General features: G+C 34.1%; 6 protein-coding genes and 2 long non-coding RNA genes across 17 annotated transcripts; 4 read left to right on the top strand and 4 right to left on the bottom strand.

Moving 5' to 3' along the window:
* Positions 1-6,409: 6,409 nt before the first annotated feature.
* LOC147474095 (uncharacterized) lies at positions 6,410-10,571 on the top strand. Its single transcript, XM_086586643.1, is given in 12 exon segments — positions 6,410-6,667; positions 6,742-6,836; positions 7,008-7,065; positions 7,299-7,493; positions 7,685-7,702; positions 7,705-7,760; positions 8,074-8,156; positions 8,460-8,511; positions 9,125-9,193; positions 9,344-9,430; positions 9,531-9,592; positions 10,023-10,571. Coding segments are annotated over 12 exon segments (1,113 nt in total). The 5' UTR covers positions 6,410-6,549; the 3' UTR covers positions 10,243-10,571.
* Positions 10,572-11,180: 609 nt separating this feature from the next.
* On the top strand, positions 11,181-15,526 carry SEC22 (Synaptobrevin family protein). Of its 2 annotated transcripts, none has more exons than XM_086586633.1 (6): positions 11,181-11,348; positions 11,711-11,920; positions 12,038-12,198; positions 12,335-12,481; positions 14,249-14,325; positions 15,094-15,526. In XM_086586633.1, exons 2-6 carry the CDS (start codon positions 11,733-11,735, stop codon positions 15,175-15,177), a joined length of 657 nt encoding a protein of 218 aa, XP_086442759.1. In that variant the 5' UTR covers positions 11,181-11,348; positions 11,711-11,732; the 3' UTR covers positions 15,178-15,526. The 2 variants fall into 2 exon arrangements, with proteins under 2 accessions (XP_086442759.1, XP_086442760.1); XM_086586634.1 differs by having other exon boundaries at positions 11,208-11,348; positions 11,717-11,920.
* A 1,180-nt stretch (positions 15,527-16,706) lies between these two features.
* On the top strand, positions 16,707-26,241 carry LOC147474093 (uncharacterized). Of its 9 annotated transcripts, none has more exons than XM_086586622.1 (12): positions 16,707-16,859; positions 16,988-17,167; positions 17,314-17,443; positions 17,520-17,596; positions 17,779-19,034; positions 19,598-19,635; positions 20,089-20,272; positions 21,126-21,198; positions 22,690-22,750; positions 23,298-23,409; positions 23,943-24,189; positions 25,977-26,241. In XM_086586622.1, exons 5-8 carry the CDS (start codon positions 18,438-18,440, stop codon positions 21,156-21,158), a joined length of 852 nt encoding a protein of 283 aa, XP_086442748.1. In that variant the 5' UTR covers positions 16,707-16,859; positions 16,988-17,167; positions 17,314-17,443; positions 17,520-17,596; positions 17,779-18,437; the 3' UTR covers positions 21,159-21,198; positions 22,690-22,750; positions 23,298-23,409; positions 23,943-24,189; positions 25,977-26,241. The 9 variants fall into 9 exon arrangements, with proteins under 9 accessions (XP_086442748.1, XP_086442747.1, XP_086442754.1 ...); XM_086586621.1 differs by having other exon boundaries at positions 25,938-26,241; XM_086586628.1 differs by lacking the exon at positions 21,126-21,198.
* Positions 26,242-26,296: 55 nt separating this feature from the next.
* On the bottom strand, positions 26,297-27,655 carry LOC147474092 (F-box/kelch-repeat protein At3g23880-like). Its single transcript, XM_086586637.1, has one exon. It carries the CDS (start codon positions 27,640-27,642, stop codon positions 26,425-26,427), a length of 1,218 nt encoding a protein of 405 aa, XP_086442763.1. The 5' UTR covers positions 27,643-27,655; the 3' UTR covers positions 26,297-26,424.
* Positions 27,656-28,299: 644 nt separating this feature from the next.
* On the bottom strand, positions 28,300-30,763 carry LOC147474091 (uncharacterized). The gene is made up of 6 exons (XR_015210113.1): positions 30,296-30,763; positions 30,108-30,165; positions 29,794-30,016; positions 29,595-29,710; positions 29,417-29,477; positions 28,300-28,849 (listed from the first exon to the last, which is right to left on the bottom strand). It is a non-coding gene; the product is annotated as an uncharacterized LOC147474091 (long non-coding RNA).
* Positions 30,764-30,945: 182 nt separating this feature from the next.
* On the bottom strand, positions 30,946-32,523 carry LOC147474090 (F-box protein CPR1-like). The gene has a single exon (XM_086586642.1). It carries the CDS (start codon positions 32,255-32,257, stop codon positions 31,055-31,057), a length of 1,203 nt encoding a protein of 400 aa, XP_086442768.1. The 5' UTR covers positions 32,258-32,523; the 3' UTR covers positions 30,946-31,054.
* A 318-nt stretch (positions 32,524-32,841) lies between these two features.
* LOC147474089 (uncharacterized) lies at positions 32,842-34,117 on the bottom strand. The gene is made up of 2 exons (XR_015210110.1): positions 33,967-34,117; positions 32,842-33,773 (listed from the first exon to the last, which is right to left on the bottom strand). It is a non-coding gene; the product is annotated as an uncharacterized LOC147474089 (long non-coding RNA).
* Positions 34,118-34,244: 127 nt separating this feature from the next.
* On the top strand, positions 34,245-36,079 carry LOC147474088 (phosphopantothenoylcysteine decarboxylase HAL3b-like). The gene is made up of 2 exons (XM_086586641.1): positions 34,245-34,930; positions 35,552-36,079. Exons 1-2 carry the CDS (start codon positions 34,580-34,582, stop codon positions 35,579-35,581), a joined length of 381 nt encoding a protein of 126 aa, XP_086442767.1. The 5' UTR covers positions 34,245-34,579; the 3' UTR covers positions 35,582-36,079.
* The last annotated feature ends 27,444 nt before the right edge of the window (positions 36,080-63,523 follow it).

The raw sequence follows: 63,523 nt of genomic DNA, 5'->3' as shown, positions 1-63,523 counted from the left end.
ACTAGGGTTAATATGAGGGAGGAGCTGTTTTGTCTAAGCATTTTAGGAGAAGATTTACGATTTTTTTCGAATTGGATGATGCTGTGTCAGATTTTTCTACTTTGATATAAATGTTTGGTTTCCTGTCTCTTATGATTTGGACCTCCCAAGCCTAATGCAATCTCTTATACATTTGGCCACCAGGGAACCTCGTCCTGAAACCATGGACTTGCACAAGGCCTCAGGGAAAAGAAGTTTTTACTCGTGCTGGACGACCATGCCAAACCAACTTTGTTGTGATTGGGATGTCATAAGAATCCCCTTCAAAGTTGCTGCTATTGGAAGCAAAGTCATTGTTACTACTCAGAGTTCGGTGGTCTCATCAGTTGTTGGCACTGTCCGCCCTTATCAATTTTCTCGCGCCCGGTCTCCACCACTTCACGGTTATCTAGTTTATACCCACTTAAAATAACAAGAAATTGGTCCCAAGGCCCTGTTTTCGTTTGATCTTTGTTCACAAAATATTTTTAAACCTCCGAATAAATCAGAAGATGTACCATTACCAGCTCGGAGAACAAAACAAGTTGAAAGTAACTTCCAAAGGCATTAGAAACTCCAAAGACATGTAGCTGCAAGACTTCTTCGAGGATGTATATAACGCATGAACATATAGTTATAGACAAGTGTTACACGCGAAGATGATGTGCAACCAAATAAGTGATTTCCGGCCAAAAAACTCTATAAAAAAGTTTTTGATAATAGAACTCTCATAGACGACCTATTGCAGACCCTATTGAGTTTTGATTTACCCTAAGTGACTAGTAGAACTCAATGGATTGAGACTCAACCTCTCGAGTTCCACAAGTCCTTTGGGTGTCAAACTGAGATAAGTTTTGTGGTGAAAGGTTTGATGGAGGATAACAAAATGTCTGTTTCGCTACTTGGTCCAACTGTAATTGGGAAAACCACTGTAGCTAGACTTGTGTATTGGGATGAAAGAGTCATGTCACATTACAATAGCAGGCTATGGATTTTTGTCAATCCCAACTTCAATCTCAAAGATCTTTGAGTATTGGGGAAACGATACCAATTGTCCCCTCTCAAGATATAGTTTGCTTAGGCACCCTAGCTAACTCCATAACAAATCAATGCAACTTTCACTACCACCAAACAACAACCCAATCTTCCAAGTATTCAATTTAGAGAAACAACAATCACTAACAAGTAATAGCAATGAATAAAATAAAAACATAACACAATGAAACACAAGATTTACGTGGTTCGGTCAATGATGTCTACGTCCACAAGAGTCAATTCTTTTTATAAGAGTGGGAATGAAGATTACAATCACTTCTCTCAAGTATCTCCAAATTTATTAGATCTCTCTTCAATAATCTCTCTCTTTACAAGTTTTTTATCTTTGCAAAAGTTTTATTTCAATTGTGGTTCTCTCAAAATTTGTTTTCTCTATCATTTTTTTTTAGGGTTAAAAAATCAACTTGAGTTGACTATGTTTTTTTTTGTGTATTTAGGGGGGACCCTAATTGCCCATCTAGTAGGAGGGAGGGTAACACTAACTAACATTTTTTTTTTTTTTTAGTATTCTGAAATTTCAGTTCGATGTTAGCTTTCCTTCGATACCTTCTTTTGGCTCAATGTGTGGCAGATCGCGGGGAAGCCAAAATTCCTAGCAACATTTGCTCCAACGATGTGTGCAGATGATTGTGGGAAAGTCAGAATGCCAAAACCTTTACTTCAAACATCACATGCCAGATCGCTCACGCTACTCAAAACCGATCCCATGAGGTCGTTCCAGCTAAGAGTGTCGATTGGTGGATTTGCAAGGTTTATTGATGAAGACAAGGGTTAAAGGACTTCTTTATTGGTAACGACACAAAGCCCAGTTGTTGTAGAAGCATCATTTTCAGAAACTCCCTTGATGACGATTCTTGTCGCTCTCTCTTTCTTTCTACACTAGGCACATAAAGAGTTTTAGTCCACTGATCAGATTTGAAACCCTTTATTAATCAAGATAGTTATACTTCTCTAGACGAGGTGTTTCAGCAAATTCACTTAAGATGATGAACTTTTGAATTCTGTAAAAGAGTCCTCCAGATTTAAGCGCTTGTTTTTCCCACTAGACTCTTTGTGGATTGCGGAGGGTTTATTACATTAAACAGGAAAGGAGGAAGTGGAAGGTGTGGGGTATAGGTTCTTCAAAGAGCTGGTGGAGAGATCATATTTTACGTGTGTGGGAATGGTTATTGTTTAAATAAGTTTGTCCACATTCTGGTAGCAGGGGCATGTCTGAAATTGTCTGATACTGATAGCCAAAGCGGGAACCAAAGTATAGCGAGATTTGTTAGAGGTATATCACTTCATACCATCCAGCCAGTTTCGAGTTCTCGGTGATTACAAGAAGACAACAGCTGTGTTATTATTCCATAAAAGTCCAAAGATAAACTCTAAATTATCTAAGGATGCCTTTTTGAATACCCAAGTTCTTAGAGTCTTAAATCCCAGGAGATGTGGAATCAAAACTGTACTATATTCAATCTTTAGCTTGGTGCTTTTGAGGTACTTAGACTTATCGGATAATCTTCTTCAATTTCTGCCTAGGGATATTGGTAACATGTACAATTTATAGACTTTAGATATCCTAGACTGTTGGTAACTTCGATCTTTGCCAAGAAGTATATCGAAATTGGTGAACTTGCTATATTTGAAAATTAACAGGTGGTCGTATATTGATTCTGAATTGTTTGAACATCAGATAGGTAAATTGATTAATCGATCTCCGCAAACTTTGTCTAGCTCTCCATACTAATCAGACGCTTTTTCGACAATTGGAGAAAATGAATGAGTGGAGGTTCTTATGCTTACAATTTTTGGAAAGGGTATCATCTCAAAGAGATGTTGAACTATTGAGAAGTAAAGAGCACCTTAAGAGATTAGAGCTGGTATGGGAAGGGTATCATCTCAAAGAGATGTTGAACTATTGAGAAATAAAGAGCACCTTAAGAGGTTAGAACTGGTATAGGACCATAGAGGGAGCCAAGATTCTAAGCCAGGGTGCGAGATTATGTGGACATTCCACCCCAAAAAAAAATATATATATGTTTTTTTTTTTTTTTTTTTTGTCTAAACAATAAAATAAAGATAAAAAAAAATTATGCACTTATTTAAATTCACAAAACTAAAGTGCGTTGACTACTAAGAATATGGATTGACGAAATTAACTACTTAAGTACTAAATCTATTAATTGATATTACTATGTCTATATCTATTTACATAATCTAGTCTATAAGTCTACAACAATTCAACAAATTGTTAATTTCCTATAATGCTATAAGTCTATATAACCCTATTATCATGTGGAGAAAACTATAAAAGATTAACATTGAAAGTAAAAAATTATCTTGTTTTGTTTTGTTTTTTTTTTTTAAATGAAAATTTTATTGATAATGATAACGAGTTTTGTAAATAATTAGGACAAATGTGCAACAAGCTACGCCTCAAATCTTTTCTGAATTTGTTTTTTGTTTTTTGTTTTTTTTTTTTTTAGTTAGGTCTGACGATTATTTAAGAATTGAGAGTGAAAGAAAGAATGGATGATTAGAATTATACAAACTAACCTGGTTAGGCTTTGGGCATTTGACTATTTGTTTTAGTTTCATTAATCCATCAAACATTCAAAGACACATTTGTCCCTCTTTAATAGTTTTGGACTCAAAATAAATGATAAATGATAATTTTGTAAGGACAAAAAGAGAAATAAAAAAAAAACTATTGGAATGTTTTTTATTAGTTTTTTTTTCATACTATTTTTTTTGTTCATTATATTCTCACTATAGTTGTGAAAATTTTGAGGGTGAGCCAGTGAAAGTTTGCTAAAAAAAAATTGGGGAGGGGGTGGGAGTCTTTATAGTTTGAAATTTTTTCTAGGCAATTAGTTATGTGGTAGTGAAAATTTTCTAATCTCAGGGGGTGCGACCTCCCCCACGCAACCATCTATGTATGGGACGATCCGTCGAAATTCCAAAAGATAGAGTTTATTGGACCTTCTTACAATTCTTGAACCCCATGGGAACCTTAGAAAATTGCTATTATCTAATTATACTGCTGCAGAACCCTACTGGCTGAATGGTTTGGAACTTTGGATAAGCTTCAGATAATTACTTTAGTTGGCTCTTCTATGGTTGCAATTCTTACGCAACTTAGTATGCTTAATTAAATCACTCAGAACACTTACAATTGATAATTTGAGTGGCTTAAGTGATCTCGTGTTTGATGTTGGAGCGTTCCCATCACTAGAGTGCATGCTACTTAAGGATTGTTCGCAATTTCAGAGCTGGCAACCATTGCGGATGGACAATTCTGTCTGGTGAAGAAAATTACTATAGAAAATTGTGGCGCGTTACAATCACATTTTGCAACCAATTACGACGCTTGCCAAGACTGCCATAGTACGTCCGTCTTCATGTTCAAGACAATTCGATTCCGCATGGTATGATTCTAGAGAGCACAATATCACCCCCATTTGCCATTCCAACACACTGGCCATCCTGGATGATGGACTTGGTATGTACTCTTCTGCAACATATAATTTATGTATTTTACAAAAATATTGTATACTATACTGAGAAAGTAATATCAAGAAAAATATTGATATGAGTATTTTTGCAGTACATGGTCTATTAGACATAAAAATAGAAATCCACATGAAATTTCCCTCTAAAAGGTGGTCTGGTTACTACTTACTAGTCCACATGTACTACTTTTGTTTCAAAGAAAATTTACTGGATGAATTCTATAATGTGTTAATTTTGGATGTAGTTTTTTCAGTTCATTGTTTTCCTATGAGAGAGCGGATTTCACTATTCTTAGGAGATTATTTCGGTCTTGTTAAGTTTTTCAGAAAATTTTGGTTCCTATGCATAGCATTCAGTTTTATAAACTAATTTACCTCTGTAAATGTGTTTTTTTTTTCAATCTCATTTTAGGGGTTCTAAGGAAGATGAAATTGAAATAAAAAGTGAATTGGTGAGAACATAGGTGAGCAAAATCGCGAGCCTGGTATGAATGTTCAAGGTAAAGAATGTACAGTTGAGAGCTGAAAAAAAGGAGATGGTAAAAAAAACTGTTCATTTTTTTTATTAACTTAATAAGTTTTAGTTTTCTGATGATTTTCTGATGACTTTACGACGCATATTTGGTTTAGAACTGATAGTACTACTAGTTTGTAAGTGTAGTTTGTATGTCTATTTTGTGTACGACAGTTTTAGGCTGGGACAATTGGGTGTGTACCATGGATCTATCGTCTTGTGTTTTTCATATACTTTCTTTGTGCAATGTTGGTGATGGATAAGCAGTAGACTCTGAGGAGCTCCAGAGTCAATGGTCTTATAAGAGCATCGAATCTGTATTGTTCAATTGAACCAAAACCATTCTTTTTCCAAAAAGTGAAGAAAGGGATGACTCAAATAGAGCGATTATTTTAGATAAAGTAAAGATTAAAAGGAACACAAAAAATGGACAGTTTTACACTTTTACGTGGCTACAAAGTTTACTTTATGTTTGGTGAATTGAATATTTGAGTACTATTTTTTTTTTTGGGGCCGCTATTGGAAAGGACATGTAACCTTTGATGTCCATTTTAGGTGCAAAATCACTCTCAAATATGGCCATATCTACCTAATAGCATTTTAGGAGAGAAACCAATAAAACACTAAATTTTTGAACCAAACCAAACCAAACACCAAACTAAAAAAACACATAAATTTAAGGAGAAACATCAAATATTCGACATCAAATGACGCAGTTTTGGATAAATCGCGCCATATAGCCCAATTTTTTTGCGTGCCCACGCGTTTTTCTCAAAACCGCGCCACTAAGGCTCATTTTAAAAGCCCAAGCCTACGCGGTTTTAGAAACTGCACGATGTATCGCACATCAACTTTCTTATTTATTTTCTTTCCCAATAATCCGCAAGAGATATTTGATACAGCACCAAAGAACCAACTACAAGAGAGATTTGATACAACACCAAAACTAGAACCAAATTTTGGTCTGTTTGGTTTGGTGTTTTCATTAACATATGTCTCTCCTAAAAATAAAAAACACCAAATTATTATAAATTTAATGTTTGATGTTAGGATAATATCTCACCTAAATACCTAACATGGCAATAAGATAACTCTTTCGTATGCATTTTGTAATGTGAACATAAAACATATATATAGTCTGAAAGCTAAAACCAAATCCTTCCATTATAATGGAGTCGTAAAGATATCAAATTTATTGATAACACCAAAACGAATACAGTGTAACATTTATCCATTATATATTCGTATACCACTTTCCATTATTTCGGCAGCAAGACTTTTAGAGCATCAAATGAACGGCCACAAAACATTCTGGCAAGATGCCCCGCCTTCACAACCGTAGATTATTAAAATAAAAATAAAATTTTGTGGGACCAGGTTACCACATTGTAAGACTGGGCGGGAATTTGGGAACTTCTGCCAACCAAAACAAACACTTTGCAGAAATTTTTGGTAGTAGTGGAGATGGTGAATTGGAAGAGTTTTTGCACGAAGAAAACATTGATAGGTATTGGGATAGGCCAATTTCTATCACTTTTGATCACTTCCACTGGCTTTTCATCATCTGAACTTGCTAGAAAAGGTATTCCTTTTTGGATTTTTTGATTTATCTTATGATTGTTTTTGTTCAGTACTGAAAATAGTTATTGTATCTAGGGATTAATGCACCGACGTCTCAATCTTTCTCCAATTATGTGCTCTTGGCACTTGTTTATGGAAGCATTTTGTTATACCGGAAGCAGAAACTCAAGGTTTGTTTATTTTTTATATTTATTGTATATATGTTAAGTATGGAAGTAGTTTGTCACTGTACTACTGTGGTGCAATTCGACTTACTTGATAATCACAGCATGGTTAAATTTTAGTTTATCGTTAGTTGTTTTGAGTTTACATTTGTATGATTGATTTGAGTCTTGACACAGGCGAAATGGTATTACTATATAATGCTTGGAGTGGTTGATGTAGAGGCCAATTTTCTTGGTGAGTGTGGAATATCATTTTTGTACTGGTTTTAGCATCCTTTAGAGTGACTTCAAGTAATGATGCTACTAATATATTGAGCTGATGGGGATCGTGGATATATTGAGCTCGATTCATCATAGGATAATGAATATGCATGATAGTGAGCTTGATATTTAATACTTTTCAAGTTATTCTTCTCTGCTCCGTCAGTTCATTGTTATTGCAATTGATTATCCTTTTTACTCTTGTAGTTGTGAAGGCCTATCAGTACACATCTTTAACAAGTGTCATGCTTCTGGATTGCTGGACAATCCCAAGTGTCATATTTCTTACTTGGTTGTTTTTGAAGACCAAGTACCGATACCGAAAGTTTGCTGGTGTTGCAATTTGTGTAGTAGGGCTTGTTATGGTTGTCTTTTCAGATGTCCATGCAAGTGACCGAGCGGGTAAACCACATGTGTTGTTATTCACACTGTTTTTCTTAATTACTTTGTTATTTTGCTCCTGCAATGGAACATTGTCCGACGTAAACTTGGCCGATTATTTGATTATGTTATTGAATACTTGCATATTACATGTCTTAAGCTAATTCAGACTTACACGATTTCAATGAGACTTATTTATTAATGACTAATAGGAGGGAGCAACCCTGTCAAAGGGATCTGCTTGTAATTGCGGGATCCATGCTTTATGCAGTCAGTAATGTTAGTGAGGTATGTTGTACTATCTTACAATGGGTTTCATGGTTAGACATTCAATCGTTGTCGAATAGCAGATCAATATGGCTTCTATCCTTAGTTTCCTTAGCAGATCTGCTTGGGCTTGTTGAAAATGTCCACATGGTCTACTATGTGCTGTGCGGCACTTAGTTTACCGGTTCGTACATTTGATAATTCCTCAACCTTGGGTTGGTGAAGGACTGAAGATGGGGTATCACCAAATTTTAGATGATTTGGTGTTGATGCTAGGTTTGTTATCACCATTATAGATGCTCTAACAAATCCATTGTTCTTCGTTTTTATGCAGGAATTCTTCGTAAAAAAGGCTGACAGAGTTGAACTCATGGCTATGTTGGGTTTATTTGGGGCTATTGTCAGTGCAATCCAAATGTATCCTTGACATCATACGGAATTGTTGATAGCATTCACGCTCTCATTATAAGATTTTGTGTAAGAATATAACAACAGATATATCATTTCGTTCCTTGTTTTGTTATTCTCTTTGATTATCTGACATGCCTTGACTTTTGGATATTCTTATATTCATTATATGCTTTGACAAATTTGTGACATCTGATCATCATTGTCTTTGATGCCATCAGCAACAAAACTATGTATATAGGCATATAGCTTTCTAACTTTCTACCAGATCTGAAATGTTTACTTGTTGTGTTCCCTTGACAATGCCTTTAGAAGCATACTTGAGCGTCAAGAACTACATTCTATTCACTGGTCAGCTGGTGCAGTAAGTTCTTTTCTTAATCTCAACTTACTCTATACCACTGGTTAAGTTTTGCTTTGTTGTTATAGTTTTATTGCCGCTGTTCATATTGGAAATTTCCATTACATTTTGGAAACTTTGAATCGTATATAAGTAATAAAATTTGAAGTCTCGAGAGACAAAATGAGATATGTAGTTATGTCCTGGCATACATAGTTGACAATCAATTAAAACCAGAAAGTGCTTTTTCATTTGACTGTAAAACTGCACACAAGTTCCAAAAGTTGGATGATAGCCATGTACCATGGGTGAGATGTGATAATATGCATCACTGGGTTAGTTTCTCAATTGTGTACTTACTTAATAGATGCTCTGACTATTCTGCATTAGAATCTATCACAAGTCATTGATCTTTAAACTTGGAGCTATGCGCTTCCTTCACTAAGATATGCATCAATCATAATTCTTTTTCTCATTGGGTCCAATCTTACCTTGGAAACCATATCGTACCTGTATATATGTTGTACTTTTTAGTGGTTATGTTAGGATTAATTAGATACTTTTCACAGTTTGTATTGAAATGCAATGTGTACTTAAACACCTATTTAAGTGCGTTTTCTTTGAAATTTGACACCAGGTGCTTCCCTTTACTGGATTTGCAGCAGCAATGTTTGTGTTTTACTCAACAGTTCCTATCTTGCTTAAGGTATGTGTTTGACGTCATGCTTATTTGATAAATGATTTGGTACTTAATTTGCACTCAGACAGTGGAGTATTCCATTAGGCAATGATGAAAAGTCAGCCTTTTCCCCTATTAGGGTAATTTTTTTCTGAAGCCATTTATTCTTCCATGCAGCGTAGTGGGTCTACTATGTTAAACCTGTCTCTGCTGACCTCAGACATGTGGGCTGTCCTCATTCGCATCTTTGCATATCATGAGAAGGTATGTCTCTTATTCTTATCGTACCACTCCTGTTGTTTGTTTTGCTTTTGCGATCAGATCGTGAGACTTTCTTTATGTATTCAATGTATTTTCTCTTCAGGTGGACTGGATGTATTTCGTAGCCTTTGCTGCTGTTGCACTTGGGCTGGTTATTTACTCTGGGTATGCCTTTTTGCCAAACATATTCTATCCTTTTCCCTTGTATATTTTGCACATCGCAAGTCGGTGAATGTTTTGCTCAGGAATCCTACTTGGCCTGTCAAAACTATATTTTGAAGAATCGGTATTCACATATTTGATGGATTTCATCTTATTTACTGCCCATTGAAAATAGCTTGGTTTTGGCATTAGGTCCACTTTCAGGTTTTCTGTTAAAATAGTTTTGTAAGCGATGAAATATACGTGACAAAGGACATTATCTTTTTTTAAGCATCAGAGAATTGTGTTCTTGTCAAGAGCTAGAGTTCCAGTGATCCACACATCTGAGCTTCAGCCATCAGCGTCTAGTAATAGGAAAGTAGTTTACCTATGTCTGTGTATGTGAGAGGAAACTAATTTACCTTTGTAAATGTTTTTTCTCTCTCTCTCTTAGGGGTTCCAAGGAAGATGAAAGTGAAATGAGAACCGAAGTTGGTGAGCAAAGCAAGGAAAGAGATGAGGAGCTTGGTGTCAAAGATCAATATAAAGAATGTACAGTTGAGAGTTGCAAAAGAGGAGATGGTAAATACGGGTCCTGTACTTGCACAGACCAAGCAGAAACAACTGGCATTGTCTGTAAGAAGAACATAAAGGATGATGCACAAGGGCGGTAATCTGGATTGAAAAGAAAAGAAGAAAAAGGAGACGTTCTTCTTAACATGTTGGAAGGAACCTTATTACATGTTGGAAATGACAATATGTGATGTATGTGCAAGGAGGAAGAATGCAGGTTGGCTTCATCTTTTAAGAATCACCTGAAGCAATCAGCAATGTATAATATCGCTCATTAACATGATTCAAGTGACCGGAAATAAGTGTAATATTCATTTACGGCTGTATTGCACATGAAGCCATTGATATCTTTCTTCAGTTGGCACTATTTTCCACATTTACGTCACTATTGGAAATAAAATGTCATTTAGTTCCTCAACGTCAAAACAAATGGCTTTTTGTTGTTGATGTTATTGGTCCTCAATGGTTACAATTTACAATTCTTCATCAAGTGAGCGGAGCGAACCGATCTTAGGGGCGAGGGGGCAAAGGTGATGAAAAGTCACCCTCTTCATAAGGTTGGTTTTCGAGCTAAACAAGCCGAAGTTTTACGCTCCGTATTTTCCTATTCATCCCCCTCCCTCAATCTCTCTCTCGCGAGACAAAACTCTTGGTTCCTCTCCCCTCTCCTCTCTCTCTCTTTTTTTTCTCTCCTTTCATGCCCTCCTGCTATGCCTCTCCCCCTCCTCTCTCTCCCTCCTCCCCGCCCCCGCTAGTATAGTTAAACTAAGCGAGTTTACTCGAGGCGAGTCAAGTGAGTGGAGGAGAGGGAGGAGTCATTTTACGGGCGGGGGCTATTTGGACAAAAAGTCATTTGGTCATTTTTACACGAAGTTTTATTCTTCGTCCCTCTCCCTTTCAACTCTCCACTCTCCACTCTCTGCTCACGCCCCCCCTACATAGCAGTATACTAATATAGTTCAGTCAGCTATCATGGGCCAGAAATCAAATAAGGCCTGCATGGACTCTAAGGCCCAAGAACATAAATAGTCCACCGTTAATATATATATATATATAAGTAAATCTTGGAGGAAATAAATCGAATTGAATTTTCCACAAACAAAATTTAATTCATTTAACGTTTTTTTTTCCTCCCCTCTCTCCATTCATCTCTGTCCTCAAAACCCTAGAAAATCCATCCATCTAGAACAGATAAGATCTAATCAAGGTATACATTTCTTTATACTTACTTACGATTACGACACCCAATTCCGTTTTTATTTATATATTGATTATTTTGATTGCTGGTTTCGGTTAACAGATCAAAACTATGAAACATGTATTTGCCATTTATAATTTTGCTGCTTTTATTTGTATTAAAATCATGGTTATAGCCCTGCAATTAAAGAATTGAGATGTGCAATGTGGTTGTAGGATTTAGTTCTCAGAATGAAAATTATTTTATTGTGTTGTTTTAGGAGTAGCTCATATGCTATATAATTCGACCACAATTAGATTTACATTATCAATATGTATGGTTAAATTATGTGTACAGGTTCTAACTGCTGATCATATTTTCTAATTTGGTAGCTTCAGAAGCTAAGATTTGAAGATGGTGAAGTTGACAATGATTGCCCGTGTGACAGATGGCCTCCCATTAGCAGAAGGCTTAGAGGATGGACGTGATCAGAAAGATGCCGACTTCTACAAGCAGCAAGCCAAGGCATTGTTCAAAAACCTGTCAAAAGGCCAGAATCACCCTTCAAGAATGTCAATTGAAACTGGTCCTTATGTGTTTCAGTATCCTTTTGATATTTTTTTTCTGATTATCCCTATAAATTTATAATCATTTTCCTAATCCCGCTTTTACATATGATATTGAAAAGCTTAATTGTTGCCTTGACTTAAATTGCACAGCTACATCATCGAAGGTCATGTCTGTTATCTAACAATGTGTGATCGTTCTTATCCGAAGAAGCTTGCTTTTCAATATCTAGAGGACTTAAAAAATGAGTTTGAAAGAGTTACTGGGGGTCAAATTGAAACTGCTGCCAGGCCCTATGCTTTTATTAAATTTGGTATGCTTTCTGATGCTACTTTTAGTTTGTTCTTTTATCTTTACTTTATTTTCCATCATTATTGGATTATTCCATTTGTGTGTTTTCTTCTGCATATCCCAGCTTTGACATTTGTTTTTTCTATTATTTGCAAAAGATACATTCATACAGAAGACCAAGAAACTGTATTTGGATACCCGTACACAGCGGAACCTTGCGAAGCTGAATGATGAACTTTATGAGGTGCATCAAATAATGACGCGCAATGTGCAAGAAGTTCTTGGTGTTGGTGAAAAATTGGATCGTAAGTTTAAACTGATCTTAGTCAGTTATATTTCATGTAATGTAATTAGCTTTGATTTTGAAGAAAAGTATAATCCATTTTGGAGATTGTCGAATTGTGGATGTGGATTACTAAGCGTCTATGACATCTATATGTGGTGTTTCCATATTATGTGTTCAAAGTGCATCTATCGTAGTTGAGTGTCTGGCCATGACAGCATGACTGGCATCCATGTTATACCTTAAGAAAGCACTAGTTGTCAGGAACTTGCTTGGTAACTGAGGCATTTTAAGGCATTTTGGCTCGAGCCAATATGTTTTATTCAATCTTTACGTTTTGTACTTGGCAATGGCATTATATTAGTGTGGCAAACACGTAAAATGCCTATTATTACTTTGTTCCAAAACTCACAAATAGTTCAACCCTTAGCTTAAAGTGAGCACGGAAAAATAGAACATATTTGGAAATGAGCACTGGGTTTGAATACTTGATGGGCAAGGACAACGACACTAGGTCTTAGGGTTGTACATACGGATCTAGGCCTACCATGGGTGCATTTTAAATAAGTTTTCAACGACTCAATTAATTCAACTAAGCGTGACAATGAAATGTTCCTGAGAATCTTTGGTTTTGTAAGTTGTTTTTGATTGTGTGTTGGCTCGGTGGTCTCGACTCTTAACGCCTTGCTTAGGAAAGTCTATCTAATGTTTGCAACCCTCCTTTTGTTGGTAATGAATATACATCTTAACAGTAGAAATAAAAGAAAAAAAGGGAATACAAGGACAAGTATGAAAGACCTATTTGTGGGCTCTTAGCTAAGCTTCACAGGAAGCCATTAGGATTGGTGAGATACCTGTATAGTCGGAGGTTGCAGGTTTTGGACTCTCATTTGTTTGTCTTTCCTCTTTTCCCCCTTCCCCTGATAGAGAAGTCCTTTATAATGTAGTATCCAACTGCTCAATTTTCTCTAGCTTAGTTGCATTTTGTAAATTTTGTCCCCTAGTCAAATCACTTTTAAGAAATTGTGTATCTTTCCTCATTATGAACTTTCTTCTAAAGATTGAATTCTTTCTCTTCACTTCATGGGCAGCTATGTTTTTTTTTTTTTTTTTTTGTATTTTGGTATATGTTTTTGGCTAAGTTTCCCACGTAGCTTTGGAGATTATAGATTATACAAACCAAAAATTCTCAGTGGAACGATTCATTGACATGCTTAGTTGAGTTAATTGAGTCATTACTTTGGTCATGTAAGTTTTCTTTGGCTGTGTGTTGGGTTAGGTAGGCTCGACTCTTAACATGTTGCTAAAGAAAGTCTATCTACTATTTGTAATACTCCTTTTGTTGGTAATGAATATACATTTTATCGGTAGAAAGAGAAAAAAAGGAATACAAGGACAAGTTTGACGTTTGAGAGACCTATTCTTGGGCTCATAGCTAAGCTTCACCAGAAGACATTAGGATTGGTGAGGTTGGAGGTTTTGGACTCTCATTTGTTTGTTTGTCCCTTTTTTTTAAAGTTTACAACTGTTCAATCTTTTCTAGCTTTGTTACATTTTGTAATTTTGTCCCCTAGTCAACTCACTTGTAAGAAATTGTGTATCTTTCTTCATTAGACTTTCTTCTTGGGTTTGAATTCTTTCTGTTCATGGGCAGCTATGCATCATTTTGATATTTGTTTTTGGCTAATTTTTCCTCGTAGCTTTGGAGATTATAGTTTATTCGAGTATTTATATCTTATAAATAATCCTAGAATAGTGATAATAATTCCTTTGGTTTTGAATTTTGTAGAGGTCAGTCAAATGTCAAGCAGGTTAACATCTGAATCTCGTATCTATGCTGATAAGGCGAGAGATCTGAATAGACAGGTCAGCTTATTGATAATATATGATGTTACTGCTTTAATTTTTTGTTAGAGTAACTATTTGTTGGTTGGTTTCATATGTATGTGGAGGGACATATTTACTTTTTCACCTCTGTTCTGTGACTTCCCCAAAATAGTATGTTTTGAACAAGAAAAAAATTGTGGACTTCTTTTCAATTTCTTCAGTAAAATAAATTTGTTTGATGGTGAGATCTTCCTGTTAGAAGTGTAAGCCTTTCCTGAACTGAACTAGTCACTAGTTTCCATTGATTTTCACATGATAACATATTTGTAACATTTTGCTGAACTAGTCTCATGTGAATCCCTCTAGACCCCTTTTGTCTTTTTTATTTATTTAATAAATTTACACAAGGTACCAAATATAAGTTTATGGAATGAAGCTCCATTATTCCTCTACTTGTAAAGCAGAAAGTTGCGGTTTACCTGTCAAACCCCTGTTTTTTTGTTTTTTTTTCGATAAAAAACAAAAAATAAAGAATTTGTTTACAGACTAATCCACAAAAGTCAGCACTCAGCAGCATACTGAGATTCTGAGCTGGGGGAATTGTTTGAAACCCCTGTTAAGTCCTTTGAAGCTAAGAAAATCATTTAAAACTTTAAGAGCGAGTCCCTTTATTTTATTCTTTCTTACTTTTTTTCCTTTTTTGTTGATCTCTATTTAGACAACATTCTGCAAGTTATAATCTGGATATACCTGACATGTGGTTTTAGTACACGATGATCATCTGGTTTGCGTGACTCTCTGATGCAGGCTTTGATCCGGAAATGGGCCCCCGTTGCTATTGTGTTTGGAGTTGTCATCATCTTATTCTGGATTAGAAAGAAGATATGGTGATTCAAGTATTCTATTCCAATTGCGGTTTTTTGTCACTGATGGGGGTTGCAAGGGTCTCCGATTTTTCTGTTGGGAAAGCATCAATGTGGAATATCATCCATATGGGACACTTGATCCCGTACACTGGTGACGTAAACTTTTGCTCATATGTAACCAAAAAGAGAATTATTATAAACAAGGCTGATGGTTTACACCAGGTATTTGATCAGTAAAGAATTTGTTTACAGACTAATCCAGAAAAGTCAGCACTCAGCAGCACACTGAGATTCTGAGCTGGGGGAATTGTTTGAATGAATGTAGTATAATTCGAAACTTGTCTTGATGACATCAATTTAATTACCTCCTACTATCTTATGCATCAGCTTTTTCATGTCCTTTAATTCTCCATTTTTTGTTCTCCTGAGTACTTGGATTACATTTGGAGCACAGGGGATTTGAGCTGATAAATGCGGAGAATGCATGGTATGCACTTGTATCATGTATTTTCACAGTGCACATCATTGGAGCTTTTGTATCCAATCCTCTGTACTGTGTGTTGAAGATGTCACTGGCTCCACTAATATTAAGTAAAACAACCTATGTTACAGGGAACATGGATCTACTAATCATTTTACAACTTGGTTCTACCAATTTTGCATGATCAAGGAAAGTACTGTTTTAAAATCACTCGAAGGTGGAGTCTAATTCAAAACTCGTTTGTGAAACACGTCCGGCTTGGGGTGAGACCAGAGTTCCTCTGATGAATTGGAAAGAGCAGCGCTTTTTGAAGAATGAAGAGTGTAACCATGCAACTCTAGAAAAACCAACCAACTTCAGGAGAAATATCAAATATTCGGTATCAAATGATGCAGTTTTAGATAAACCGCACTATATAGCCTATGCGGCCAATGAAGTCCATCTTAAAAGCCCAAGCCCAAACCCACACGGTTTTTCAGAAACCGCAGGATATGTCCCACTGTTTTTTTTTCTCTATTTCCAAATCTTTCTCCCACATTAACTTTTTTATTTTTATCTTTCTAAATCTCTCGCGCCGCGTGATTGAAGTTCACACTTTAGCCCTAAGCCCATGCGGTACCGCGAGAGAAATTTGATACAGCACTAAAGCTGAAACTAAATTTTGGCCGATTTGGTGTTTTTATCAACATGTGTCTCGAAGATGAAAAAACACCAAATATGAAAATTTGGTATTTGATGCTAGAATAGTATCTCACCTAAATATATTTATAAATGATCGTCTCAACTTGAATTTAATTAGACTACTAAAATTGGTCATTATAAAAAAATAAAAAAATTTGAGAAGTTGAATCCTCGATGATAATTTTAGTGTTTACCTCGTACCAACTTGGACACGGCCGTTTATATTAGGAAGCAATCAGAAAAGACACATGTCAACAAACTGAGCTAATATAAATGGAAAGAATAAAAATTCAAAATATTAATTGTTTTGTCTTGTTGCACACGTGGCGGACATTTTGCTGTAAAAAATATACTCAAAATCAGTGATTCTAATCAAATTATTAAGACTAAATACAGAAAAAATAGACAAGTTGTGTCCTTTTTTTTTCTCTCTCTCTCTTCCGTGTTTCGTGGATAAAAAAAAAAACCCATACTCTTTTTCATTCATTCTAATTCTTCATTCCCTATCTTCACTTGTTGGAACCTTTACTTTTTTTTTATCTGAGGTAACTTATAGATTCAACTCCTTACTTAATACATACTTCTAATTAATTGATCAATTTTTTTTTTTTTTTTGGATAGGTAGATTTTAGTTTTTATTTTGTTTCTGCCTCATTTGTGATTGTGTGAGCAGGTTTTGGACGTTAAATGAATGAATTGTAAAATAAATGAGGTTGCTTGGATGGGTTACGGGGATGAAGAATACTTCAATAGCCTTTCACGCAAGGAGCTTCAAGACTTGTGCAGGAAAAATGGTCTTCCTTTAAATAAGACAAAGCCTCATTTGGCCAAGTTGCTGGCCTCATGTTACCAGGTGGGTTAAAAGAGCTTTCAATGAGTTAGAATAGCCTGAGTTATGAGTAATTGTATAACAATGTTTCAGTGGAGGCTTTCTGTTTCTTTTTAATGAAGTTATTTGAGCTGGTAATTGTCTAAAGTATGTTTCTTGAAATTGTACAGAGGAATAATGTGAGCTCAAGATCATCAATGGAGAGGTCGAGTAGTCTCATGAACGATTGGCCCTTTACAAGACCTGTATTATATTCGAAACATGATTCACATTCGAATCCTGTGGGAGAACAAAATAAAGGTATGACCATTAGCTTATTTTCTTGTCAGTGAATGGTGTTATTATTCAATGCAGTGGTCTCATATTTTCCGTGTAGACTTTGTAGGTGTGCATGAAATCAGAGCTAGAGCTGTTGGAATTGATAGTCAGCCCCCTGCTATTTCTTCTAAAGCGGTGAGTTATGAATGTATGATCAAATATATGTAAACAGTAATACTGATGCATCCTTCTAGAGTATTTGTAGTGGTCATGGTGGATTGGTGTTTCAATTATTCTTATTTGTGCATTATGACAGAATTACTTCAGCTGATTTTTGGTCAGTTATTTGGACAATATTTATTTATTTTTCCTTGCAGATACCGGTATCTATGATGAATGTGGTGCATAGGGATCCCTCTATGAATGGTACGGCAGAAGTCTATGGATGCTCCAGGTTTGATATACAAGAGACTAGTCTCCGTTCCCTAGTTGGTTCTCAACGTGGTGACAGTGCTCCGAAACTGGTTAACAAAGGCTCCTCAGAGTCCCCTGAAACAAGAGAGTACAAACATAATACGGTGGGTTATGCTAGAAATAGTGGATCAGGCATCTTACCACAGAGTCAGTGTAAAAGCATGAAACTTCCTGAAAGTCATACTGACGGCAGATTTATTTCTTCCAATGGGACCGATAAAAATTACTTCCCGACTTTGAATTTTATGTTAGGTCAGAAGAGGGGATTAACCTTTTTGTTGATTTGAATTCAAGCCCATCAGACTGGATACGGAACTTAAATAATGATGTTTGCATCCGTACGGAACCGTTGAATAACAAGCCATGGGCTCTTCATCATGAGCTTAAAAGTTTAGAAGATGGTCTTGAAAAAGATGAGAAAGCTTCATTGCTTGAGAATACAGCTGTAGATTTCAAAAACAATGATGATCATGTCTCTACGAAACGTTCGACTGTGAGAGAGCGCAATGATGTGCAGGATCAATCTGATGCTGTTGATAGATCATTAAAGCATATCGCAGCAATGCAGGTCAATACTCCAGTAGACACACAAATGAGCACATCCTTGAGCGAACCTATATCTGACGTTCAGAAGGCGATGAATATTTATCCTAAATCTTCTCCACAAAATTCTGAAAAATTTCCTCAAGGTTTAGAGGTTACCCTTACTTCCTCAGTCAATCTAACTGGTGATCATGTTATGGGGTCAAATTCAGATGGGCTAAAGTCCCTTGGTTCATTGGAACACCAACTGAGGAGTGATAAAAGTGGTTCTGAAAATCCTGAGACAGGCTCTGTAGGAATTTCAAGTGTTTCCTACATAAATAGACTTACTTTAAATAATGAGATTCTTGCGGCAATCAAACCTCTTAGTGGTATGGGTGCAAATGGTATTAGGCCATTCTCTGGCTGCTCAACAACTGGTCGTTCGATTGTGAGGCAATTATCAGAAGGTGGAAGCCTCTCTGAATGCATGTCAAATTCACTGTTGCGGAATGGCGGAGGACCTGATCCAGATAATGAGATGCATGACCTACAATATGAAATTGGAGTATCAGCAAACTCTGAGCTTGATCTGAACAGAGGCCTGGATTCTCTTTCTGAATGTCCTGAAGAACGAGTATGCCCTTCCTTCCTTTGCCTGTCTATTAATATCAAGCTTGGTTAAATCAGTAAATGTTTTGAATATATTAATTTGGGTTATATTGACTTAACACCCCCAACCTCACATTTACCATGCAAAATGACAGAATGTCAAATGAACGTGAATTGAACGTAAAATTTGACAACTCCCCTCGTGCATATGACAGTCAATTCACATTAACTTGACCATTCTGGCATCCGCGTGATTGGTGATGGGGTGTTAAGTTAACCCTATTAACTCCATGAACAACTATCTCCATGGTACGAAGATCATCTTCACAAATGATTACCCACTATTTCATTGTGCAGATGCATTACTGCTCTGTTTAAAATGAGGCGAAGACGTAGATGTCTATATATATTTGGCCCTTGTATATTGTCGGATACCATCATTACTTTTATATTTTGATTATGTCTCTAGAAACCAACATCTGGTCATTTGAATTGTTAATAATCTGGATCTAAGTAGAATTTGCCCCTTTTTTTCTATTTTCTGTTCCATCAGTGTAGAAACTGACATACCATTCTCTATGGATGCAGCAAAGGAGCGCCCTTACAAATGAGACTGAGATCTTGGAGTAAGTCCTGTTCTCAACCTCCACAGCACAGACACGCCTAAAATTCCACTGTGTCCGTGTCGGACACAGACGCGGCTTGGACACGTGTCCGACGCGGCATGTGTGTGTTCCACATGCTAGGGTAGTTTGGACACGGTTTGGACTCCGACATGACTTGTATAGTTATGTGAGATGTCTTTATGTCTACTATGTTTATGAATCTTGAGTTGATATGATATGACTTAAAATCTAATATTACATCAACAAAAATATATATTAAAATATCATTTAATATCCGTGTCCTTGCCGTGTCCGCGTCCTACTTATCTAGGATATGTCCGCATCCGCATCGGTGTCAGTGTCAGTGTCAGTGTAAGTGTCCATGCTTCATAGTTCTCAACTAAGCAGTATAATGCTGTTATGCCTTTTTATTTCAGGGGTTTGAGTGTAATTCATGTCTCCCGTGGTTTACAGGTTTTTTCAATTCGATCCAAAGAATTGTAAGAGATCCCATAGTTCCGAATCTGAAGGACTTCAAAATAAGAGGCTACACAGTCATACCGAAGATGGAAATAATCCTGCCATAAAGGATTTAAGAAATGCAAAAGACCTGGCCAGAGAAGCTTTTCCTAGGAGATCCATGCGGCTAGTCTCTAAGGTTTAGTTTCAGTCCCTGGAGCATTTCCTAGGTCCTCACATTTTCATGCATAATTGCTGGATAGAATTATAAAATACTTCATTTTCTATTAACTCAAAAAGAAATCATTTTTCAACTTTTATACACCGTTGCACATTGTCGTGTGAAGTTTATTTACAATACATATCATGTCTATCTAACATCAATATGACACAAACATGCATATTTAGTTTAGATGTAAAAAAACAAAAAAACAAACAAACAGGAGAAGTGTGTATTTCCATTTGATAGTTTTATAAAGATTTTTGTTGTGGAATTTGAATAGATTTATCTGTGGGTCTTAATTTGGGGTGCTTTTGAGAGGTCGTGTTCAGTTCATCTAACATTGTATTGGTTGTTCATAATATTCTTTTGTGTGTGCAATTGAAGAGCTCAAATTTTGGTTTTGGTTACTAGCAACTGTTACCTTTGCTGAAACTGTGAATTTACTTTGCTGCAATTGTAAATTAGTAAGCAGACTTTCCGTTTAACTGACTAGGTTCGGTGTACAAAGTTTTATGCTCATTTGTCCAAATTCACAATACTGAATTAAGGGTTTTAATTGCTCTATAATTTAATAGTTCTTTTGTGTTAACAAACTCCATAAAGTTACAAGGTTAGTTACTCTCCACCAATATTGATTAGAGATTATTTGAGAGCATTTTTTAGATTAGGTTGTAATAATACTAAGGTTCTTCTTTGTCATATGTCATGTGTTACTATACTCACAATTTATCATGAACGGACTTACGCATTTCTTATTTAAATGGATGGATCCCACTTGAAATTTCTTATTTTCTTTTTTGTTTTGGTCTCCCCCACCCGCCCCCTCAAGTGGTACTGGATGAGCACTCAACAGTTGAAGTAGTTTTTAAGTCTGTAATAGGACTCTGAAAAAACTTCCCAATGTGAGCTTACATTGCTATTACTTCTATAGTTCTATCATTATGTTTATATGCGTTTAAATAATTTACAAAAATTTGTGAATCTATATTTTGCAACTCGACAGTGCCATTGCTAAGTAGTATACTTTCCTCCTTTTATTGCATCTTAAATGATTAGGCTTATGACATGATGTTGGGTTCTATACCCTGGCTTGGAGATTCTTAATTATATATTATTACTACCGTATTTCAACTTTTGATTTTGAGGAAAGTTTTTCAATTGCATTATATCAATTACGATCTTTGACCATCATAAACTAGGAACATGGCGTGTTTGTTGAAATGTTGAAACCAAATAGAGAATGAAACAGAGGCGAACAGATAGTGGATTTAGTGTGTTTTTTCTTTCAGACGATTGTCATGGCAGTAATAGTTAGTAGTTATCTATATTTTTGTGATTTTCCTATGCAGAGCAAGTACATTATTGCTCTTATGGTGATTTCCAAAGATCAAATGGAAATATCATGGTAGTCAACTAATCCAGCATGCTGCGCTTGCCCTCTTTTCTTTTTCTTTATTAAAAAATCCCTTTTCTGAATTGTGGTTGAGCTACAAAAATTGTTGCATTATACATGCACTTTTCTCTTGAATAGGGACAACAAAATGAACTGAATATTGGGTGGCGAGTAGTGCAGGAATAGGTGTTTCCAAGCCTAGCTGAGATTCACAAGGCATTTTTACTCTTTGATGGGGTTTTCACTTTTTTTGCTATTTTTAAATAAAACTAATTATCGGGGTTTTTGTATAGGTGTGTTATGTAGGGTAGTAGTCATTAGAATGAGTTATTGTTTCTTAGTTACCGGGGTGTACGTGGGTTTAGAAAACTGATAGGCATATAGGCTTAGTGTACTAATGGTGCTAGACTTGGTATCCTGTATTCGTTTCCAGAGATTTTAGAAATCAGTTGAAGTAGAAATATTGGAATATAGATGTCCAGTATAGATAGTATAGTATAAAAATAGCAAATGGTGAGTTATAAATTGCAATTTGTTTAGAATTCGGATTGTTAAGGCAAAGTCAGATTAGGTTGAGATTTTCTTAGCGGGGAGACAAGTGTACAGTGAGTATTGAAACACACATTAAAACCAAAATAATGGTGGTGTTCCATTTTTCACTTTGTGACTCTTAGGCTAATAAAGAACTTATTATTCTTGGGATTAATGTTTTAAATTTACGTTGTGACTCTTAGAAGTGCAAGCCATGTTTAATTAATTTCTTCGTCATGTTTATGGTGTATGTATTTCGTGAGGGTAGGTATTCTTAACTAGGAGGCTAGGAACTGTATTTTTCTGCTTTGTTTTGCCATTTTTAACTTGATTATAAAGCTTTGTACAGTAATGATGCAAATATATGTTTAATTGAGAAGGGGAGGTAGTTGACTGTTTTTGATGTTGATAAACTGGTCAACTTACGAGCTGCTCATTGACTCTTGCATGTGATAATTGAGGGATTCAGTGATTTGCTCCTTGAGCTTTGGGGATTCGAAGATGGGTCCAGTAGTCTATGATTTTTCTGGGTAGGTTCCCGGCCCAATAAGCAAAATTGATTACTTGCTCAGCATTTCAGTTAGTGAGTTTTCCAGGTAGGTTGAGTAACTTAATTCAGTCGGATTTGGTGGGCTGAGTAGGCTGAGGAGATCAACTCCATGGTTTCACCGACAGAAGATCATCTAAGAGTGTCTAAAGGGAATGGACTTGCTATCATGGAAATCAAGATACAGATCCCTGTCAAAAAAATTTCCACAAACTGTTGTCCACTTCGGATATATTTCCATTATTCTATCAATCTAAAGCTCTGAAATATTCATACTTATGATGATGACCGTGATCACGAGTTTGTAACCATGATCCTGAGTGCAACCCTATATAATGTGGACTAAAGCAACTTCCCAGTGCCTTAGCTGAGGGAAGTGCCTCTAGAAAATTCTGATCAGTTACAAGTATATATATTATATATTTAAAACCTTATTCATTACTTTAATTTCTTTTAGGTATTTCATTCTTTTTGCTGGAAGTAGTTCCATCTTTTTCTTATTAAGTACAATTGAAATTGCAATTACATAGGAAGCCTTGACTGCATGATACGACCTGTCCACTTTCCCAAAGAAGACGAACTGACAACTCTCCCCCTCTCTTTCCATTGCTGCAATGGTTTTAATGTTCGCTCCCTAAACAGGTTTGAATTCTTCACTAGACTTCTTATTTTGGTCTTCCACTCTGACTCTCTATTTCCTCTATTGAACATATGGTTAATCACTTCAACACTATTGCCTACTTTGTTGGTTAATCTATGTTTATGTGTTCATCTCTTGGTTTTGTGGATATGTCAATTTTCATCCATTGTACTATCTCAATTTTCAGCCATTGAACTTACTTCATTTTCCTGCGATTATATTCGTTTGTGTAATTTGCTCCATTTATGAACATTCATTTTTAGTTGCTTGGATTTTTTCATATTACTTCTTTGTTTACTAGAGACCCCGACCTTATGATATCATACCTTTAGAATTTTTTCTTTGGGTGTTTTTTAAGTGTTAACACGACATTATTTTGTAGTTTTGATAGTTCCCCTTATGGACATCCCTTTTTTAGTTGTTTCGAGCTTGAGACAAGTAGTTCATGTCGTGGTTTGGAGTTTTGAAATGTGTTTTTGTTACTTAGTAAATTTATACACCTTTGATCTTCCTTTTGCCACCATTATATATACAGGTTGATTGAACCTTGATGGCGTTGTTGCTTCTGGCTAGTTGAAGACTGATTTGGAAGGAAGAGGCGAGAGTTCAGATAATGAAAGTACTACTACTGATGTTGTTGTTTCAAGCTACCAACATAAAAGAAACTAATTGGAGGCAGATTTAATGGAACAAGAGAGTATGTTGTGTGCCTCGCCAACTATTTAGATTTAATGGAACAAGACATAACTCTCTGTCTGTGTTTTCTTCTTGGTTCCCCCCAGGTACCTTCTCTTGCCATGTCTTCCTTAACATGTGTCGTGTTATTATTTGAATCTCATTGATCATCGTTAATTTCACGTGTGGACTTCGATTATTATTTTTCCTTACCATGTGTTACTTGGTATTAGGTGATATTCAAGTTTTAGCTTTAAACGACATTATACCAGTTCCCACTTCAGTCGTTAGTGTGCTCTTATGAGTTTAGTTGAGTGAATTCAGAGAAAATTGTGGTAAAACAATTATTCAAGTTTGGTGTTGCATTTTTTTATATACCTGTATGATAGTTCTTGATTGAGTTTGTTGCTTGAAGTCATGCGTGCATATCATCTTAGTTTTACGACAGGTTACTGTTTCAATCACTGATATTCATTATTGTGGCATGCCTGCATAACTTAATTCTAAAATCGTATTTTTCCCAAAGTTTGCTATTTAATCGTGGCTTTGATTCCCTTTATCTTAATTTTCCCTCCTTTTTGAATATGCTGCTTTATAAATTTTGAATTCGTTATGGTCAAGGGATCAAGTTATATGCTAATTTTGTTTTGTGTAGTGTACTGATTACACCTTATCTTTTACCTTTGAATGGAGTTTGTAGTTAGGGATGGTTAAGCATGCACCTATAAGAAAGAGGGTTAATTTATTGCTTAAATGGTGCTGAGAATAAGCGGAGATGCTTATGTTGTTGCTTTGAGTCATCATTTTAAATAGTCTTGCAATCTCTGAAAATTTTCAGATGTTAAATAGAGAATCTATTTTCTACAAAAGTGTACTTATAGTTTGCTTTATATTCTTGCTAAGCTTTCAATTCTGTAGAGTGGAGAATCCAGCATAAAATATCATGCTAGACCATTATATTTATTTTGTTTTTAAAGGAAAACGACAAATACTTTTGATTTGAAACAACTATATAGTTCTAAACATTCTGTATTCAATTTTTCCCTTAAGGATCTTGGTTTGTGTAATTTTGTTTCCATTCTCTACCAAATTTTTTATACTTCATTGCAATGGTCAATGGATTATGGTTCAAGCTGAAGTACTATCTTCTTGGCCGGGGTTGTTAGTTTAGTTTGTGGGAGTTTATCTCTTGGTATCCTATACATTGCATCTTTTGGTACCCTTTGCACTTCCAAAGTTCGCAATTGCAGGATGACATCACATCATTATTCAAGCTGAACTAATGGTTTGAACGAACGGTTAGTATGCATTAAAACCGCATGATATGTGGGATTCAGAGTTCAGAGACAATTTTAAAACCGCAACCCTTTCATATTACACCCACTTTTCTCCATGACTCTGAAATGTCCACTTTCCCAAAAAATTCGGTGACAACTCTCCCCTCTTTCCATTGTTGCAATAGTTTTAAGATTCTCTCCCCAAATAAATATTATTTACTACATTTTTTATTTTTGTCTTCCATGTACTCTGAATCTTATGGTTAATCCCTTCTTAACACACCTTGGCTACCTTTGTTGGTTGATCTATGTGTATGTGTTCATCTCTTGGTTTTATTGATTTCTCAAATTTAAACCAACATTTTGAAATTGAATTTGTTTGTTTGCTCCATCTATGGACATTCATTTTTTCAGTTGCTTGGATCTTTTGAATCCTGTGGTAATTTTGATAGTTCCTCTTTTAAAGTTGTTTCGAGCTTCAGACAAGTGGTTCATGTTTTGGTTTGAAATATGAAACCTATTATTTCGTTTTTTTTGTTACTTGTTAAATTGATACAACTTTGATATTGCTTTTACAGCCATTGGTTGAACCTTGACGAAGTTGTTGCTTCCAGCAGCTAATTGCAGGCAGATTTGAAAGGACCAAGGTTAAAACAATGGAAGGACTACTACTGACGTTGTTGTTTTAAGCTACCAACATAAAATGAACTAATTGCAGGCAAATTTAAAGGAACAAGGTTCTAAGTATATAGTATGTTGTGGACGTCGCCAACTGTTTAAACATGTATGTTTGTATTGCTAATGTCACGAGTATTTTTTCATCACTAATCAACTTCAGTAATATCGCATTCTTCATTCAAGTAAAATGTTTACAAATTCTCACATAGTCCACACATTTGAAAATACTAGAGTGTACCTCATAACAAACTGTTTCATAAGCTATTTGTACATAAAGGTGTGTTTGTTTAGTGGCAAATTGGCGGGTATGCAAACACAATTTTCCCACTAGATAAGAATGTGAGATTACACCTGGTGTCCTGGTACTCCAATATTTGATCTTACCCGTTACATTGTCCCTACTCCCAAACAAGTACTTGCTTTCAGTGACACAAGGCTGCTAGCGTAAGTATTAACGAGAAAAAAGAACCATTTTTTCAGAAGACCACGTCGCTTAACGTAAATACTCGATCCATTTCTTGGGTCATACAGAGCTAAACCTCGACAATCCCACGACAGTAGAAATTTCCCATTGCTGGTAACACAAAACAATGTAACGAACTTACGATGTACTGATGGTGGTACTCTTATGCTAAATATTTGTGTCCATGAGTCCTTCACGCCGTATTCCTTCATAATAATAAACACATTATCATTATTCCACCTTGTGTACATCAAGAGGCTTTCTTTAAATAACCCCAACTCCAACGGAATACTTTTCATGTCAATGTCAGGATGTGGTACCTTTTTGTACTCCTCATTCGCAACATCAAAAGAACAAATGTCATAATAATCGTTCGTTATAGGAGCCCCTTTTATTTTTGGAAGTTCCGTCCCTAACCAGTGGATTGCACCATTTGTATATATCCCAGCAGTGAATCTGCCACCGAGTGGACATGGAGATTCAAGCAAATAAGGGACATCTTGAATCTTCTTACATGAGTTCTTTCGCATGGAATAGACATGGACATCGGATTCATAATGACGACTGTCGTCCGGATATCCAGAATAATCATAGTACAAGATCATTATCACCTTATAATCATCAGAAGATGAATCATAGCCCAATCCGTAAGCAATGTGACATGAGTGGACAGCCCTCAAAGATTTATTAAGGGTTTCTGGTAACCTTTTGTACTCTTTAGTTGATGGATTCCATAGGTATAAGGCCTCGTTATAGATGAATCTACCGCCTCCTCGAATAGATATTAAAAGTATACCGTTACATGAACCAAGAATAACAACACCAGAATCGGAAGTTTTGAATGGGAGATCAATCGCACAAGGTTTTTTAAATGGCGATGAAGATTCATCGTCAAACTCTAGTGAAAGAAGATCATGACCTCGATTAATCAGACAAGTTTTAGTATTACTACGCATCGATCTACTAAGATGCAAATTAATAAAAACAGGATGGTTAAGGAGACTGTACCAAGACTTGCACACACACTTAAATCGTAAAAGAGACTTGGCTGGTAATCTGGAAAGAATGTCAGATATGATGATTTCAGGGATGTACATGTCCTCCAATTCTTTTCTTCTTCTTTGTGCTCTTGTGGTAACCATGTCAAGTTGAATGATTTACTTCCACAACTATAGCAACTAGCAATATAATATAAAAGACAGTTTTACATTGGTTAGGATACTTGCTATAATAATATTAATGATTTACTTCCTTCCGCAAAATCTTATATGCCATGCTAATATGGCAATTCATATCTGTTGAAATATCTGAATACTCATGCCGATTTGATTTCCAGGCTAACTAATAAGGGGCGTCTCATTTTCCATAGTTTCACCACATTACTTCGGCCACAAGCCAAACAACAACATCAAAATCCTTAGCAAGGAGCTGAAACTAGATTGCCTTTGTTCACCCTCTTCTGTTATATGACTTTGTTCGACATTCGGATTGGTAATGGCCGTGTCCACCCTGTGTTTCTGCCTTGTCCATGGATGGTTTTACAGACTACACTTATTCATTTTTTGTCCTTTCAGTTTATGAATTCCAGAAAACACGAGTCTAAGAAATAGCTGAGAAACCATCCATCAAAGAATCGTTCTCCTCTGACTTCATAATGAAATAAATGGATGCACCAAAGCTTAGCAACTACAAAGTTTTCTTGCTAGGAAGGAAGTGTGGGCTGATGTTTACAATAACGTTTTTTCTCACGTGGAGTTAAGTTAGCTAGGACGAATGGATTGTGCTGGTAAGAAACAGAGTTTTATTTCTGTTGCATTTTTCATCATCATAAAAAATGGACTTGCCTTTTGGTCCAAGTCTTTGTCGTGTCGTAAAAACTTGATAACTCCCTCTCACTCTTTCATTCGGTTTTTCTTTGTTTTGACAAGTGTTGGTCATTTTTTGTCCTTTCAGTTTTCTCTGTTTTGCTGAAGATGGAAATGTAATAACATATTCACATGTAGTAACATCAGAATTGAAAGAGCATTCCTCAACCACTAGAACAAAGGATCCAATTACGGCAGTAGTGATCACTAAGAAGATTAATCTCAATTAAGAGATGTATCTCTAATTTGGAGTTTGAATGGAAGACATCTCGCGCACTTAACCCCCACAATCAGTTCGCTACATATATAGGCTTCTTTGACCCACACCAATACACCATGGCACATGCGAAGACTTTCGGCCAAACTTGAGATGAGAAAAGGGGGATCAAGCCGGTGGTGAGAGTGTCAACTACAGGTTGATTATGCTGGTGCTGCACCAAATTCAGCTTGGTTGGTGAACTTCTCCTGTTGACTGTTGCAATGTCTGTAAAGGTATTTTAAAAACGGAACAATTTTAATACCATAGTCGTAAGCCTATGAATAATCACTAATCAATATGAACTTCATGAAATCCAAAACAGACATGTTCAGAACAGCTAACATAACCAACACTTACAGCTCTGCCAAAGAGGTATGAACATTCAACATTTGCCTTAAAACCAAGAAACACAATCAAGTCAAGATAAACATAATTCCTACAGATTGAATATCTCAATGCAAATGTCAGTGAAACAAGCTCCTTCCACTTTTCTACACTTAAAAACCAAGCATTATGTTTCCAGTGACACTTTTTTAGAGAGAGTATCAATATGAATTGAAGAAGCAGTAAACTTTCATAGTAAGAGATTTGTGCTGTAGAGCTGTCAGCTTTTTAGTCCACATCAAGCACTACGCCTATTTCAGTGACGAATCAACTACTCCTTAAAAAGTGTTTAAGGTGAAAGAATGCAATCGGCGTGTCATTTGTAATATGCAAAACCAACTTAGTCCATCATGATTACTATTACAAGTCAGTTATTTTTCTTGACTTCTTGTTATTTAAATTGCTAACCTTGTAAACTTTCCTCAGCCATCACACTTGCTAGGCTCTCCCATTTCCTCCAGCTATATATCTGAGTGCAAATAAACAAAAATGATAAGCAAAGCATCCTTTATATGAGAAAAGGAACAGACCCTGTGAATGCAGTTACAAAAAAATAGTACTTTACATGTGGAAATGTAAGTTGTACCTTAATCATAGCCAGACCAACTGCTACACAACTATACAATACATGAGTAATCCCAAGAACAAACAGAAAACGATGAAGCTGTTCCAGAGCTTCTTGGGAAACAATGGTTCGCGACCCTGCAAGAAGAAACTAGTAAACCAAGCGAAACTTGCTTAATTGAATCAACGACCAACTACAGTAGAAGGAAGCTAATAGTTACCTCACTGCAGAGATGGGATGGGATGGCATATGCTTGGGAGCAAGGGTTGTAGCCGTATGATTTGAACTAGATAACTTTGAATTAGAAATAAAGAAATGTTCAAAATCCTACTCTGAACAGAGATAGAATCGACTATTGAAAAGAAAAGAATCAATGCAAATCTCAGAAATCCATTTTGCCCATTGTCCCAACATTAAAGATATAAGTCCAAGCAACATCAGCTCTGAAATCCAAGCAAAACAAGTTTCAACTTTCTCTACTAAAACTTCTTAAGAGTAATCTACATAAAATAAAATCAAGGATGAGTAATCTACCTTCCTTGATCTTCTCCAATGAAGCGAGAAGAGCTTTTCTCCTTGTCTTCTTCAACCACTACAGTACAATGGGAATAAAAAAATTCAACAATGCTAACATCAAAAAACAAAATTCTCGAAATGGAATATCTTCAAATGGTCATAGTCCTCAGTTTCTAGTACTAGAACAAAAAAACTGAATAAATTACCTTTCCAAAATGATATATGGATCGCTCAACGAACAGACAGAGAAACACCATGAAAGTGGTGACAGACGCAACAGGCCAAGTGGGAGTTTCAGCTAAAGACCTCCCTTGCATTACCAACATTTGGTTGCTCTCCATTTCTTCCACACTCTTCCACTCCAGTGTACTAAAGATACATGAAAAGAAGTTTTATTTTCTTCTTTCTGTACCTCAAACACTGGAGTTTCTTGGTGGGTTCTTACTCAATTGTCAAAAGTTCATATTATTATATTCTCCACATGCATTGGAGTTGTTTTCATTATATGAGAAAACCCACAACAATCTGAATGCCAACAATAAGCAATATGAAGTTCACAGATTTCCATGCAAGAATATTTTTTAGTATTAAATTATTAGAGAAGTGGACAAGAACCTGAGAAACCGCCATGCCCAAAGATCTAATATTGTGATTTGCATTTTGCCCATGTTCTATATCTGATGTGTTACTTAATACTAGTATTATAAATTTATAATAAAACTTAAATGAAGCATGTTTGGTGGTAGTTTGAAGGAAAAAATAAACATGGATTAGAGCAAATGAGGAACAAGTAGAGTTAGAGCAAATGAGGGACAAGCATATGTTTTCTGGCACAAGAAGAAATTCCGGAACAGCATCGGGGAAGTAATATATTTATTTCATTTCAATAGTGTGACTATCTACATTGGAAGATAACGAATGACTCCAACATGAGATTACACCTGATACTCCAAATATTTGATCTTTTACATTGTCCCTACTCCCAAACAACTAGCTTTCAGTGACACAAGGCTGCTAGCGTAAGTATCAAAGTAATAATCCAACCTTTTTTCCAGAAGACCACGTCGCTTAAGGTAAATACTCGATCCATTTCTTGGGTCATACAGAGCTAAACTTTGCCAATCCCACGACAGTAGAAATTTCCCATTGCTGGTAACACAAAAGAATGTAAGGAACGTACGATGTACTGATGGTGGTACTCTTATGCTAAATATTTGTGTCCATGAGTCCTTCACGCCGTATTCCTTCATAATAAACACATTATCATTATCCCACCAATTTGTGAACATCAAGAGACTTTCTTTAAATAACCCCAACTCCAACAGACAATTTTTCATGTCAATGTTAGGATGTGGTACCTTTTTGTACTCCTCATTCGCAACATCAAAAGAACAAATGTCATAATAATCGTCTGTTATACGAGCCCCCTTTATTTTTGGAAGTTCCTTCCCTAACCAGTGGATTGCACCATTTGTATATATCCCAGTGACACTGCCACCGTGTGGAAATGGAGATTCAACAAAATAAGGGACATCTTGAATCTTCTTGCATGAGTTCTTTCGCATGGAATAGACATGGACATCGGATTCATAATGACGACTGAAATCGTCCGGATATCCAGAATAATTGTAGTACAAGATCATTATCACCTTATAATCATCAGAAGATGAATCATAGCCCAATCCGTAAACAACGCGACACGGGTGGACAGCCCTTAAAGATTTATTAAGGGTTTCTGGTAACCTTTTGTACTCTTTAGTTGATGGATTCCATAGGTATAAGGCGTTATAGATGAATCTACCTTCTCGAATTAAAAGTATACCGTTACATGAACCAAGAATAACAGGACCAGAATCGGAAGTTTTGAATGGGAGATCAATCGCACAAGGTTTTTTAAATGGCGATGAAGATTCATCGTCAAACTCTAGTGAAACAAGATCATGATCTCGATTAATCAGACAAGTTTTAGTATTACTACGCATCGATCTACTAAGATGCAAATTAATAAAAACAGGATGGTTAAGGAGACTGTACCAAGACTTGCACACACACTTAAATCGTAAAAGAGACTTGGCTGGTAATCTGGAAAGAATGTCAGATATGATGATTTCAGGGATGTACATGTCCTCCAATTCTTTTCTTCTTCTTTGTGCTCTTGTGGGAACCATGTCAAGTTGAATGATTTACTTCCTTCCACAACTATAGCAACTAGCAATATAATATAAAAGACAGTTTTACATTGGTTAGGATACTTGCTATAATATTAATGATTTACTTCCTTCCGCAAAATCTTATATGCCATGCTAATATGGCAATTCATATCTGTTGAAATATCTGAATACTCATGCCGATTTGATTTCAAGGGTTAGTTAGCCGCTTAAAGGGTTGAAAACAATCCATTTACCCTAAAAAGATTAATCTCAATTAAGAGATGTATCTCTAATTTGCACATCTCGCGCACCTACATATATAGGCTTCTTTGACTTGAGATGAGAAAAGGGCGATCAAGCCGGTGGTGAGAGTGTCAACTACAGGTTGATTATGCTGGTGCTGCACCAAATTCAGCATGGTTGGTGAGCTTCTCCTGTTGACTGTTGAAATGTCTGTAAGGTATTTTAAAAACGGAACAATTTTAATACCTTAGTCGTAAGCCTATGAATAATCACTAATCAATATGAACTTCATGAAATCTAAAACAGACATGTTCAGAACAGCTAACATAACCAACACTTACAGCTCTACGAAAGAGGTATGAACATTCAACATTTACCTTAAAACAAAGAAACACAATCAAGTCAAAGATAAACATAATTCCTACAGATTGAATATCTCAATGCAAATGTCAGTGAAACAAGCTCCTTCCCAAACAACATTCTACTGCTCGATCTAGTTGCCTGACTGCTGGAGTTTTCTAATAAGCCATGCATACTTCAACTGAGGATTACTGATCCCCAAAAAGAGCTTAAGGAAGTGCTCATTCTCTCCCAACAAATCAAGGGCCCTCGACAAGAGATCAGGTTCCATGTTAGGAAGTTCTTCTAAAGCATCAACTAACAAGGTGGTAGGCTCAACAGGATTGAAGGCACTAGTTAGTTGATGCACTGCCTCCGTCAACTCCTTGAAATCTGCGGGTGGAGGCATGGCCTCAAGACCAAGACGAGACCTCTTGCGCTTCACTAAAGGAGGGGTAGTAATGTGCCGACTCCCACGTTGTGAAGTATCACCAGCTACAATGCTTTCACCAGCTTGTGAACTATCACCATCATTGGCATTAGGATGTGGACTTGGAGGCTGACTTGACTCTTCCTCTATATTCTCTGCCCCTTCATCTCCAACTTCTTCATCTAGAATCACTAATTCCTCATCATTGTGTCCAGCATTACCCCCATCCCCAGTTGCCACATCAAAGTTTTGAGAAATTGCTACTCTAAAATTAAAAACAAAAGTCAAACTATTCTTTACACTGTGTCCTACAATGGCGTGGCGAACACCATTCTTTCAACCAGGTTTAGATTTATTGCTTAAAAGATTCTTGTTTGAGTAAAACAGATTAACAAATGCAACTTTCAAACTATAGACTAAACAAGAGTATTTTCAAATGACTAAGAAAAAGCTTAAAAAAGATACCTTCAGCAAGTCACCACAAGCACAACGGCCCTTCTTCATCCTACCTAGTTCCCTAGCCTGAAAGATAGAATCACTTGGTACTTTATTTCCTTAAAGTTTAAACAGATTGGTATAAATTTTTAAAATAAATGCTCATGATCAACAAAGTCGAAAATTAAACCAATGTTAGAAGTCTACATCTACTACACCACACAATCAGAATTCTTTTGCATTCTAAAGCATATTGAATATGACTTAGACAAACTACAACCTGAAAGTGAAGCGGCCATTCGGGCTTCTTTTGCACGTCCAGTTTCTTATACATGAGTGCTCATAAGGATGTCTATACAAGGAAACCACCATTACTGTTATGACGCAAGCCAAGTGGAATACAGGCAAGGGCAGGAAAAAACCATGAGAAAGCTCAATAAATAATTATGGGTAAGATAGCAAACTTCAAGCTAACAAATAATTCACCAAAATACAAGTTGCTTTATGAACTATGAAAAATACTAAAAACTTAAAAGTATTCGTTACTTGGGGATGTCTGGAAAAGCTAAAAGGAAAAATGAAAAGAAAAATAGAGACAACACATGAATAACTGAACGAGTCTTGTTGCGCCAACCTCCAAAAGTTCCATATAAACAAAAAGGCCTTTTCTTTCTTTCTCATTACTCAAAATATAGATAACCACTTACACAAGACGTGATTTCTTCTGCTACTTAAAAAGGTAAGATCCATATCTTTATATTAATCAGTGATATTTCATTTCGTTAAAGCCGAAATTTGTTGTTGTAATCAATGTCTGAAACATTTGGGGGAGGATTCAAGATTTTTTAATATTCAGTTAAAGCAATATAGAAAAGCAATCAAGATTAGGTAATATGGCATATTCAGAGGCAGTTAAGTTGGAAAAAGAGCAGACAGAGACAGAGAATGTTACAGCACCGAGAAAACCTCGTATTCTGCTAGCAGCTAGTGGAAGTGTAGCTGCTATTAAGTTTGGGAATTTGTGCCATAGTTTTTCGGAATGGGCAGAAGTTAAAGCCGTTGCCACGTCGTCTTCTCTACATTTCATTGACAAAACATCTCTTCCTAGGGATGTTGTTCTTTACACTGATGAGGATGAATGGTTCAGTTGGAAGAAAATTGGAGATAGTGTGCTTCATATTGAGCTTCGTAAATGGGCTGATGTCATGGTCATTGCACCGCTTTCTGCAAATACTCTGGGCAAGGTATTGTCTCTCTGACATAGTAGATGGTAAATTTAGTTTAGGGAACTAGTGGGCTAAATGGTAATGGAAACTGCAGAAGATAGGTTGAGGGAAGATATAGAAATGTTAGATGTTTTGATTGATAACAATGCATTAGTGACAATAACTTACGTTGGAATCACGAAATCTATCAATTGGATGAAAATTGTGAATTTTGTAGATTTAAGAACCTTAAGGTCTTTGTAGTTTGATTAAATATCAATCTTTCGTTAGTTCAACTTTAATGATTTCGGATTGTAAGGTGATGTAATACGTGTTCCTACCTAATGCATGTCTAGATTTTGTTATTTATCTTACGTACATGTGATTTGTTCAGTTTCACCTGGAATATTATTGAAAATGAAGGGAGGCAAAAAGGAGTGTGATTCTTAATGGTAGAGTACCAAGCTATAAGCTGAACTGGATAAGTTGAAGTAACTTTCACAATAACAAAGAAGATAAAAAGGAAAATAAAGGATAATGAAGATGTTACAGTTCTTTTGAAGTTTATTTCTCCAGTGACCTTTGTATTATATAAATGATCTTCTTGCTCTAGTTTCCTTTAGGTTTCTGTCTGACTTTTGATATTGTGTTCTCATCTAGATTGCTGGGGATTGTGTGATAACCTTCTGACATGCATTGTTCGAGCATGGGACTTTGATAAGCCACTCTTCGTTGCCCCTGCTATGAACACGTTTATGTGGAGCAATCCTTTTACTGCACAACATCTTGATTCAATTAGTGGACTAGGTATTACTCTAATACCTCCCATCACAAAGACATTGGCTTGTGGAGACTACGGAAATGGTGCAATGGCTGAACCGTCTCAAATCTTCTCTACCGTGATGCTTTCAATCAAGTCTCCAGCCCAGTTTGCTGGTAATGGGAATGGTATTTAGTAGCATAATAAGTAGTAATGTAGTATCACTTGTTGGCCTTGTTGCAGCATAATCACAAATGATTTTTAGCGTTCTATACTTACAAGAGCTGTTGTGTATTGGCTTTAAACATGGCAAAAATTGCATTACAGATTTCATTCTTGGGCTCCAATCCCCTGTTTCATTTCTCAATGTAACGTTAATATGTTGTAAAACATTATCTTCATTATCTTATTTATTCCTGAGACTCCAATTATCTTGTTATTTGAACTTGACTGTTGTGGACTAAGCTTTACTAAAGCCGGTCAATCAATTTCGTGTCCTACTGTCCTCCCATCACATTGATCCTAAGTAGACACACTACATAAACAATTAGAGACCGTAAAAATGGATTTACACTTGAAAGTAATGACTGTGTTCTTGGGAGACAGATTACCATGGAGATCATTTTCAGCTACTTCCAAAATGTACTAAGGCCAAAAATTGCATTCAAGTTTTGGGCATACAGCCACAACTTGTAAACAGCACAATTTGGGCCGTGCTTGAGTATTGAGATGACTACCTGGGCCTTTTACCTTGAAATGGGAACCCTTTGTAAACACGGAACATACACGTCCTACCCACTCCATCTCTCTCTTTCTCACTCTCTCGGCTAACTCTTCCCCATTTAAATCCCCATCAAATTTTCTCATAATCATTATTGTTTAGATTGATAATTTGTAGAGGTTTCTTGGAGAAAATGGCCTGGTGAAAGACACCCAACTTTCTGAGTCAGTATGTCCTAACATTTTGGTGGCCTAAGACAATAGAATATGGCCCTATATGTGTTATAATATTATCATTTTTTTTTTAAACTTTTGTTATTCAATATAATCCAAAAAAGTGCGAGTGAGTGACGTGATTTGTGAGTGATTTTGTTATTTCAGATAGGAGTTTTATATGTTTTTTTAGATATAGATAAAAGTTTGGGTTTTTTTTTGAAAAATAAAATTTGGGTTCAAAGTGCAGACCCCTACCTGTTAAATTTACAAGTCTCCCTAAGAGTTAGATCATTAAAAGAAGGAACACAACCATACTATACCGACAAGCTTCAAGCCTAACATACATGAGAGATAACATCATAGTCATTCTGATCGAGCCTAAGAAAGTAGAGATAGTAGTCCTACTTCCTAGTCATGATTTCTTTAACAATCTTAGGATGATCCTTCCTAAGCTTCTCATAGTTGCAAAAAACCTTTTAAGTGAGTCCCAAAGTATCATCCCAAAACTCTTTAGTGTAGTTCAAGATTTTCATCTTTTTTTTTTAAGAGGCTCTTTTCTCTGAAGAACGCTTCTTGTATTCTTTTTTTTTCTTTTTGGTTTTACAATAGTCCATTGATGTTGATCTTTAGAAGGCGAACATACCTTGATGAGCTCTTATGCAAAACAATAGTTTGTGAGTAGCATCCGTAAAGAACTCAGTCTCATTCTCTAAGAGATCATCATCTTCATCCTCATATCCAACAACTAGCTCTTCATACATGTTTCGTTCTCTACTACTTGACAGTTTTATATGTTTTTTTAGATATAGATAAAAGTTTGGGTTTTTTAATTATGAGTTGGTTTAATATTTTTTGTTTTTTGTTTTAAATTGTTTGTAACGATAAGTATTGCCAAAGATTTTAGGATTTGGGTTTTCCGGGATTGAGAGATTAATTGAAATGGTGTGTTTATTTTTAAATATTGTTTATTTTTTGTCTTAAATAAGTGGGCAACTAATTGACCTCTTTATTAGAAAGTTTACTGTTTTAATTTGTGCCGATAATAATAGTGTGGCGTCGCTTTTCCTAAGGGTCGGCACTGTTCCAAGTTTGGTGGAAAAGTCATTGCAGTTGACGCTAATGGGTTTGTTTATGATCAAAGTGGCTTAATGCCATTACCCACCATTAACTAAAGAGTTACTCCGCCAGAGATTACAAACGAAGATTGAGGAGCTAATTGTAAATAATATGACTCCAATAATGGTGTTTAATGGGCTGTTACCTATATAAGAGTGATGACACACTTGAAAAGGTTCGGAGGTACAACTGGATGGTGAGTACATTAACACAAATTATAAGGGAATATAACCCACATATAGTTGTGATCGAGGTCATAGATGGATATAGGGAGTGCGTGTGGGGGTAGTCGCACACCTAAGAATAAAGGAATAAAATTGCCAAAAAAATTTTCACATTGTAATATATGAAAAAAAAAAAAAAAAAAAAAAAAAAACTAATAAAAAAACATTCCAATAAACCAACATTTTTTTTACTTCTCTTTTTGCCCTTACAAAATTATTATTTATCATTTATTTTGAGTCCAAAACCATTAAAGATAGACAAATGTGAATTTGAATGTTTGATGAGTTAATAAGACTAAAACAAATAGTCAAAGGCCCAAAGCCCAACTGGTCAATTTGTATAATTCTAATTACCCATAACAAACCCGTAAACTCTCCCTCCTTTTATTTCACTATCAATTCTTAAACAAACGTCAAACCTCAACCAAAAAAAAAAAAAACAAAAAAAAAAACAAATTCAAAAAGGACTTGCGACGCAGCTTGTTACACGTTTGTCCTAATTATATGTAAAACTCATTATCATTATCAATAAAATTTTCACTTAAAAAAAAAAAAAAAAAAAAAAAAAAAAAAAACTAAGGTAATTTTTTACTTTCAATGTTAATCTTTTATAGTTTTCTCTATATGATAGTAGGGTTATATAGACTTATATATAATATTATAGGAAGTTAATAATTTGTTGAATTATTGTAGACTTGTGGACTAGATTATGTAGATATATATAGACATAGTAGTATCAATTAATGACTTAAGTAATTAACTTTGTTAGTCCATATTAAATTTTTAGTAGTCAACACACTCTAGTTTTGTGAATTGAAATAATGTATAATTTTGTTGATCTTTATTGTTTAGACTTTCTGAAAAAAAAAAAAAAAAAATTATATGATTATTTTTTTTCAAATAATCTTTAAATTAGATGCTACATACTGCCAGAAATTCAGCTTTAAAGACTTTGAAAACAACTCGTTGTTCAAAGGTAAGGAATATACCCGATACAGCTTGTGCGAGCATGTATTGCATCGGGGTGTGACTACTTCAGTAAACCCCAAATGATTACATACCCATTCCCCGAAAGTCTTTGAATTGGCAGATTAAGTCAACTAAATAGGCACCAATTTCTCACTAAGCTTAACCAATTGGCCGGTAATCTAAAAACTTTTCTCAGCACTGCATATTGGGAGAAATTTATAAAGGTTGAAAATGTTTATTTGTATCTTTAGGCGTATAATCTAAAAGGGTGAGTGTGTAAACTTCCAAAAGCTTCCGGGTACTGGGGTCCAAGACTTAGAAGAATGTATCGGTAATCCCCGACAACCTGTTCAGGCTCGAAAACCACCAATCCTCTTAGAGTTTGGTCGTTTACCAGTCGAAACTGATATGTGAAAAGAAGAAGAGATAAGGAATCTGAGAGTGGTGGTGAAAGCAGTCTTCTAGATGATATGAGAAACCAACGAAGAAAGGTAGATGAGGAATCTCACGTTGTGAAGGAAGAGAAAGAGGCGCCCTAATGTTCAAAACGAGACAAGAGAACGAATGAAGTGTGATTTTGAATATATAACACGTTTTGTTTTGAATATATATTTTTGGGATTTGTCATTTTCAAATTTTGTAATTAATAACCCCCCCCTATAACCTAAATTAGTGATTCCCCCACAAATTAACGGTTAAACACAGTCAACTAACATTTATGTCTTTTGACAAGTCAAAACACATGAAATTATATTTATACCATTTTACTCTCCCATATTTATTTTATTATTATTATTATATGGGCCCCATAAAAACAAATGTTATCGATTTTTTTAATAAGTTAATAAAACTGAAAAACTAAAATAATTAAAAAACAAGATAATTAAAAATAAGTGGGGCTCACAGTAGAAAAAAATATTTTTTAGTTTTGTGGGACCACATGAAAATAAAAATAAATTTTGATTTTTCTCTTTAAGATTGATTTTTTTTCTTGTGGGCCCCATCATAATGAAAAATAAAAAAAATGTGGATCCCACAAACACTAAGTTCTCATTTTATTTTTTATTATTTTTTATTCACTTTAAAAAACAAGACTAAAAATAAGTGGGGCTCACCAATAAAAAAAAAAAAAAGTTTTGTGGGGCTACAAGATTTTTTTTAAAACAAATGGTTTTTCTTTTTAAAATTAATTTTTTTACATGTGGGACCCATCATAATAAAAAAAATATTCTCTTAAAAAATATGGGTCCCACAAACACTAATCCCCACTTCATTTTTTTTGTTTTGTGGGGCCCATAAAATAATAAAAAATAAATAAATATAGAAGAGTAAGAGGCTATTTATTTTTTTGGCTTAAGTTATAAGAGGGTCTTATAAGACCATATGTTATAAGAGGGTCTTATAAGATGGTCTTATAAAGTGGTTTGTTTTTCATTTTAAGTTCCTCTTATAAGCACTTGTAAAAATAGAAAAAACAAATACATGACATCTTATAGATGGTTATTTGACAAATATAACCCTACTTTACATCACATTTAACTTGAATAGATTAATTTGAAACAAGCGTATAGTTTGATTTTCGATTTCAAATCAATTTTGATAATTAGAATATTGATTTTAGGAAACTACCTTAATTGGCGGTGGTGGTAGTGATCTTAATAGTACGGTGGTAGTGGTAGTGGAGGTGATGATATCGGTCTTAATAGCACGGTGGTGGTGGTAGTAGTAGAAATGGTTGATGTCTTAATAACACGGTGGTGGTGGTGGTGGTGATAGTCTTAATAATATGATGGTAGTGGTGGTACGGTGGTGGTGGTGGTAGTGAAGGTGATGATATTGGTCTTAATAGCACGGTTGTAGTGATGGTGGTGGTGGTGGTTTTAATGGTGGCGGTGGTAGGTGGGTGGAGTATTGATAGAAGATAAGATAATGAAAATGAAAAGAGAGAGAAATGATGGTGGTATATGGGTGGGGATGTTTGAGTCATTTTTTTCAAGTTATAAGACTTATAGAATTGAAGTAGATCTAATTTTGGATTTATTTGGAACATCTTATAAGATATTTGAAATGCCTCTTATAAGAGAAAAACAAGTCAAAAAAATGTCCAAAATCATGGCCACATCTTATGTTTGAGTCCAATTTTTTTAAAAAGTAGTATAAAGTCAATAAAGTAGAAAATTAAAAGAGATTTCAACATATTTTACTCTCTATCATTATTTTTCTATGATATATATAAGGATTTTTTTTGATTCATCTCTATATATAAGAGTAAAAATAGAGATAGAAAATAGAATCATTTGTATATATAAAGAGGGAAAAACAAACAAAAAATGTCCAAAAGGGATTGGAGCCACATCTTATTCTAAGAGGTTATAAGCCCTCAAGGTCTTATAAGAGGCAAAAACAAATGGCCCCTAAAAGAGTATATAATGTGCTTTAATTGGTCAAAGGACGGAAAAAATTATTTGACTGTGTTTAACTGTTAATTTAGGGGGGAATCACTAATTTAGGTTATAATGGGGAGGTAATCCTAATTACAACTACTAGTGGGGGTATGCCAGTTGGTAGTAGGTTTCTGTGGGATTATTTGGCACTCATACAGATTTTGTAATAAAAGTTCACGTGCATTTCTAATTTTGTAATAACAAAGTTTAGTAATTTTCTTTGGAATTATTTCGCTTGAATGTTCTCAATACAGAAATTGTAATAAAAACCACACCAAATGTGTTCACATATATATTCCTAATTTCATGGAAAAAGAGGGTTGAGGTTTAGGGTTCATGGAAGCCCAATTAAATGATTTCACTTATGAAAATAACTAGATAAATTGTATTAGCTGCTACATGCAAGCTAATGTGTTTTGGAGTGTCTTGATGAATATGTCAGCTCCTGGTTGTCAGCTTTGGAGTGTCTTGATGAATACCTCTTCAGTCCTTTAATATGGTTACTCTGGCCAACTGTCACTATATATATATATGTCCGGCCTAGTTGAGTTGTAAAAGTAATCTATCTCATAAATCATACTATTGCGAATTTGCATTGCTCAGGGTGGAGATAATATTCTGTTTTGTGGAGATAATATTGTGGGTTTATTAGTCATATGCGTTGGAAGGAATCTGTTGAGAAAAGTTGTGAAGAGCCTTTCATTCTGAAGAAAATCCTCCACTCATGAAGGTCTTTTGGACTTGGTTGGCTGTTAGGTCAAATGGTCAATTTTAGCATGACAGTATGGGTGGATTGCTACAACGTGTATCAGAGTGAAGGTTAATGCTTGATCCTTAAGGTGGTGTTATCTGGTTACCAGTATATATGTGATAGATCATTACTTTATCGCAATGATATGGGATAGCTTTCCTACCGATGTGATCATGTGAGACTAATAAACTCCATCGATCTTAAGAAATTGGAAAGAAAATGACTACATGACTGGCACAAAACTACAACTTAATAAATTCAATAGAGGAACTGAGGAAGAGCAATTTTTGAATTATGCACTACTAAAGAATTTGCTAATGCCCACATAGCAAGGTCGGCCAAATCCTAACGATCTTGGTACTCAAAGAAAGCAAAGATTCTAATGATACATCTATCGTATGAGACATTACTGCTGCATGTTCTTTCCCATATTTTCCATGCAGCTTCGTTGTTAACACCAAGTGTAACAAGCTAGCTTAGGCTCTCCGTGTAGGGAGTTGCTAAATTTAAATTAGGGCCAAGTTTCGTGTAGGGTGTTTCTAAAAATTAGGTTCAAGATCGTAAACCGTCTTGAAGCTTTTGTCTTTGAAGTTATGCGAATAAATACCACTAGCAAATGGTAAGAATATAGGATTAGATATTCATCTTATTTGATCAAGCACAAGGCGAAGACATAGGTGCTTACGATAACGATCAATCCAGTTCCAGTAGCTATCTCGAATGATAAACATTTTCGTCCAAGACTCCTTCAAACCATAATCCCTCGTCGGCCATACTCGAAAAACCAACTTCAGTATAACAAAGTAAGCAACGCCAACCTGAAAATCATATATAATCTCATCATTACGGTCAGGCTGTACGTGGAACCTCATGGAAATTTTCTCTTTCAATGTCAAATGCAATAATCTTTCTACAATCTCTCGTCTTTCTACATTCCAATGAAGAGCACCGATTTAAAATCCATATTCTGAATGTCTGATATCTTTCTCCATGAATTGCTGCGTAGTGAGCAGGCTGCGACTTCAGTACGAAAGAGCTTGCAGACCCTAGTGTAACTTCTAGAACTGATTCTAACCACTTTATACTCCTTTGAACTTTCAGTATAACCCAACCTTCAAACTTATACCTTACATACTGAAAGATTTGTTCGGGTCAACCAGGACAGTCGTCAAACTACGGAGTACACCTGCTAATGTAGCAATTTGTACTAACCTCGATCGGTGAGGTTTAATTTAGGCAATTCCAGAAACGTCAAGAATTTTGTGTAATCGGACACCTAAGTTGTTATCAGCTGTTTATAGGCTTGACTACAAAGACCAGCTTGCATGCCTTGAACAATCGGCTCAGCTTCACAAGCAAATGTTAATGCGTGATTGCGTTCTCCTAATCGTGTTTTTGAGATTGGCCCTGTTTATAGAGCAGAGGATTCAGATACTCATAGCCATCTTTGTGACTTTACTGATCTTGATGATGTTGTAATGAGGATTATGGAACACTATTCTGAGGTGATGGACATTGTGGATCGCTTATTTGTTCACATACTTGACAGTTTGATAAATGAATAACACGTTTGATGTCTTCCTTCGAAGCGAGAACATGAACCTAAAGTTATTGGAAACTCGTGCAAAAGCGTGGAAACTCAAAACATTGGCACCATACTTTGGCGCATTTACTACTGGATTCCCTCCACATGGTGGTTGACTGGTTTAGGGGCGGGGACAGCGGACATCCTGAAGCTATTTTGCGACAATATTAGGAAAACATCAAGGACCACCTTCTTTACTCGTGATCCGCATAGACTTGCTCCTGCTTTTTTTTTTGGTAACTTGCTCCTTATATTGATATGTCTAATTATCTGTACTATTTTGTGGTTTTACTAGTATTTGCCAGTACCGTATGGCACAGATACGGTTCGGCGCCCCCAACGTGCATCCGCCTCCCGTACGGCATAGATATGTGTGCCTTCGGATTTTGATCGCGATCATCCCCATACATCATCATAGATCGCGCGGCTTTGGCTACCGGTGTATGCGACATAGATATGCGCACCTTCGGCGCCCTCGAGATCCGCCTCCCCGGCAAGACGCATGTCATACGTGCTTCGCGGTGCCCCCGACGCACATCCCCCTACTCATGTTTCCAGAGTACGACACACATATCGATCGGCGCCGGTGCCCCCGACGACATCCGCGCCGCGCGACGCATGAGACGACAGATAGATGGCGCCGACATCCAGGCCCCCCTCTACTCATGTTTCCATAGCCCAACAACCCATAAAAGTTCAGTCCAAAAACAGTCTGCGCTATTGTTTGCTGGGGTGGGTGAGGTGAGATTTTTTTTAAAACTCACCCCAAAAAACTTGTTAATTCACCCCAGGAAAACAATCTAGTGGCTATGGTGAGGGGGTGGCATGACCAAATATCACCTCATGAGGTGGAATTTGTCGTCCCACTCCTCCCTTCTTTGTTATATAGACTAGGTATTATCTGTGCCTACGACACGGTTTGTTATGAGGTGTTTATTATGTTGTTTGTGGTATTAATCTTGGTACACCCAAATATTTTCAAATGTGTAGGCTATGTGGGAATTTGTAGACATTTTATTTTGAAGTGGTACTATACGTTGTTGTATGTGTGGCCTATATTCAAAACTTGCATGTTCAATATTTACACTGTAGGTATTATCGAAGGCATGATGTGCTATTGAAGTTATTTATGAAATATTATTTAAATTGATCAAAGAAAATAAAAAAAAAAAAATAGTAGTAAAATTAGGATAAGTCAAATCCTTTTATTCTAGTTATTGGTTTTAAGCCCCGTGTCTCTCAACTTCTCAAGTCGATAGCTACCAACACTAACTTGTATCTACGGAGACCCTAACAACATAATAAAAGTATACTACACGTTTTTGTTCACACAATAAGTTACCAACTATATCAATAATTAAACTAAATAAACAACTGCCAAACATTATATTAACATGTTTCTTCTTGATGTGGTGAGAATGAATCAAGTATTCTGGTCTACCAAAAAAATCAAATATGTGAATTAGAAGGAAGCCTTTCAAGAGTGCGTGAGATGTCACCAACAATGCGAAGTTACATGGCTTTGATAAAATTCAATATATACAATCCTTAATTATGCTCTCACTTTTTTTTTTAATAAAATAAGCTAGGGTTAGGCAGACCCCCACCTGCATTAATCTCAAAGACGCTCATACAATGTTCCTATTGCATCATCCTCTACTAATCTATATAGTTCTCGACTTAAGCCGGGGGACCTTGAAAAGTACAACTATTACAATTAGAGATGGTTAACCCAAAGAAGCCAATCCATTTGGTTTGTTACACTCTCTATAAACATGAGCAAAAGAACAAAATGCAAAAGAATTAGCTAATTCTTTGATATGCAGGACTATGTCCAAACAATTACCAAGGGCTATCCACCACATTAGCAAGTATCGTGTTGCCCATAGTGAGTCCGATTCCACTTCAATATCTTGTATACTTTCGACCGACATCCGATCGATCCTAACTCAATGGCCTTGAGTTCTTGAAATATTACCGATTTCATCCCCGGACCACTCGAAAGTAAGCTTCAATCATGTTCCCAAGCCCATCTTTCATCACGCCTCCATGTCCACGTGCCTAGATCGTTAACGCCCCATCAAAGATTCAATTTATACCTTTGTTCGGTCGGGGGTTCCACCGGGTTCCATTTACTTACTTTTGTTTTGAACTGCACTGATACCGATCGTCGGCACAAACTTCTGTTCTCGGTGTTTCGAAAAGTTCATCGATCCGAGTTTGTAGATACACTCTCATTTCTCACGAGTGTTCTACTCAACACCACGCCGCAAAGCTTTGCAATATTTTTGAACCTTCTTGCGTTTCTCTCCTTCCATATTGCATCCACTGAAGCACATATGAGTGCTGAATAAACATCGCCTGTCTTATCCCCCTTTCTACATACTCTCAGAAGTGATGACCACTCCCTATTGGAGGACCTTGTATCAGACTCAATGCCCAAGACAGATTTGATACCTCTCATAATTTCCTTGGAGTAGCTGCATTCAAAGAATAAATGGTTTGAATATTCTCGACTTTGGTTGCACAAGCAGCAAGACGAGTGGCTGATGATCTTCTTTTGCACAAGCCTATCCTGAGTCGGTAGGCTATTAGAAAACAGCTGCCAACATGTGAACGAGTGCCTTGGCAATACTAACTTACCCCATACCATTCTCTGCCATCTTTTCGAGGACGACCGGAGATTAGAACTTTATATCATCCAAAGGCGGCGAGAACTTCCCATTAGGATTTGGCTTCCATATAACTCTATCCACCATCAGATGAGAGTTAATGGGAGTATTCAAGATGTCTTCTCTGAGTGCAGTGTTATTCAAGTCCTCTACTGTGTTGCTCCATTTTCTCTCCCTGATCAACTGGCTAACCTTTGCATCCAGCGGCAATTGAATCTCAGCAACTGCATGCGGGTTGTGAATGAGAGGACTCGACTGGCACCAAATATCGTGCCATAAAGAATAGAATCACCGATTCGCCATGGATGTCAGTATATGACAAACTTCTTTACCTCATCCCTGCTCTTCAAGATACTCCTCCATGACCAATCACAGTCATTTGGGACTTCCATTGTCCAGAAAAACTTATTATGCAACAAATTATTCCAGACCCATTCAACCCAAACACTTTCTTCCTTAGCTACTATTCTATACACAAGACCACAGTATGCCCCTCTATTCCAAAGTGACATATTCATAATACCCAAACCCCCTTCCTCCTTTGTCTTGCAAATGGTAGATATGCTGGCCTGATGATGACATTTCTTAAGTTCTACACCATTCCATAAGAAACGTGCACAAACCTTCTCTATCTGCATGCGACAACATTGATTGCCTCACTTATTATACTACTTACTCAAGTTCATAGATTGCCTCAATTACAATGCACGTTGAGCTATCAAAACTGAAGCTTCGCTAGAACAATGATATTATATACATGACTGCAAAACTCACACAACTAAGCCAGGGTTTTGAAATAAGCCAAACAACTTTAAGGTTGCTCCGAATGGTATACTCTGAAAGCTGAGCAAGGTCATGTAACTTCGTTTTTTTTTTTTTTTTTTTTAAGTGGAAATTTTATTGATAATGATAACGAATTTTACAAATAATTAGGACAAACGTGCAACAAGTGTCGGATGCAAAGTCCTTTTCACGAATAGCAAATCCTATCCTCCTAAAGACAAACTCGTTAGAACCGGTTGTCATTTTTTCGTCCATAATTTTCTGCAATCTTTTAAAGCGAAATTTCAACCATTTGTTGTGCCAAGAAACCAAAAGTGTCAAAACTGAACGGAATGAAACAATGCTGGTTAGCTCTACAAGCTTCCTCGTGTTTCTAAATTTTCCCTGCCGCTGCTCTATTAGCTGCTTCTCCCACCTCAATTTAGAACATTTAAAAGAAATATGATTTCTACATTGGGCGATAATCCTATGTGAACAACTTAGCCAAATAAAGAAGACAAAGTACTTAAATAAATCTTACAGTAAAACTTGTTTCCAAACATCCAATTCAACGGGAATTGAAGGAAAGTTGTCATCCCTTCTTCGATCTCCGTTTAAGTCAGTACAACAAAATCAATTACTTCGGATGTCCATTCCTCACACACCATAGACTAAAATATCCTTGTTCAATCATTGCAATCTGCCTTCTCAAAATCATACAATAGCTATACACGTGGCACCTTTGAGAGAATTCTCTTGAGTTATAGTTACACGTGGCATCAAAACGATCCAAGACATTGATCTGCCTCTATCATACGTGGATCGTTATGAAAGGTTGCTCCGAATGGTATACTCTCAAAGCTGAACGAGTTCATGGAACAACGTTTTTTTTTTGTAGTATATTCTCTTCGAATAATTGAAAATGTTGTTTTTTTTTTCAAGAACATTTAAAAGAAATTGGATTTCTACATTGGACAATAATCCAATGTGAACAACTTAGCCAAATAAAGAATACAAAGTGCTTAAGTAAAACTTGTTTCCAAACTTCCAATTTTTTCGGAATCGAAGGAAAGTCGCCATCTCTTCTTCGATCTCCGTTTAACTCTATACAACAAAATCAATTACTTCGTACGTCCATTCCTCACACACCACAGAGTGCAAAATCCTAGTTCTAACATTGTCATCTGCCCTCTCAAGATCACAACAAAGCTATACATGTGGCACCCTCGAGAGAATTCCCATGAGTTATAATTACACGTGGCATCAAAACAATCCAAGCCATTCGTCTGCCTCTATCAAACGTGGATCCTTATGAAAGGTTGCTCCGAATGGTGTACTCTAAAAGCTAAACGAGTTAATGGAATTTTTTTTTTTTTTTTTTGTAGTATATTCCCTTCTAATAATTGAAAATGTTGTTGTTGTTTTTTTTTCCTGAACATTTAACAGAAATATGATTTCTACATTGGGCGATAATCCAATGTGAACAACTTAGCCTAATATAGAAGACAAAGTACTCAATTAAATCTTACAGTAAAACTTGTTTTCAAACTTCCAATTCAACGGGAATCGAAGGAAAGTCGCCATCTCTTCTTCGATCTCCGTTTAACTCAGTACTACAAAATCAATTACTTCGGATGTCCATTCCTCACACACCACAGAGTGCAATATCATCGTTCAAACATTGCCATCTACCCTCTCAGGATCAACACATTGCTATACACGTGGCACTTTCGAGAGAATTCCCTTGAGTTATAATTACACGTGGCATCAAAACGATCCAAGCCATTCATCTGCCTCTATCAAACGCGGATCCTTATGAAAGGTTGCTTCGAATGGTATACTCTGAAAGCTGAGCGAGTTCATGGAACTTCATTTTTTTTTTTTGTAGTATATACTATTCGAATAGAATTTTTTTTTTTTTTTTTTTTTTTTTGTTGTTGTATACACTATTCGAATTAATGAATATATATATATATATATATATATATATATATATATATATATATTTTGTAGTATATTCTCTACGAATAAAGGAAAATGTTTTTTTTCCAGAACATGAAAAAGAAATACGATTTCTACATTAAAAGATAGTCCTATGTGAACAACTTAGCCAAATAAATAAGACAAAATACTTAAATAAAACTGACAGTAAAACTTGTTTCCAAACTTCCAATCCAACGGGAATTGAAGGAAAGTCACCATCTCTTCTTCGATATCCGTTTAAGTCAGTACTACAAAATCCATTACTTCGAATGTCCATTCCTCACACAACATAGACTACAATTTCCTCGTTCAATCATTGCAATCTGCCTTCTCAAAATCATACAAAAGCTATACATGTGGCACCTTTGAGAGAATTCCCCCGAGTTATAGTTACACGTGGCACCAAAACGATCCAAGACATTGATCTGCCTCTATCATACGTGGATCCTTAGGAAAGTTTGCTCCGAATGGTATACTCTCAAAGCTGAACGAGTTCTGAAACTTCGTTTTTTTTTTTTGTTAGTATATTCTCTTCGAATAATTGAATGTTGTTGTTGTTGTTATTTTTTTTCTCCAGAACATTTAAAAGAAATATGATTTCTATATTTGACGATAATCCTATGTGAATAACTTAGCAAAATAAAGAAGACAAAGTACTTAAATAAATCTTACAGTAAAACTTGTTTCCAAACTTCCATTTAAACGGGAATCGAAGGAAAGTTAACATCTCTTTTTCGATCTCCATTTAACTCAGTACTACAAAATCAATTACTTCGGATATCCATTCCTCACACACCACATAGTGCAATATCCTCATTAAAACATTGTCATCTGCCCTCTCAAGATCACAACAAAGCTATACACGTGGCAACTTCGATAGAATTCCCATGAGTTATAATTACACGTGGCATCAAAACGATCCAAGAAATTCATCTGCCACTATAAAAAGTGGATCCTTATGAAAGGTTGCTCCGGATGGTATACTGTAAAAGCTAAACGAGTTAATGGAACTTTTTTTTTTTTTGTAGTATATTCTCTTCGAATAATTGAAAAATGTTTTTTTTTTTTTTTTTTTTTTTTTCAGAACATTTAAAAGAAATATGATTTCTACATTGGGCGATAATCCAATGTGAACAACTTAGCCAAATAAAGAAGACAAAGTACTTAAATAAATCTTACACTAAAACTTGTTTCCAAACTTCCAATTCAACGGGAATCGAAGGAAAGTTGCCATCTCTGAACAAAAAATAATTCAAAGGGAACTATAAGCAACACAAATTCTTCGTCAAGGACCATTAATGTGAGCAAATTCTTGTATATAACTAACTTAGAAAATTACAAGCCTCAAGTCCAAATAGAGACAATTCTGAAAAGCAATAATAACTTCTATAAAGATCCACAAGTTTCTGAAAATAAATCTTCGCAACATAAAATATATTAGAATTCAGTTTTCTTTTTTCATATTTTTTTTTAGGAATCTATTGTATTTACAACACATGTGATGTATCAACGGTTTTTGAGTGGCTTTTTTAATATGGAATTTAAAGTATAATTTTTAGGACAAAGAATTCAGTTCTATATTTTTATTTTTATTTATTTTTTTATTAATTCAAAATTCATCAGAAAACTGATGTATTACAACCCACATGCTGTATTAACGATTTTTGTGTGTGTGTGTGTGTGTGTGTGTGTGTGTGTGTGTGTGTGTGTGTGTGTGTGTTTTTTTTTTTTTTTTTTAATATGGAATCTCAATTATAATTTTTAGGACAGTGAATTCAGTTCACTATTTTTTATTTTTTTTATTAATTCCAATCTCATCTGAAAACTGTTGTATTACAACACACATGCTGTATCAACGATTTTTGTGTGGTTTTTTTAATATGGAATATCAAGTATAATTTTTAGGACAAATAATTCATTTTTTTTTTCTAATTTCGTCAGAAAACTGGTGTATTATTACACACATGATGTCAACGGTTTTTGGAAAAAAAAAAGTATCAACTGTTTTTCTGTGGCTTCTCTAATATTGAATCACAAGAATAATTTTTAGGACATAAAGGTGAAACAATCACCAATCCCAGGCACACATGCAGAAACTAACAAACCTGTACTGAAAAATGTGAAAGTAAGATTGTGCTTGATAAAAGATAAGTTGTTGTTGTACTGCTCAACAATAAAAGAAAAATAATTTAAATGGAAATATAAGCAACCAATATTCTTCATCAGGGATCGTTAACGTGAGAAAATTATTGTATAAAACTAACCTGGAAAATTTCAAGCCTCAAGTCCAAATGGAGAGAATTCTGAAAAGCAAAACAAACTTCTAACAAGATCCACAAGTTTCTGAAAATAAATCTAAGCAACCTAAAGTATATTAGAATTTAGTTATCTTTTTTCCCATTTTTTTTAGCAAACTGGTGTATTTACAACACATGTGATGTATCAACGGTTTTTGCTTGGCTTTTTTAATATGGAATCTCAAGTATACTTTGTAGGACAAAGAATTCAGTTCTCTATTTTTTTTTTTTTTTTTTTTTTATTAATTCCAATCTCATCTGAAAACTGGTGTATCACAACACACATGCTGTATCAACGATTTTTGTGTTGTTTTTTTAATATGGAATCTCAATTATAAGTTTTAGGACAGAGAATTCAATTCACTTTTTTTTTTATTAATTCTAATCTCATCAGAAAACTGGTGTATTACAACACACATGCTGTATCAACGATTTTTGTGTGGTTTTTTTAGTATGGAATATCAAGTATAATTTTTAGGACAAAGAATTCAGTTTTTTCCTTTTTTCTAATTTCTTCAGCAAACTGATGTATTATAACACACATGATGTATTAACGGTTTTTGGGAAAAAAAAAGGATCATCTATTTTTTTTGTGGATTTTCTAATATTAAATCATAAGAATAATTTTTAGGACATAAAGGTGAAACAATCACCAATTCCATACACACATGCAGAAACTAACAAACATGTACACTAAAATGTGAAAGTCAGATTGGGCTTGATAAAAGATAAATTGTTGTTGTACTGCTCAACAATGAAAGAAAAATAATTCAAAGGGAAATATAACCAACCAATATTCTTCATCAAGGACCGTTAATGTGAGCAAATTCTTGTATATAACTAACCTGGAAAATTGCAAGCCTCAAGTCCAAATGGAGAGATTTCTGAAAAGCAATACAAATTTCTAAAAAGATCCACAAGTTTCTGAAAACAAATCAACGCAACCTAAAATATATTAGAATTTAGTTCTCTTTTTGCCCATTTTTTTTAGCAAATTGATGTATTTACAACAGATGTGCCGTATCAACGATTTTTGTGTAGCTTTTTTAATATGGAATCTCAAGTATAATTTTTAAGACAAAGAATTCAGTTCTCTATTTTTTTTTTCTTTTTTATTTATTCCAATCTCATCAGAAAACTTGTGCATTACAAAGTTACATGCTATATCAACGATTTTTGTGTGGTTTTTTTAATATGGAATCTCAATTATAATTTTTAGGACAGAAAATTCGGTTCACTATTTTTTATTTAGTTTTTTTATTAATTCCAATCTCATCCGAAAATTGGTGTATTACAACACACATGCTGTATCAACAATTTTTGTGTGGTTTTTTTAATATGGAATATCAAGTATAATTCTTAGGACAAAGAATTCATTTTTTTTTCTAATTTCGTCATAAAACTGGTGTATTATAACACATATGATGTATCAACGCTTTTTGGAAAAAAAAAGTATCAACTGTTTTTTTGTGGCTTTTCTAATATTGAATCACAAGAATAATTTTTAGGACATAAAAGTGAAACAATCACCAATTCCAGGCACACATGCAGAAACTAACAAACATGTACTCAAAAAGTTGAAATTCTGATTGGGCGCGATAAAAGATATGTTGTTGTTATACTGCTCAACAATGATAGAAAAATAATTCAAATGGAAATATCAGCAACCGATATTCTTCATCAGGGACAGTTAACGTAAGCAAATTCTTGTATAAAACAAACCTAGAAAATTACAAGCCTCAAGTCCAAATGGAGAGATTTCTGAAAAGCAATAAAAACTGCTAACAAGATTCACAAGTTTCTGAAAAGAAATCTAAGCAACCTAAAGTATATTAGAATTCAGTTCTCTTTTTTCCCAATTTTTTTTTAGCAAACTGGTGTATTTACAATAAATGTGATGTATCAACGGTTTATGTGTGGCTTTTTTAATATGGAATCTCAAGTATACTTTTTAGGGCAAAAAATTCAGTTCCCTATTTTTATTTTTTATTTATTTATTTTTTGATTAATTCCAATCTCATCAGAAAACTGGTGTATTACAACACACATGCTGTATCAACGATTTTTGTTTGGTTTTTTTAATATGGAATCTCAATTATAAGTTTTAGGACAGAGAATTCAGTTCACTATTTTTTATTATTTTTTTATTAATTCCAATCTCATCAGAAAACTGGTGTATTACAACACACATGCTGTATCAACGATTTTTGTGTGATATTTTTAATATGGAATATCAAGTATAATTTTTAGGACATAGAATTTTTTTTTTTTTTTTTTTTTTTCCAATTTCGTCAGCAAACTGATGTATTATAACACGCATGATGTATCAACGGTTTTTGGGAAAAAAAAAGGGTCAACTATTTTACTGTGGCTTTTCTAATATTAAATCCAAAGAATAATTTTTAGGACATAAAGGTGAAACAATCACCAATTCCAGACACACATGCAGAAACTAACAAACATGTACTCAAAAAGGTGAAAGTCAGATTGGGCTTGATAAAATATAAGTTGTTGTTGTACTGCTCAACAATGAATGAAAAATAATTCAAATGGAAATATAAGCAACCAATATTCTTCATCAAAGACCGTTAACGTGAGCAAATTCTTGCGTAAAACTAACCTGGAAAATTACAAGCCTCAAGTACAAATAGAGAGATTTCTGAAAAGCAATACAAACATCTAAAAAGATCTATAAGTTTCTGATAACAAATCAACGCAGCCTATGATATATTAGAATTTAGTTCTCTTTTTCCCCATTTTTTTAGCAAATTGGTGTATTTACAACACATGTGATGTATCAACGGTTTTTGTGTGGCTTTTTTAATATGGAATCTCAAGTATAATTTTTAGGACAAAGAATTCAGTTCTCTATTTTTTTTATTTGTTTATTTTTTTATTAATTCCAATCTCATAAGAAAACTGGGGTATTACAACACACATGCTTTAACAACGATTTTTGTGTGGTTTTTTTAATATGGAATCTCAATTATAATTTTTAGGACAGAGAATTCAGTTCACTATTTTCCATTTTTTTATTAATTCCAATCTATTCAGAAAACTGGTGTATTACAACACACACGTTGTATCAACGATTTTTGTGTGGTTTTTTTAATATGGAATATCAAGTATAAATTTTAGGTCTAAGAATTCAGTTTTAATATGGAATATCAACTATTTTTTTGTGTCTTTTCTAATATTGAATTACAAGAATAATTTTTATGACATAAAGGTGAAACAATCACCAATTCCAGGCACACATGCAGAAACTAAAAAACATGTACTCAAAAAGGTGAAATTCAGATTGGGCTTGATAAGATAAGTTGTTGTTGTACTGCTCAACAATGAAAGAAAAATAATTCAAATGGAAATATAAGCAACCAATATTCTTCATTAGGGACCGTTAGTGTGAGCAAATTCTTGTATATAACTAACTTGGAAAATTACAAGCCTCAAGTCCAAAAGGAGAGATTTCTGAAAATCAATACAAACTTCGAAAAAGATCCACAAGTATCTAAAAACAAATCTAAGCAACCTAAAGTATATTTGAATTCAGTTCTCTTTTTTCCCATTTTTTTTGTCAAACTGGTGTATTTACAACACATGTGATGTATCAACGGTTTTTGTGTGGCTTTTTTAATATGGAATCTCTAGTATACTTTTTAGTACAAAGAATTCAGTTCACTTTTATTTATTTATTTTTATTAATTCCAATATTATCAGAAAACTGGTGTATTACAATACACATGCTGTATCAACGATTTTTGTGTGGTTTTTTAATATGGAATATCAAGTATAATTTTTAGGGCAAAGAATTCAGTTTTTTTTTTTTTTTCCAATTTCATCAGCAAACTGGTGTACTATAACACACATGAGGTATCAACGATTTTTGTGTGGTTTTTTTAATTTGGAATATCAAGTATAATTTTTAGGACAAAGAATTCCGTTTTTTTTTTCCAATTTCATCAGCAAACTGGTGTATTATAACACACATAATGTATCAATGATTTTTTTGTTGTTTTTTTAATATGAAATATCAAGTATAAGTTTTAGGACAAAGAATTCAATTTTTTTTTTTCTAATTACGTCAGCAAACTGGTGTATTATAACACATGATGTATCAACGGTTTCTGGGAAAAAAAAAGTTTCAAATATTTTTTTGTGGCTTTTCTAATATTGAATCACAAGAATAATTTTTAGGACATAAAGGTGAAACAATCACCAATTCCTAACACACATGTAGAAACTAACAAACATGTACTCAAAAAGGTGAAAGTCAGATTGGGCTTCATAAAAGATAAGTTGTTGTTGTACTGCTCAACAATGAAAGAAAAATAATTCAAAGGGGAATATAAGCAACCAATATTCTTCATCAAGGAACGTTAACGTGAGCAAATTCTTGTATATAACTAACCTGTAAAATTACTATCCTCAAGTTCAAATGGAGAGATTTATGAAAAGTAATACAAACTTCTAAAAAGATCCACAAGTTTTTGAAAACAAATCTACACAACCTAACATATATTTGAATTCAGTTATCTTTTTTCCCATTTTTTTAGCAAACTGTTGTATGGAATCTCAAGTATAATTTTTAATATGGAATCTCAAGTATAATTTTTAGGACAAAGAATTCAGCTCTCTATTTTTTTTTTATTAATACCAAATTTATCAGAAAACTGGTGTATTACAACCCACATGCTGTATCAACGATTTTTGTGTGGTTTTTTTAATATGTAATCTCAATTATAATTTTTAGGACAGAGAATTCGGTTCACTATTTTTTATTTATTTTTTATTAATTCCAATCTCATCAGAAAATTGGTGTATTACAACACACATGTTGTATCAACAATTTTTGTGTGGTTTTTTTAATATGGAATCTCAATTATAATTTTTAGGACAGAGAATTTGGTTCACTATTTTTTATTAATTCCAATCTCATCAGAAAATTGGTGTATTACAACACACATGCTGTATCAACGATTTTTGTGTGATTTTTTTAATATGGAATGTCAATTATAATTTTCAGGACAGAGAATTCAGTTCACTATTTTTTATTTATTTTTTATTAATTCCAATCACATTAGAAAACTAGGGTATTACAACACACATGCTGTATCAACGATTTTTTATGTTGTTTTTTTTTAATATAGAATATCAAGTATAATTTTTAGGACTAAGAATTCAGTTTATTTTTTACCAATTTCATTAGCAAACTGTTGTATTATAACACACATTATGTATCAACGGTTTTTGGAAAAAAAAAATTGGATCAACTGTTTTTTTGTGGCTTTTCTAATATTAAATAACAAGAATAACTTTTAGGACATAAAGTTGAAACAATCACCAATTCCTGGCACACATGCAGAAACTAACAAACATGTACTCAAAAACGTGAAAGTCAAATTGGGCTTTATAAAAGATAAGTTGTTGTTGTACTGCTCGACAATGAAAGAAAAATAATTTGAAGGCGAATATAAGAAACCAATATTCTTCATCAAGAACCATAAACGTGCGCAAATTCTTGTATATAACTAGCTTGGAAAATTACAAGCCTCAAGTCCAAATGGAGAGATTTATGAAAAGTAATACAAACTTCTAAAAAGATCTACAAGTTTCTGAAAACAAATCTATGCAACCTAAAATATATTAGAATTTAGTTCTCTTTTTTCCCATTTCTTTTAGCAAACTGCTGTATTTACAACACATGTGATGTATCAACGGTTTTTGCGTGGCTTTTTTAATATGGAATCTCAAGTATAATTTTTAGGAAAAAGAATTCAGCTCTCTAATTTATTTTTTTTTTATTTTTTTATTAATTCCAATCTCTTCAGAAAACTGGTGTATTACAACACACATGCTGTATAATTTTAATATGGAATCTCAATTATAATTTTTAGGACAGAGAATTCAGTTCACTATTTTTTTATTTTTTATTTTATTAAATCCAGTCTCATCAGAAGACTGGTACATTACAACACACATGCTGTATAAACGATTTTTTTTGTGTTTTTTTAATATGGAATATCAAGTATAATTTTTAGGACAAAGAAAGTTTTTTTTTTTTTTTTTTTTTTCCAATATCACAAGAACCGGGTGTATTATAACACACATGATGTATCAACGGTTTTTTTTAGAAAAAAAGGTTGTCTTTTTTAATATTAAATAACAAGAATAATTTTTAGGACATAAAGTTGAAACAAACACCAATTCCAGGCACAAATGCAGAAATTAGCAAACATGTACTCAAAATGGTGAAAGTCAGATTGGGCTTGATAAAAGATAAATTGTTGTTGTACTGCTCAACAATGAATGAAAAATAATTCAAAAGGGAATATAAGCAACCAATATTCTTCATCAAAGACCGTTAACGTGAGCAAATTCTTGGATATAACTAACCTGTAAAATTACAGGCTTCAAGTCCAAATGGAGAGATTTTTGAAAAGCAATACAAACTTTTTTCCCTTTTTTTTAGCAAGTTAGGGGATTTCAAACACATCTGATGTATTAACGGTTTTTGTGTGACTTTTTTAATTTGGAATCTCAAGTATAATTTTTAGGACAAATAATTCAGTTTTCTATTTTTTCTTATTTTTTTATTTATTATTTTATTAATTCCAATCTCATTAGAAAACTGGTGTATTATAACACACATGCTGTATCAACGATTTTTGTGTGGTTTATTAATATGAAATCTCAATTATAATTTTTAGGATAGAGAATTCAGTTCAATATTTTTTATTTATTTTAATTAATTCCAATCTCATCAGAAAATTGGTGTTTGATTTTTGTTTGATTTTTTTAATATGGAATATCAAGTATAATTTTTAGGATAAAGAATTCAGTTTTTTTCCCCAATTTCATCAGCAAACTGGTGTATTATAACACACTTGATGTATCAATTGATTTTTGAAAAAAAAAAGGATAAACTGTTTTTTTTTTGTGGCATTTTTAATATTAAATCACAAGAATAATTTTTAGGACATAAAGTTGAAACAAAAACCAATTCCAAGTACACATGCTGAAACAAACAAACAGGTACTCAAAAATGTGAAATTCAGATTGGGCTTGATAAAAGAAAAGTTGTTGTTGTACTGCTTAACAATGAAAGAAAAATAATTCAAAGGGGAATATAAGCAACCAATATTCTTCACCAAAGACCATTACCGCGAGAAAACTCTTGTATAAAACAAACCTGGAAAATTAAAAGCCTCATGTCCAAATGGAGAGATTTCTGAAAAGCAATACAAACTTCTAAAAAGATACACTAGTTTCTGAAAACAAATCTACGCAACCTAAAATATATTAGAATTCAGTTTTCTTTTTTCCCCTTTTTTTTTTAGCAAATTGGTGTATTTCCAACACATGTGATGTATCAACGGTTTTTGTACGGCTTTTTTAATTTGGAATTTCAAGTATAATTTTTAGGACAAAGAATTCAGTTCTGTATTTTTTTTTAATTAATTATTTATTTATTAATTCCAATCTCATCAGAAAACTGGTGTATTACAACACACATGCTGTATCAAAGATTTTTGTGTGGTTTTTTTAATATGGAATATAAAGTATAATTTTTACGACAAAGAATTCAGTTTTTTTTTCCAATTTCGTCTGCAAACTTGTGTATTATAATACACATGATGTATCAACGGTTTTTGGAAAAAAAAAGTATAAACTGTTTTTTTGTGGCTTTTCTAATATTGAATCACAAAAATAATTTTTAGGACATAAAGGTTAAACAATCACCAATTCCTGGCACACACGCGGAAACTAATAAACATGTACTCAAAAAGGTGAAAGTCAGATTGGGCTTGATAAAAAATAAGTTGTTGTTGTAGTGCTCAACAATGAAAGAAAAATAATTCAAAGGACCGTTCACGTGAGCAAATTCTTGTATATAACTAACCTGGAAAATTACAAGCCTCAAGTCCAGATGAAGAGAATTCTGAAAAGGAATACAAACTTCTTAAAAGATCCACAAGTTTCTGAAAAAAAAAATCTACGCAACCTAAAATATATTAGAATTCTATTATCTTTTTTCCCATTTTTTTTTAGCAAACTGGTGTATTTCCAACACATGTGATGTATCAACGGTTTTGTGTGGCTTTTTTAATTTGGAATCTCTAGTATAATTTTTTGGACAAAGAATTCAGTTCTTAATTCTTATTTTTTTTTATTAATTCCAATCTCATCCGAAAACTGGTGTATTAGAACACACATGTTGTATCAACAATTTTTGTGTGGTTTTTTTTAATATGGAATCTTAATTATAATTTTTAGGAAAGAGAATTCATTTCACTATTTTTTATTTTTATTTTTTATTAATTCCAATTTCATCAGAAAAAGTGTGTATTACAACACATACGCTATATTAAGGATTTTTGTGTGGTTTTTTTAATATGGAATATCAAGTATAATTTTTAGGACAAAGAATTCAGTTTTTTTTTTTTTTTTTTTTTCAAAGAAATTTTGTTGTATTATAACACACATAATGTATCAACGATTTTTGTGTGGTTTTTTTCATATGGAATATCAAGTATAATTTTTATGACAAAGAATTCAGTTATTTTTTTATTTTTTTTTTCAATTTCGTCTGGAAACTGGTGTATTATAACACATGATTTATCAACGATTTCTCGAAAAAAAAAAAGTTTCAAATATTTTTTTGTGGCTTTTCTAATATTGAATCACAAGAATAATTTTTAGGACATAAATGTGAAACAATCACCAATTCCTGGCACACATGCAGAAACTAACAAACATTTACTCAAAAAGGTGAAAGTCAGATTGGGCTTGATAAAAGGTAAGTTGTTGTTGTACTGCTCAACAATGAAAGAAAAATAATTCAAAAGGAAATATAAGCAACCAATATTCTTCATTAGGAACCGTTAACGTGAGCAAATTCTTGTATATAACTAACCTGTAAAATTACAAGCCTCAACTCCAAATGGAGAGATTTCTGAAAAGCAATACAAACTTCTAAAAAGATCCACAAATTTCTGAAAACAAATCTACGCAACCTAAATTATATTAGAATTCAGTTCTCTTTTGTCCCATTTTTTTTAGCAAACTGGTGTATTTACAACACATGTGATATATCAACGGTTTTTGTGTGGCTTTTTTAATATGGAATCTCAAGTAAAATTTTTAGGACAAAGAATTCAGTTCTCTATATATATATATATATATATATATTTTTATTAATTCCAATCTCAACAGAAAACTGGTGTATTACAACACACATGCTGTATCAACGATTTTGTGTCGTTTTTTAAAAATAGAATCTCAATTATAATTTTTAGGATAGAGAATTCAGTTAACTATTTTTTATTTTTAGTTTTTATTAATTCCAACCTCATAAGAAAAAGTGTGTATTACAACACATATGTTGTATCAACGATTTTTGTGTGATTTTTTTTAATATGTAATATAAAGTATAATTTTTAGGACAAAGAATTCAGTTTTTTTTTCCAACAAACTGGTGCATTATAACACACATTATGTATCAACGATTTTTGGAAAAAAAAAGTTTAAACTATTTTTTTGTGGCTTTTCTAATATTGAATTACAAGAATAATTTTTAGGACATATGGGTGAAATAATCACCAATTCCAGGCACACATGCTGAAACTAACAAACATGTACTCAAAAAGGTGAAAGTCAGATTGGGCTTGATAAAAGATAAGTTGTTGTTGTACTGCTTAACAATGAAAGAAAAATAATTCAAATGGAAATCTAAGCAACCTAAAGTATATTTGAATTCAGTTCTCTTTTTTCCCATTTTTTTTAGCAAACTGGTGTATTTACAGCACTTGTGATGTATTAACGGTTTTTGTGTGACTTTTTTAATATGGAATTTAAACTATAATTTTTAGGATAAAGAATTCAGTTCTTTATTTTTTATTTGTTTTTTCATTAATTCCAATCTCATCAGAAAACTGGTGTATTACAACACACATGCTGTATCAACGATTTCTGGGTGGTTTTTTTAATATGGAATCTCAATTAAAAGTTTTAGGACAGAGAATTCAGTTCACTAATTTTTTTTTATTAATTCCAATTACATTAGAAAATTAGTGTATTACAACACTCATGCCGTATCAACGATTTTTGTGTTGTTTTTTTTAATATGGAATATCAAGTAGAATTTTTAGGACAAAGAAATCAGTATTATTTTTTCCAATTTTGTCAACAAACTGGTGTATTATAACACACATGATCTATCAACGGTTTTTGGAAAAAAAAAAAAAACAGGATCAACTGTTTTTTTGTGGCTTTTATAATATTAAATAACAAGAATAATTTTTATGACATAAAGTTGAAACAATCGCCAATTCCAGGCACACATGCAGAAACTAACAAACATGTACTCAAAAAGGTGAAAGTCAAATTGGGCTTTATTAAAGATAAGTTGTTTTTGTACTGCTCAACATTGAAAGAAAAATAATTTAAAGGGAAATATAAGCAACCAATATTCTTCATCAAGGACCGTTAACGTGAGCAAATTCTTATATATAACTAGCTTGGAAAATTACAAGCCTCAAGTCAAAATTGAAGGATTTCTGAAAACTAGAATCTTCATCAAAACCGTTAATGTGTTGTATCAACGGTTTTTGTGTGGATTTTTTAATATGGAATCTTAAGTATAATTTTTAGGACAAAGAATTCAGTTCTCTTTTTTATTTTTTTATTTTATTTATTTTTTTATTAATTCCAATCTCCTCAGAAAACTGGTGTATTATAACACACATGCTGTATCAACGATTTTTGTGTGGTTTTTTTAATATGGAATCTCAATTATAATCTTTAGGACAAAGAATTTAGTTCACTATTTTCTATTTTTTATTTTATTAAATCCAGTCTCATCAGAAAACTGGTATATTACAACACACATGCTGTATCAACGATTTTTGTGTGGTTTTTTTAATATGGAATATCAAGTATAATTTTTAGGACAAAGAATTCAGTTTTTTTCCAATTTCGTCAGCAAACTGGTGTATTATAACACACATGATGTATCAACGGTTTTTGAAAAAAAAAAAGTATCAACTATTTTATTGTGGCTTTTATAATATTAAATCACAAGAATAATTTTTAGGACATAAAGTTGAAACATTAAACAATTCCAGGGACACATGCAGAAACTAACAAACATGTACTCAAAAAGATGAAAGTCAGATTGGGCTTTATAAAAGATAAGTTGTTGTTGTACTGCTCAACAATGAAAGAAAAATAATTCAAAGGGGAATATAAGCAACCACTATTCTTCATCAGTGACCGTTAACGTGAGCAAATTCTTGTATATAACTAACTTGTAAAATTACTATCCTCAAGTCCAAATGGAGAGATTTATGAAAAGCAATACAAACTTCCAAAAAGATCTACATGTTTCTGAAAACAAATCTACGCAACCTAAAATATATTTGAATTCAGTTATCTTTTTTCCCATTTTTTTAGCAAACTGTTGTATGGAATCTCAAGTATAATTTGTAGGACAAAGAATTCAATTCTCTATTTTCATTATTTTTTTTATTAATACCAAATTTATCAGAAAATTGGTGTATTACAACCCACAAGCTGTATCAACGATTTTTGTGTGCTTTTTTTTAATATGGAATCTCAATTATAATTTTTAGGACAGAGAATTCGGTTCACTATTTTTTATTTATTTTTTATTATTTCCAATCTCATCAGAAAATTGGTGTAATACAACACACATGCTGTATCAACGATTTTTATGTGGTTTTTTTAATATGGAATCTCAATTATAATTTTTATGACAGAGAATGCAGTTCACTATTTTTTATTTATTTTTTATTAATTCCAATCTCTCTAGAAAACTAGTGTATTACAACACACATTATGTATCAACAGTTTTTGGGGAAAAAAAAAACAGGATCAACAGTTTTTTTCTGGTTTTTCTAATATTAAATAACAAGAAAAATTTTTAGGACATAAAGTTGAAACAATCACCAATTCCTGGCACACATGCAAAAACAAACAAACATGTACTCAAAAAGGTTAAAGTCAAATTGGGCTTTATAAAAGATAAGTTGTTGTTGTACTGCTCGACAATGAAAGAAAAATAATTTAAAGGCGAATATAAGAAACCAATATTCTTCATCAAGGACCATAA

This window comes from Coptis chinensis, unplaced genomic scaffold (assembly GCF_015680905.1).
Source record: "Coptis chinensis isolate HL-2020 unplaced genomic scaffold, ASM1568090v1 utg1343_pilon_pilon, whole genome shotgun sequence".
Classification (NCBI taxonomy): Eukaryota; Viridiplantae; Streptophyta; class Magnoliopsida; order Ranunculales; family Ranunculaceae; genus Coptis; species Coptis chinensis.
Note: the sequence above shows the minus strand (reverse complement) of the source record. Positions and strands in the feature narration are given on the sequence as shown.

What these genes read in the sequence shown, in the direction of transcription:
- SEC22 (XM_086586633.1), top strand. Translation starts at nt 11,733, where the DNA reads ATGGTGAAGTTGACAATGATTGCCCGTGTGACAGATGGCCTCCCATTA. An exon ending in ACTGGTCCTTATGTGTTTCA is followed by an intron (nt 11,921 to 12,037) that starts GTATCCTTTTGA and finishes TAAATTGCACAG; the next exon opens with CTACATCATCGAAGGTCATG. An exon ending in CTATGCTTTTATTAAATTTG is followed by an intron (nt 12,199 to 12,334) that starts GTATGCTTTCTG and finishes TATTTGCAAAAG; the next exon opens with ATACATTCATACAGAAGACC.
- LOC147474093 (XM_086586623.1), top strand. Translation starts at nt 18,438, where the DNA reads ATGCAGGTCAATACTCCAGTAGACACACAAATGAGCACATCCTTGAGC. An exon ending in AATGAGACTGAGATCTTGGA is followed by an intron (nt 19,636 to 20,088) that starts GTAAGTCCTGTT and finishes CGTGGTTTACAG; the next exon opens with GTTTTTTCAATTCGATCCAA. An exon ending in CCATGCGGCTAGTCTCTAAG is followed by an intron (nt 20,273 to 21,125) that starts GTTTAGTTTCAG and finishes CGCCCCCTCAAG; the next exon opens with TGGTACTGGATGAGCACTCA.
- LOC147474092 (XM_086586637.1), bottom strand. Translation starts at nt 27,642, where the DNA reads ATGGTTACCACAAGAGCACAAAGAAGAAGAAAAGAATTGGAGGACATG.
- LOC147474090 (XM_086586642.1), bottom strand. Translation starts at nt 32,257, where the DNA reads ATGGTTCCCACAAGAGCACAAAGAAGAAGAAAAGAATTGGAGGACATG.
- LOC147474088 (XM_086586641.1), top strand. Translation starts at nt 34,580, where the DNA reads ATGGCATATTCAGAGGCAGTTAAGTTGGAAAAAGAGCAGACAGAGACA. An exon ending in CTGCAAATACTCTGGGCAAG is followed by an intron (nt 34,931 to 35,551) that starts GTATTGTCTCTC and finishes GTTCTCATCTAG; the next exon opens with ATTGCTGGGGATTGTGTGAT.